This window comes from Saccopteryx leptura, chromosome 3 (genome assembly GCF_036850995.1).
Source record: "Saccopteryx leptura isolate mSacLep1 chromosome 3, mSacLep1_pri_phased_curated, whole genome shotgun sequence".
Classification (NCBI taxonomy): domain Eukaryota; kingdom Metazoa; phylum Chordata; class Mammalia; order Chiroptera; family Emballonuridae; genus Saccopteryx; species Saccopteryx leptura.
This window is the reverse complement of record NC_089505.1, coordinates 75,960,315-76,032,403: the sequence shown is the minus strand read 5'-3', so window position 1 is coordinate 76,032,403 and position 72,089 is coordinate 75,960,315. Positions and strand designations below refer to the sequence as shown.

Genomic DNA, 72,089 nt, shown 5'->3' with positions numbered 1-72,089 from the left:
TCTCTCCTGTGTGAATTCTTTGATGTATAATAAGCTGTGAGTTCCGGATAAAGGTTTTGCCACATTCTAAACATTTATAAGACCTCTCTCCAGTATGAATTTTCTCATGATAAATAAGAGTTAAGAAATGGCTAAAGGTTTTGTCACATACTCTACATTTATAGGGCTTCTCACCAGTATGAAGTCTCTGATGTTGAATAACAGCTGATGGCTTGCTAAAGGCTCTGCCACATTCTCCACATTTAGAGGGCTTCTCACCAGTATGAATCTTTTGATGCTGAGTAAGATCTGATGATCTTCTAAAGGCTTTGTCACATTTCCTACATTTGTATGGTTTCTCTCCCGTGTGACTTCTCTGATGTATAGTAAGCTGTGACTTCCACATAAAGGTTTTTCCACATTCTATACATTTATAAGACTGCTCTCCAGCATGAATTCTCTGATGTTCAGTAAGGGTCCTGGAACTGCTAAAGGCTTTGCCACATTCTCTGCATCTGTAAGGTCTTGCTTTAGTGTGAATATTTCTCTCAGGTAAAGTAAGGTATGAATGCCAATTAAATGTTTTATCACACTCTTTATAAAGTTTTTCTCCACTATGGACTTTCTAAAGTCTATTTACATTGAATATTTCACTAAAAGCGCTCTTACATAAATTATAAGTGTAAACTTTCTTCTCAGTATGAATATTCTCATCTTCAGTATGATCTGAAAATTGCTTAAAGGATTTGACACATTTACTTTGTTCATTTGTTATCTACACAACATGAATAACCTGATAACTATTAGAATGTGATATCTGGTCAAACACTTTTCCATGTTCATAATGGTTCTCTGGAAATGGGGTTTTCTCGTTTTGATTCGGAATGAATTCTTGGTTAAAGTTTTTCCAACGTTCATTGCATTGGTAACTTCTCTCTCCATTATGTGTACTCTAGTAATCATTGAAGATAGACAAGGCTTTAGTGAAATAGTGAAACCTATCATTTCATTTAACATGTACACTTTATCCCAAAGAACTATTTTGTGATATCTATTAAACTATGATGGTTGTATAAAATATGCCACCATGTTTATAAAAATTATAGACATTGAAATGAAAAAGAACATTTTTTGGTGGAAGAAGGATCCCTTGTTAAAGTACTTGCCAAACTGATCACATTTAAATTTTACAAGTGCATCATAAATCTGTTAGAAATCATTGATTGAAAAGTTTAACCTCGCCATGTATTTAAACTGAATCAAATGATTATTTACTCCATACATTACATTAGTTCCTATCTTTTCTAAATTTCCTTTTCAAGAATATGTAATTGTAAAAAATAGTTTTTGATCTAGAGGAGGAAGAAGGAAAGCATTCATTTGTTGTTCCACCCAGTTGTCCACTCATTGGCTGCTTCCTGTGTGTGCCCTGATCAGGAATTAATCCACAACCTTCTTGTTTCAGGATGATACTCTTAACCAATTGAGCAAACAGACCAGAGTGCAATGAACATTTAAAAAATAATAATAAGTATCCTACTGTGGCTTAAACCCTCCTTTAGTTATACCGTCATCCGAGTTTGCAAAGTTTGCCAGCTGAATCACTGGTCAGGGCACATACATGAAAAGATCAATGTTGGCCCTGGCTGGTTGGCTCAGTGGTAGAGCGTCGGCCTGGCATGCAGGAGACCCAGGTTCGATTCCCGGCCAGGGCACACAGGAGAAGCGCCCATCTGCTTCTCTGCCCCTCCCCCTCTCCTTCCTCTCTGTCTCTCTCTTCCCCTCCCGCAGCCAAGGCTCCATTGGAGCAGAGTTGGCCCGCGCGCTGAGGATGGCTCTGTGGCCTCTGCCTCAGGTGCTAGAGTGGCTCTGGATGCAGCAGAGCAACACCCCAGATGGGCGGAGCATCGCCCCCACCCCCATGGGTGTGCCGGGTGGATCCCAGTTGGGCGCATGCGGGAGTCTGACTGCCTCCCCGTTTCCAACTTCAGAAAAATAAATTAAAAAAAAAAAAAAAGATCAATGTCTGTCACTGTCTCTCTCCCCATCCCTCTCTAAATAAATAAGTAACAACAAAAAATAATTGCCTCAGGCTAGTTTTGTCCATATTAACATCCTTTGTTCTCACCACTCTTTCTAAAATCCCAAGGCTTTCATAAAGTGTACATTATCAAAACCACACCTTCCATATCTTACCAATATTATTTTAGAGAAGAAATCTTCTATTCTTATTTTTTGTAACAAGGTCTGGTTGTCTTCACTTGGCATAGCTGAGAGATACAAAATAAATGTTCACAGTTATGACACAAGGTGAATGAATGTGCCAGTAATTATTGACAAAATTACATTTTGAGTACTCCAAAAACAGATTAAGAGTTCAAAGCAAGACCAAGAAAGGTAATAACAAGGAAAAGTCACATCAGAGAGGAATGAAAATCTGCTTCTATTACTGACAATACCTGCTCAAATACCCTGGCACACAATGGCAATATTATAAAAAAATCCCAATTCTCAGTGACTTCTCAAGAGAGACACATAACAATACAGTGTGTTCAATGAACCAGCTGCTTTGCTGCTTTTTGAAAGACCTGTTTCTGTTCTGCATGACACAGAGTGCCAAGAGAATGGTAGCACATGGTCAATGCAGTGTACTGACTACTAAAAAAAAGTAACTGTTCAAACACACAAAGACTGCAATACTGAAGATATCAAAAACAGAAAGAGCCTGACCAGTGGTGGTGCAGTGGATAGAGTGTCAACCTGGGATGCTGAGGTCCGATTCTTTGATGTCTCCTGTCTGAGTGTGAGCTCATTTGACTTAAGCATAGGGTAAAAAGTTTAAGAGCAAGGCCACCAGGCCTGACCAGGCGGTGGCGCAGTGAACAGAGTGCCAACCTGGGATATTGAAGACCCAGGTTCAAAACTCCAAGGTCACTGGCTAGAGCATGGGCATACCAGTTTGACTGTGGAGTCATTGGCTTAAGAGTGGGGTTATAGACATGACCCCATGCTCGCTGGCTTGAGCACAGGGTTGCTAGCTTGAAGGTCCCTGGTCAAGGCACATATGAGAAAGCAATCAATAGACAAACTAAAGTGTCACAACTATGAGTTTATGCTTTTCATCTCTCTCCCTGACTGAATGTCCCTCTCTCTCTCTCTCATTAAAATAAACAAATAAAAGACATCAAGGTTGTTGGCTTGAGCATGGGATCATCATGATTCCATGGTTACTAGTTTGTGCCCCAGGTCACTGGCTTGAAGTCCAAGGTTGTTGGCTTCAGCAAGGGATCACTGCCTCATTTGGAGCCCTCCAGTCAAGGCACAATGAACAACTAAAGTGACTCGACAATGAGCTGATGCTTGTCATCTCTCTCCCTTACTGTCTATCACTCTAGGTAAAAACAAAAACAAAAAAACCAAGGTAGAGTGTCATCTTAAACAAAGAAAAAAAAGATAAAGAATGTGAAAATAAATGTGAAGAAATAAATACATTATAAAAAAGAATGAAACTTTTTAGCATGTACTCACATAGAAGGTATTGTGCTAAGTGAAATAAGTCAGGCAGAGAAACACATGTACCATATGATGTCAATTATATGTGGACTCTAAAGAATATAAATAAATAAACAACCAGAGACAGATTCACAAATACAGTGAACAGAATGATGGCTGCCAGAGAGCAGGGGAGCTGGAAGACTGGGACAAAAAGTTGAAGCAATTGAGAACCCATTGGAAGTTACAGAACAGTCACAGGATGTAAAGTGCAGCACAGGGACTATAGTAGACAATACCGTATTAACTATGCTGGGTCCCAGAAATATCATGGGGAATATTTTCAGATTTTGTAAAGTAAATGAAGGTCTAACCACTATCCTGTACATCAGAAACTAGTTCAAAATAATATTGAATGAAAAAAATGTAAACCAAGAACACATTTATCTCCAAATTTTGAATATTATAGAAAAGTTCCAATGATAAAAAATCCTTCTATATAACTGTACGTTAAAACTAAGTGAACCCTCGCCTGACCAGGTGGTGGCGCAGTGGATAGAGCATCAGACTGGGATGCGGAAGGACCCAGGTTCGAGACCCCAAGGTCGCCAGCTTGAGCGCGGGCTCATCTGACTTGAGCAAAGAGCTCACCAGCTTGGACCCAAGGTCGCTGGCTCCAGCTGGGGGTTACTCGGTCTGCTGAAGGCCCGCGGTCAAGGCACATGTGAGAAAGCAATCAATGAACAACTAAGAAGTCGCAACGCGCAACGAGAAACTGATGATTGATGCTTCTCATCTCTCTCCATTCCTATCTGTCTGTCCCTATCTATCTCTGCCTCTGTAAAAAACAAACAAAAAAACCTAAGTGAACCCTCAAACAGCAAAAAGTTTACATCATGACATGTATTATACAGCAGAAAAATTTCTCAGACAATGCATTCAAATCATTCAAAATAATTGTCAAGTATAATTTTAATAAAGACATATTTAGCCTGACCAGGTGGTGGCGCAGTGGATCGAGTATCAGACTGCAACTCATAGGACCCAGGTTCAAAACCCCAAGGCCGACAGCTTGAGTGCAGGCTCACCATATTGAGTGCAGGGATGCTGGCTTGAGCATGGGGTCATGGTCACTACTGGCTTGAGCCCAAAGGTTGCTGGCTTGAGCCCAAGGCTGCTGGCTTGAGAAAGGGGTCATTGGCTTGGCTGGAGATCCCTGATCAAGACACATATGAGAAAATAATCTATGAACTAAGGTGCCACAATGAAGAACTGATGCTTCTCATCTCTCTCCCTGTCTGTCCCTATCTGTCCCTCTCTGTTGCCCTCTCTCCTAAAAAAAAAAAAAAGAAAGAAAAAGAAAAAGAAATATTTAAAGGACATGAAAAACTTTTCCTCATTTAATGTACTTTAGCTTTCTTACAAAAATGTATAGGCTGTAATTCAATTCACACACACACACACAAAACCCCTTCATTTCTAAATAAAGAAACCATTAGAAAGTTGTAAAATATGAAAGACTAATCTTTAATTATTTCAGATTAAGTATACCACAATAAAGGAACATGCTGAGAAAGCAAATGTAAAACCTCAATAAGCCTGACCTGTGTTGGCAGAGTGGATAAAACATTGACCTGGAACGCCGAGGTTGCTGGTTTGAAACCCTGGGCTTGTCTGATCAAGGAACATATGGGAGTTGATGCTTCCTGCTTCTCCCTCCTTCTCTCTCTTGCTTTCTCTCTCTAAAATAAAGTCATATATATATATATATATATAGAGAGAGAGAGAGAGAGAGAGAGAGAGAGACCTCATTGTTAGGCTTAAATCCAGAGCCCCATTCAAACACAAATTCTCCTCATCATCTTGGCTCAAAGCAGAACATTCTCATTCTCCACTGTGAGGTTGTAATTAATTTGCTTGCTACTCTCTCTCTCAACAGCTTTCTGGTTCTTACTTTGAAATGGAGCAAAAATTTATCTTTGCAGAAATGTCAGGGAAAACTTACATTGGGAAGGGAGCTGACAATTAGGGGAGTTTTAAATCACAATAGTTGTTTGTTAAAGCCCAGCCACAGGCCCAAAGATGCCCTCTTCTGATAGATCAGCCACTGCAAACTCGTGGGAGGAGGAGGTACTGGTTCACCTGAAGCCCAGCTAGGACCTTTGAACCAAACCAGGACTTCTTTTAGACCAGTAGTAGTCAACCTGGTCCCTACCGCTCACTAGTGGGCATTCCAGCTTTCATAGTGGGCGGTAGCAGAGCAACCAAAGTATAAATAAAAAGATAAGATTTAACTATAGTAAGTTGTTTTATAAAGATTTATTCTGCCAAACTTAAAGAAATTCCAACATAAAGTACTTGGTAACTAATTATTATTATATGTTTTAACTTGCTGTAACTCTGCTTTATAAATTTTATAAAGTAAAGTTACTTCCCTACTTTATAAATCACCATTACTGTGGAGCCAGTGGGCAGTTAGAAAATTTTACTACTAACAGATTCAAAAGTGGGCAGTAGGTATAAAAAGGTTGACTACCCGTTTTAGACAGTCAGATGGGGAGAGAGTCAATTTGGAGGAGCTGTGGTACCACTCCAATCCACAAACAAAAAATATTACCTTACACCTATAGAGGTAACGACGTCAGCTGCTTTTTCCAAGACCCCTAACTAACCTATAAAAACCCTACTCCAGCCCTCCTCATTGCTGACATAGCATTTGGTCTGTCTGTCTGCCTGCACCCAGGCGTATTAAATCAATTTTTCTTTTTGAATGTATCAGCCTGTGTTTTTGGTTCAGCTCTCCCCAGTACCCACCCACAGACCTGGGAAGGGGTTTAGCCTGTCAACTATCTCATATGGAATAAGGCCGTCCAGCTGGAGTTCTCTGCAGGTCTGACATAGGGGATTATAAAGGCCTGCCAGTTGCCAAGGGAGACCGACAATAGGATTTCCCGCCTCCCCAGTGGACCGGCCACATCAGTTTCAACCTTTCACTCATCATTGCTTTTGCCTGAAGTAAACTGGAATTAAGGAACAAAGCCACTTCCTAAATATGAAGTGCCCAATAATGCTGTATCCCATTTACTAAAAGGGAGCAAACCTATATATTGTATCAGTATTTGTGAATCCAAAAGCACAAATATGACAAAGATCTCAGCAAAAAGTGAAAACAGAGGCCCTGGCCAGTTGGCTCAGCGGTAGAGCGTCGACCTGGCGTGTGGGGGACCCGGGTTCGATTCCCGGCCAGGGCACATAGGAGAGGCGCCCATTTGCTTCTCCACCCCCAACCCCTCCTTCCTCTCTGTCTCTCTCTTCCCCTCCCGCAGCCAAGGCTCCATTGGAGCAAAGATGGCCCGGGCGCTGGGGATGGCTCCTTAACCTCTGCCCCAGGCGCTAGAGTGGCTCTGGTCACAGCAGAGTGATGCCCCGGAGGGGCAGAGCATTGCCCCCTGGTGGGCAGAGCATCGCCCCTGGTGGGCGTGCCAGGTGGATCCCGGTCGGGCGCATGCGGGAGTCTGTCTGACTGTCTCTCCCCGTTTCCAGCTTCAGAAAGAAAAAAAAAAAAAAAAGTGAAAACAGAAAAGGACACAGTCCCAGGCAGCTCTCAACTGCACAAAAGAACTGCAGAATGACAGTGATGACAAAAGCAGGTAACAGTGGACACTTTCCCACCTCTAAGGTCACCTATGGCAGTGACTATGGAAGGACTCCATGAGATACATAGAGACATGAAATTACTCTAATGTGGACAATTAAAAATTGACCAGAAATGATTTTTTCTTCTTTTCTGAGAGGAGGGGAGATAGACAGACTTGCGCCCCAATAAGATCCACCTGAAAACCCCCATTTGGGGCTAAGCTTTACTCATTGGGGCCACGCTCGCAATTATTTTGGCACCTAAGGTGGAGACACCACAGAGCCATCCTCAGTACCCAAGGACAGTACAGTGCAGCCAATTGAGCCATGGCTGTAGGAGGAAAAAAAGGGAGAGGAAGAGAGCCCTGGCCGGTTGGCTCAGCGGTAGAGCGTCGGCCTAGCGTGCGGAGGACCCGGGTTCGATTCCCGGCCAGGGCACACAGGAGAAGCGCCCATTTGCTTCTCCACCCCTCCGCCGCGCTTTCCTCTCTGTCTCTCTCTTCCCCTCCCGCAGCCAAGGCTCCATTGGAGCAAAGATGGCCCGGGCGCTGGGGATGGCTCCTTGGCCTCTGCCCCAGGCGCTAGAGTGGCTCTGGTTGCAATATGGCGACGCCCAGGATGGGCAGAGCATCGCCCCCTGGTGGGCAGAGCGTCGCCCCTGGTGGGCGTGCCGGGTGGATCCCGGTCGGGCGCATGCGGGAGTCTGTCTGACTGTGTCTCTCCCTGTTTCCAGCTTCAGAAAAATGAAAAAAAATAAAAAAATAAAAAAATAAAAAAAAGGGAGAGGAAGAGAGAGAAGGGGGAAGAGGAAGGGTGGAGAAACCGATGGTCACTTCCCCTGTATGCCGACTAGAATCGAACCCATGATATCCATACATCAAACCAATGCTCTGGCCCTGGCTGGTTGGCTCAGTGGTAGAGCATCGGCCTGGCGTGCAGAGGTCCTGGGTTCGATTCCTGGCCAGGGCACACAGGAGAGGCACCCATCTGCTTCTTCACCCCTCCCCCTCTCCTTCCTCTTTGTCTCTCTCTTCCCCTCCCGCCAGCTGAGGCTCCATTGGAGCAAAGATGTCCCGGGCGCTGGGGATGGCTCCTTGGCCTCTGCCCCAGGTGCTGGAGTGGCTCTGGTCGCGACAGAGCGACGCCCCTGGTGGGCAGAGTGTTGCCCCCTGGTGGGCATGCCGGGTGGATCCCGGTCGGGCGGATGCGGGAGTCTGTCTGACCGTCTCTCCCCATTTCCAGCTTCAGAAAAATACAAAAAACAACAACAACAAAAAAAACAACCAATGCTCTTCCACTGAGGCAAAAGGCCAGGGTCCAGACTGAAATTTTGTAATGATAATTTATACTAAGCAAAAGAACATTTTGAAGTGAAACAGAGAATCAGAGAACACACAATGCTTTTTGTTGTGATGAAATCACCAAGTCTGCAGTCTGTAGGGTCTTGTGGGAAACCTCCACAGGATTAGAGATGATAAACTTGGCTTGAACAGAGCATCAGACGGGTAACACAGAGGACCCAGGTTCAAAACCCTGAGGTCGCTCGCTTAAGCATGGGCTCACCAGCTTGAGCACAGGTTTGCTGGCTTGAGCGGAGGATCATAGACATGGCCCCAGAGTTGCTGGCTTCAGCCCCATGGTTGCTGGCTTGAGCCAGAGGTCACTCGCTCTGCTGTAGCCCCCACTCAAGGCATATATAAGAAAGCAATCAATGAACAAGTAAGGTGCTGCAATGAAAAATTGATACTTTTTATCTCTCTCCCTTCCTATTTGTCTGTTTTTATCTGTCCCTCCGGCTCTCTCCGTGGTTTCTGTCACAAAAAAAAATGATATATCTGAAAACATGACATCTGTCCCCAGGGTTCCTGAAATTTCTGCATCCAATTTCAGGATCTCAACCACTTCCATCAAAAACTCCAAATGAGAAAAAAGCTTATCGTGTAATTCCTCAGGTACGTGCACAGGTTTTCTGTGGTGCCCAAAGCTATGGAAGAGGAGTCATCATGGCAGCTCTCAGTCCAAGGGGAAGACTTGGCCCCCACTGCTAATGTGATGACGGAGGTCACTGGAACAAAAGCAGAGTCCCGAGAGGACGCAGGAGCACGGGATGTGTTGGAGACCAGCTGTCCCTCTATGACAACAGGGATACACCTGGGCCTCTCACAGCCCTTTCCACTGCAGCAGCTTCCCAACCACACTGTAAGGTCTGGCCTCCTCCATGATCTTTAGATCTCTTCCCGGCCTCATCTGCTTCCTCACCCCACCTACCTGGGTGGAAGGATATTTTCTTTTTCCTTCACATCCCACTGCTCCTACATTTGCTCTAAGAAGAGGGCCAGGACTGACTTACAGAGAGCAAGACATACTTATTAAAAAAGGGAACATGAGTTTTATTATAGATTCTTCCATTTCCAGTTCATTATCTGCCCAGGTGAGAAGACATGGTACATCATTAAAATGTTCTAGAAAATAACTTTCCAAAATGTTTTCTGATAGCACCTAATTGTTCTAGACAACATGTAAGTTTTCATACACACAGAGTTCTAATCAATGTGCATCATGAAGCCTTTGTTTCTACACCAGCAAACCCCCATATTTGTTCAGAAGGCAGGACTCTGAAATCTACCCTGCAAGGCAGAAGCTCCCATGTGATGTTCCCCTTAATGAATGAAACAAAACCCTGCAGGTAGAGAAAAAACTCAGGAAGTCATCCTCACCCAGGGAGACCAGGTTCCTGTAGTTCTCCAACATCACATCCATGTACAGTTTCCGCTGAGCTGGGACCAGGCATTCCCACTCCTCCTGAGAGAAATCTACAGTCACATCCCTGAAGTTTAATTGTTTCTAAAAGAAAAGACACATTACCAAAGGTCCACGTTCTGAGTTAATGTCACCTAACATGAAAACAGGGTCAGAAGTGGTTTTGCCCTAGGAGAAAATAATTCAATAATATCATTTTCACCCAGCAATATGTATTTTGTGTATGTGTGTGAGAGAGACAGGGACACACAAATTGTTTTGAGAGAGATTATAAGCATCAACTCAGTTATGGCACTTTTAGTTTTTCACTGATTGCTTTCTCCTAAATGCCTTGACCAGGGGTATACAGCAGAGTGAGTGACCCCTTGCTAACACCAGGGACGTTGGGGTCAAGCCAGCAAGCTTTGGGCTCATGCCAGTGACCATGGGGTAATGTCTATAAACCCATGTTCAAGCCGGGGACCATGAGTTCAAGCTACTGACCTTGGGGCTTTGAATCTGAGTCCTCAGTGTCCCAGGTCAAAGTTCTATCCACTGCGTGACCACCCGGTCAGGCAGCAATATTCTCTTTCAAAAAAAATTTTATCTTCTTTTTTTTAAATCTTTCACACAGTAATACTCTCTAACGTATTTTCTAACAGTTAGTAAAAAGTATGACATTTCCACAAATGCACTACATAGACGTGACTTTTCAAGATGAACTTTAAAATGAAGGCACCACTGCAACCTGGTAGCTCAGGTGGTTAGAGCTTCTGCTGATCTACTAAGGTTGCAGGTTCAATTCCTGGTCAGAGCACATACAAGAAGCAACCAATGAATGCATAAAAAGGTGAAACAGCAAATTCATCGCTTTCTCTCTCTCTCGAATCAATCAATAATATTAATGCACCAGGCACGTGGGTTTGTCTGTGTTGTATCTGTATCATTCATGATCAGTTGTACATATTTCTCAGGTGGAAAAGTCCTGGCAAGTTGGAAGTGTTAAGTACTTTTTCAATCTTGACGTGGTCAATAGTGAACTACAGTTTGCTAAAAATGCTCATTCTCACCCAGGAGTTCTGGGATAGTTGTTTCCACATATCGAAGAAGTTCCCCTTTGACTAGTGATATCAACTACTCCAGCCCATGTGCCATACTTCTGATAACACAGGGAAAGAAGACACAGGAAAAAATTCATACGCGACTTTGAACTGAAATTTTAATTTTTTATTTATTTGTTCATTTTAGAGAGGACAAAGGGGGAGAGATTAAGAGGGAGGAAGGGAGAGAGGGAAATAGAGAGAGAGAGAAAAAGAGGGAGAAGCAGGAAGCATCAACTCCCATATGTGCCTTGACCAGGCAAGCCCAAGGGTTTCAAACCAGCGACCTCAGCATTCTAGGTCAACGCTTTAACCACTGCGCCACCACAGGTCAGGCTTGAGCTGAAATTTTAATGGAATTTGTTGATCTCACAAAATAGAATGCATAGTAACCACAAATTTACTACACCTATGTAGTCTTAGAACAAGATGTTCTTCCTTTTTTGTGAGACTGTTTTGTGAAATATATAGCGAAGGGTAGACCTTGAGTTTTACTTGAAACAATCTACAATTTTTCAAAAGAAAAAACAAACGTAGGCCAATACTCATAACAAACCTTAAGCACTTTTAGAAGTTTCTGTAACTGAGAATAACAAAAACAGCTTAAGCAAGAGGAAAAAACAGCTCGAATCATGTTAACACATTATGAACACAGACATACATAGGGAAACTAGGTACAAGTTAAAAGTGACAGAAAATATAATAAAATCAGGATTATTTTGTGATTCTGTAAATGTCATGAATAGGTTGAGGATAATACTCGTTTTTCATAAACACAGTAGCAAAAACACCCATGATAATAGAAAAGTTGAAGCTATTGACTTCTGTCTCTAATTAGTTTGAAAATTTTTATACACATTTGTGGAGAGCTATCTGCTGTGACATTGTAGGCAAACAACACAAATAAGGAAATCATCAGAAAATGATCACAAAAGTAATTTTGCAAACGTCCATCTACATGTACCCCCCCACCTTCTGTTCCTTAACATTCCTTTAAATAGCAAGACGTTCTCAGCGATCTAGTGAGCAAGTCTCTTCTAGCTGCTCTTCTCTGTCAGAACTTCCTCAGCTATTCTGACCCATAGAAGGTGCATTTCCTTAATCCTGTCCCACAGAGCTGACGCTGCAGCCACATGAACCTAAAGCCTTTCTATTTGATACCTGAGCCTCTGACCCATCCCCATAGGGATGTTGGACATCCCCTCCCAGGTTGATGTGTCACAAAGGGGATGTTTTCAGTAGTTGAAGGTCATTAATTCATGGTGAGAATTGTTCACGCCCTCAGGGAGCCTGGATGGAGAGAAGGCACAGAAGGCTCTGGGACAAAGGAGGGAAGTTTACAGTATAAGCTGCTGACCCTGACAATTAAGAAAAAAAAAAAAAGTAAATGGAAACCACCTCATTAGGCAGGAACACCAGAAGTAAAGAACTAAAGTTTGCGGGTCCTAAATCCACTGAAGTTAGGAGGAAAAGCAAACACAGCCTCTGCCCAGGACACATCGCTTACCTGAGAAGCAGCCATTCTGTCCTGGTCCTGCTCCTGCTTGTTCTCTCAGGCAACAATATGTTGAGGAGCCAAGTCTGCATTTCGAGACAGTGCCTTCACAGGTGTCCACACAGCCCCTTCATCCACTTCCACCACACTCACAAATGAGACTTGGGAATGTTGAAAAGGCCACACTCTCTTGTCCTTCCTCACTGGAGTCACACAAAAGTGCTCCTACAGGGAGACCACACTGTATTATTTTTCTGTCTTCACCTGTCTCCTCCCTCAGACGTCCACACATTCCCACAGCAATGAGAACTGGCGCTGCTCTCCTGAACGCCCAAACCCAACACAACACCCTGTCACCTCCCCTGACCATCCCTGCTCCCCACTCTCACTAATGCATCCCGGGCGCTCTCCTCTCTGGAGCGTGTCTGTGCCTCCCCACTCACCTTTGCCTGTCTCCCTCCTAAGCTCTGAGGGCTCCTCTTCTCCTTCAGAAACTTGTTTCTTGAATCTACTTCTTGTACTTCTGTAACCTCTAAATAAGTAAATTTTCTCTTCTAAAAAACAAAGAAACAAACAAAAAAATACCAAACAAATGAATCCAGGAAACTTTCTACTAATCTCTGGGCTCCTTTTCCTGTGTTTCCCACCCTCCTCCGCTGCTTTCTCCACTTTTCTCTATTCCTGTCTCTACACCTGTTACGAGAAACTCCTGAAACCTGTTTCTTCTTCAGATGCTCTTTCTCCACAATCTTTGTTAGTGCTCCTATCACCAAGCACGCATGTCAACAGCTTCTTCCCTCACCCTCATTCCCGTGTCTCCCGCTGCACCTGTTGGTCTTTCCTGCCCCCCCCCCCCCACAGGCTGACTCAGAGCTGTCTGTCCCTCGGCTCCCCCATCCCTAACGCCCCCTTTCTGTCCCTCCTCGCTCCCCCAGCTCTCCTCCTCTGAGCCACTCCCTCTTTCTGAAGTGCCCCGTCCTGCGCCCCCACTTCTGCTCCCCAGCCCCCTCCCTGCTCCCTTCTCTCCGGGCCCCTCCCTCTCCTGGGGGTTTCTCCCCTTTCTTCCCCTCTCGCTCCTCTCCTCGGTTACTGTCACTCTCCCCGTCGTGGTCCCGTCCCGTCCCCCCCCCCCCCCACTCCCACGTTGCTGTCTCTTCATGGCCCCTCACTGACCTCTCCTCCCCCTCCCGTGTCTCTCTCCATCCCCTGACCCCTCCCAGCCCCGCTCTGCGTGTCCCCGGGGCCCCTTCGCTGTCGCCGCTCCCACACAGCCCTCCCCGCGCGGGGCCGGGGGCTCTTCTGGGGACCCCGCGTTCTCGCCCGAATCCCCGCCCCATGGAGAGTGTGCTCTTCCTGGACCTGGGCCTCTTATTAAATTGGGTGGGGTCTCAGGAGGGGGTCCGCAGGTCCCCAGGGCCGGGGGTGGGGGATGGGGGGGTTGGTCAGTACAGGTTCTATAGGACGAGAGAGGCCGGGTGGGGGAAGGGCGCACACTGTCCATCTCCAGCGCCCAAGTCGGTCTCCCGGGACTTTAAAAACCATGGGGGGGAACCTGACCGGGCGGTGGCGCAGTGGAAGGAGCGTGGGACTGGGATGCAGAGGACCCAGGTTCGAGACCCCAAGGTCGCCCAGCTTGAGTGCGGGCTCATCTGGTTTGAGCAAAATTCCACCAGCTTGAGCCCAAGGTCGCTGGCACCAGCAAGGGGTTACTCCGTCCGCTGAAGGCCCGCAGTCAAGGCACATATGAGAAAACAATCAATGAACAACTAAGGTGTTGCAATGCGCAATGAAAAACTAATGATTGATGCTTCTCATCTCTCCATTCCTGTCTGTCTGTCCCTGTCTATCCCTCTCTCTGACTCTGTAAAAAATAAAAAATAAATTTTTTTTTTTTTTAAATTAAAAACCGCGGGGGGGGGGGGGGCGGATAGGAGGGCTGCCTCTTGGAAACCGACACAGAGCCCCTACCCGGCAGCGAAGCGGGCAGGCTTGAGGCCTCTCACCGGGACTACGCACTCACCGCTGAGGGCTCGGGAGCGGGGCTCTCGGCGTGCGCAGCGACTCTCAGGCTACCCGCGTGCGTGCGTGCAAGAATGGGGACCGGGAGGAGCGGGTTTAAACCGGGAAGACCGTCTCCAGATCCTGCGGTACCTTCCGGATTCCAAGCCGCTTTCGGATCCGTAAGAAAGTGCGCGTGCGTAGCGTCTCAAAAGCGTGCTAGGGGATCGCCGACTGAGCCCTTTCTTATTGGGTGGGGACGTTAATACTAACTAATCAGGAGTGCAGGGAGCGGAACTGGGACAGGCACGTCCTTGGTTCACTTCCACCTCATGGGTTAGTTTTTTGTAGGTCTTGCTATTTGACTAAGGTAATAAAATTTGTAAGATCCCCCCCCGCCCCCCAAAGTTAGTATTATGATGAGTCCCTGGCCGGGTAGCTGAGTTGGTTAGAATGTCGTCCAGAGTACACCAAGGCTGTGGGTAACCAGGACAGAGCACATATAATAAGGGAGCAATGAATGCATAAATGAGTGGCGCAAGAAATCCTTGTTTCTCTTTCTCTTGGCCCCGCCATCCCCGCCTGAATACCAATCAATAAAAAAAATTTGAAGAATATTGTGATGACACCGCAAAGATTGAATGTTGGATTACAACTTTGACACATTGTATGATTTTTCTTAGATGGCTCTGGTCCAGTTATTCAATGGCTTAGCATCCTCACAATACACCAAGGTTGTGGGTTGATCCCTGGTCAGGGCACATGTAAAAATTAACCAATGAGTGCATAAATAAGTGGAACAACAAATAAATACTTCTCCCCGCCCCCAAACTCAAAAAGTTTTTAAATTGAAATCTCATTTTAAAATAGATTTCCCTTAAATGCATATAGTCTGATGTTTAATAGTGTTATTTAGTAATGTATTGGAGTGTTTATTAAAAATATCAGCTTATTCATTGTATTTTATTATCTCCCCCAGTGTGCATTCCTGATGCTCTGAAAATTCATCCTGCTGAAAGTCCTTCCAAACTGTGATATTTGGTTATTCATGAAGAACAGATCAAAACTTTCCTATCTTTATTGCAAAGGTTGGGTTTAATACCAGGAGAGATTCTCTCCAGTTGTGAAAACTAAGAAAATATTTTGACAGATTTTTTTTTTCCTTTTTGTATTTTTCTGAAGCTGGAAACGGGGAGAGACAGTCAGACAGACTCCCGCATCCGCCCAACCGGGATCCACCCGGCACGCCCACCAGGGGGCAACGCTCTGCCCACCAGGGGACGATGCTCTGCCCCTCCTGGGCGTCGCTCTGTCGCAACCAGAGCCACTCTAGCGCCTGGGGCAGAGGCCAAGGAGCCATCCCCAGCGCCCAGGCCATCTTTGCTCCAATGGAGCCTCCGCTGCGGGAGGGGAAGAGAGAGATAGAGAGGAAGGAGAGGGGGAGGGGTGGAGAAGCAGATGGGCGCCTCTCCTGTGTGCCCTGGCCGGGAATCGAACCCGAGACCTCTACACGCCAGGCCGACGCTCTACCACTGAGCCAACCGGCCAGGGCCTTGACAGATTTTTTTTTTTTTCATTTTTCTGAAGCTGGAAACAGGGAGAGACAGTCAGACAGACTCCCGCATGCACCCGACCGGGATCCACCCGGCACGCCCACCAGGGGCGAAGCTCTGCTCACCAGGGGGCGATGCTCTGCTCTGCCCATCCTGGGCATCGCCATGTTGCGACCAGAACCACTCTAGCGCTTGGGGCAGAGGCCAAGGAGCCATCCCCAGCACGCGGGCCATCTTTGCTCCAATGGAGCCTTGGCTGCGGGAGGGGAAGAGAGAGACAGAGAGGAAGGAGAGGGGGAGGGGTGGAGAAGCAGATGGGCGCTTCTCCTATGTGCCCTGGCCGGGAACCGAACCCGGGTCCCCCGCACGCCAGGCCGACGCTCTACCGCTGAGCCAACCAGCCAAGGCCGCTTCCTGCTTTTTCCTTCTCGCCCCCTCTTTTCTCTCTTAGAAAGAAAAGAAAGAAAAGAAAGAAAGAAAAAAAGAAAGAAAGAAAGAAAGAAAGGAAGGAAGGAAGGAAGGAAGGAAGGAAGGAAGGAAGGAAGGAAGGAAGGAAGGAAGAAAGAAAGAAAGAAAGAAAGAAAGAAAGAAAGAAAGAAAGAAAGAAAGAAAGAAAGAAAGAAAGAAAGACGGAAAGGCAGGAAGGCAAGGAAACACAACTCAGCTGCAAGGACCAACTGGGATCCGAGTTGCGTTGGAGAATGACAGTACGAACAAAGGGCATGCAGAGAGGAGGGTTGGAATGGGGTGAGAGGGTGAGATGATCAGCAATACAAAATGGCAGTTACAACATAGTCACAAGGATGTCAAGTACAGCACAGGGAACACAGTCAAAAACATTGAAATAACTGTATGCTGTGTTAGGCAAATAAGTTTGTAAAATTTGTGTTATTTGATTTTTCTCACTTTTATTGTTAAAAATGGCAGCTACCCAGATGAAACGGCTAATTACCTCCTGCTTGGGAAGGGGCTTTGTTATACTAACGTGTGCTGGAGGAGGGGTTTTTGCGCCAAAACGTTTTAAGAGAAGAAGAAGAAAGAGGGAGGAGGCCATGTTTTTGCAGAGAAAGTAGCCAAGATGGCCGGGTGCCAAAGGAGAAGCCAGTTTGTGCACAGTTTGTGCAGAGAGAAGGAGATGGGGAACCAGAGGGGATTGAGCCGCTGGGGTGCCTTTGATTCTAGGAAAACCTGGATGTGTCAGTCGCTTTCTGAGCACTGAATGAGTGGATTTTGGTGCCCTGTGTATTTTTACTCACCTGCCGGGTGCAAGGCTGGAATAAAGGTATGGCTCACCAGTTTTCGGCTCCGCTGTTTCTCTACCGTCTGAATTCAATGAGAACCTGCACCCTTCATGGCAGCGACGGCGACGACTACCGCCCATACATGGTGGAAATATCAGTGGGAACACGTTACAAAGTATGTGATTTTCTAGGGACGATTGCTGTACACTTGAAACTAATGCAAACAATATCGAAATTAGAATATTTGAAAAATGAGATACTTTTAAAAAATATTTTATTTACTGATTTTAGAGAGGGGAGAGAAAGGGGGAGAAAGAGGGTGAGAAGGGGAAGCATCAACTCGTAGTAGTTCCTTTTTTTAATGTGCCTTGACCTGGCAAGCCCAGGGTTGTTAACTGGAGACCTCAGCATTCTAGGTCACCATTTTATCCACTGTGTCACCACAGGTCAGGCGAACAAAACACTTTTTTCAAAAACAATTTTTGCAGCAGATGGCACACGGGTCCTGCTAGTGAGGCTGATGCAACTGCAGGAACGAGGATCTTGCTGAGGCGGAGGTAGTGAGGGGTTGGATCCAGTGGTGGGAGTCAGCCAGCTCGCACCAGATTGGCAGAACCGACACCTCACTTTTTGTTGAGTTCGCCAAACCGGTTGTTAAAATGGCACTTGTAGGTTTTGTTAGGTTAAAACTGTGGGTGGCCACATAACTGGGGAAGAGGAAAGCCTCCTTTCAGCTTCTCTTGGCAACTGGCAGGTCGGTATAAACCACCAACTAGGTCAGACCTGGAGAGAACTCCAGCCAGACTGCCTTATCCCGTATGAGATAACTGACAGGATAAACTCCTTCCCCGGTCTTTGGGTGGGCGCCAGGGAGACCCGAACTGAAAACACAGGGCTGGTGTATTCCAGGTTTATTTGAAATGCTTGGTTGCAAGCGTGCGAGACAGGCCCAAATGCCATGTCGGCCCAGGGGAGTGTTGGAGAAAGGTATTTATAGTTTCATCAGGGGTCTTGGAAAAAGCACCTGATGTCACTGCCTCTATAGGTACAAACTAATATTTTTTCGTGTGATTGGAGAAGCACTAGTTTCTCCAAATTGTTTCTCTCCCAGCTCAACTGTCTAAAGGCCTGTGGTAGTTCCAAAGGTCCTGAGCCAGCCGGGCAGGCAGAGGCTTGAAGCAAGCCTGTCTGCCCTCCTCCCATTGTTCTGCACTGCCCTTGGAATTGGGGGGGGGGGGGGCTTAGAGGAATACCATCAAAAGAGACAGCCTCTAGGGCTGTAACTAGGTTTTTACAAACATTGTGATGTAAACTCCTCTAATTGTCAGGTTCCTTTCCCTGACTAAAGATAAACTTTTCAAAGTGAAGGCCAGGAAGCCATTAAGCAAGAGAATAGCAAGTCAATGAATTACAACCTCGCACTGGGGGTAGGAAAATGTGCTGCACTGCTCCCGAATACAAAATTGAGTGAGGGGAAGTTTAGTTTTGTTGGGGACCGCAAGCCGACAGGGTTCTTGCGGTTTTAGATTTTGGGGGGACCAAGGTGTGGGGGACTGGCAGTAAGCTGACAGTCTGCCCAACGCCCCACCTCACTTGCTTGCTTAAGTTGCTAAAGGCTAAGTTTTCCCACACCTCCCTGTTAGCTGTTGTGGGTGGAGTGCAGAGCGCATTTCCTAGCAGTTGTGGCTGATGCAATGTTGTGAGAATACTCCAGCTCCCAGAATCCCCCTGGGCATGCCCAGGAAGGAAGCTCGCCACTATAAGAAGCGACAGCGCCAACCACGCAGCTCCCTGATCTTTTCAGCCATTGGCTATGAAGGACATGCTGTAATATCCTATTGGCAGGACCCATGTATATAAGCTAGCTTACTTCCTGAATAAAGTGGATCTGCATCACTGAACCTGGTCCTCGGAGTCGGGTCTTTGCGTCTCCGTCGTCCTCCCCCAGCAGGACTTATCCACAACTGGTGCCCAACGTCGGGCAAGGACCTAACCAGCCTCCAAGGGACGGGTGAGTGACCCTCTGCAATGGGAAACCTTCTCCCTTACTCTCGAGTCCCGCAGGCTCGAGCCCTGCACACCCTATTGCAGAGTAGGCGAGTTGAAGTTTGTGAAAAGGATCTCTGTACTTACTGGAAGATTCTCTCTGATCTCAATCCCTGGATTGAGGACGCGCAGCTCTGGGACCTGGATACTTGGGCCCGAGCTCTCCCACCTGTTCATTCGGCCAAGGTGCATGGGGGACAAGCCTTCCCTCTTGGACACCTGCCTTATTGGCAATAGACGGCTGCTTGATCGGTGCTCCTGCTGGGGACTCTCCACCGGTCCCTAAGGTCCTACAGGCTACTCCTCTTTCAGAGGAACCCCTACCTTCCTATTCGCCCCTCTCCACTGAGGAGGAAAGTAGTTTAGCCTCCGAGTTTGCAGCTGAGCGCGCAGAAACGAAACCAACGGAATTGCTAACCGTGCCATCAGCTCTGCCTCTGGAAAAAGCGGAAGTCGCTACTTCCGCATTCCCTGCCGGGGCTCAATGCCCCACCCCAGCCTCTCAGACGCCATTTTCTCCAACACGTGTTCCTGCTGCAGACCCATGGGCCAGCCTATATGCCCCCATGTGTCTTTTTTCTGTCTGTCTATTTTTCTGTATCTCTCGCTCTCTCTCCCTCGCCCCTCTCTCTGAAATGACGCAGGAAGGACCCAGCCACGGCACAGTGGCGGGGATCACACCCTCTTCTAACGCAAGGGAAAGGTTATGCTTGTGTTTTTCAGCCAATTTGGATCCCAGGAACCCCCCAACCTGTTTGACAGGGTTTCTTGGGCACCCACTAAGTGGTTCAATCTTCACCCGCCCAAAGCCACAGCCCTGGCCTTCTCCACTCCAACTATGCCTGAGGGGAGGAGGCCCTCAGTGCTCCAGAAGGCGGCCTTGTGGCTGGTGTGCACGCCCCATCACCTGGGGAGGATGTGTAGGCTTTGGCAGGGCAGGCCCAGAGAATTGCCCTGATGGGCCCCCAGGCCCTGGTGCTCTGTTCTTGCTTATGTGTGCTATAGTAACCGCTGAATCCTAGGTGCAGGCAGCGGCAGCCCGGGGCTCGAGCCCGGCAGCACAAGCTGGTATTTTCAGTTCATCTTTGGAGGATGAGGAGAATTGGGCTGGAGTTGCGATTCGCAGACTCCAGAAGGTAAACGGCGGCAGCTGTGCAGGGAGGATAAACAGAAGCCAGGTTTGCATCGCCGAGTGGCCGCTGGAACAGCTAAGCCGCTGGTGGATTCGCTGATATTTTGGGACATAGGGGAGGACGCCATCATGCTCTCCAGAGCAGAGATGGAAATGCTGAGAGCCATTGCCACGTGCTGCTCTTTGGGACAGTGTAAGACCTGCCAGGATGGCAGGGATGAGGGAGGTGGATGAGGCCTCATGTGCATGAACTGATTTTCTGGACTATGACTCGAGTGAGCACTGGCTCCTTTGTTGGATGGACTTACGGATTTTGGACAATGTGAAATACCCTGATGGGGGTGGGGGTGGCTTTGCTGGAGGGCCTTCCCCTGGCCTGCAAAAATTTTCCCATGGCTAGAAAGAAGGCTGAGGATATTTTGTGCTTTTGGCATAGTGCTCAGAGACTGGTGAAATGTACCTTGCAACCATATGCAGTACGCAGCCCGTGGCAAGCCATTTGTTTCGTGTTTGGACTCTGGGACCTTTGTGGGAAGGGGGCGTGCATGGACCTACATCCATATTTTACAATCAAAATGGAACTGTATTTTATGGCACCTAGAAGTTCTCTGTAACACAATGGGAGCAAAATGACATCCCAACCCCTAGGAGGAATCCTTTAAGACTCTCATTCTATTTCCTAACTAGTCAAACATTACAGAAGCTTGCCTCATTGTTTAATCCAGCTAATCTATTAGCATATAGTATAATAGGTATTAATAGTTGTTTTAGTTCTACTAGGGTTCCGTTGCATAAAGCGTAGCATTCAGAAGCTACAACAGCAAGCTGTCATTCATCAAGTCCAATTGGCCTTAATTAAAAGAGAAGGGGGAGATGTGGGTGGAATGCAGAGTGCATTCCTAGCAGCTGTGGCTGATGCAATGCTGTGAGAATACTCCAGCTCCCAGAATCCTCCTGGGCATGCCCAGGAAGGAAGCTCACCCGCTCTAAGGAGGTGACTTAGTGCCAACCACACAGCTCCCTGATCTTTTCAGCCATTGGCTATGAAGGACATGCTGTAACATCCTATTGGCAGAACCCATGTATATAAGCTACCTTACTTCTTGAATAATGTGCATCTGCATCACTGAACCTGGTCTCCGGAGTTGGGTCTTTGCATCTGTCGTCCTCACCCCCAGCAGGACTTGTCCACAAGCTGTGATGCTGGAATGTTTCTACCTGTCTCATCCTCACTTAAGTTGCTAGAGCCTATTGGCATGCCCTTCCTCTCATCCTTTGTTTGTTCTGATATTGGTTGATTTCAGCTTTGCATGGTGGGGGGGATTCCTGTTTACACCTTAAATGGATTCCTATTATGCCTGAGATTTGTGACTTTGTATAGGAGACTTCCTTATTTGCATATGGCTCTGCCCTATATCTAAAGTGGTCTTGGGGTGGAGACTCCCTCTTGCAAGCTAAAGGCTTTGCAGAGATCTCCCAATCCCATCCCTTTCTCTAACTTTATTTCTTCATTCTGCACCGCTCTCACTCAGGACCTGGACAATTACTAGCCGTGCTGGTCCACAGCAAGTTTTAAAGGGGGTTCTGGTTTTAAAGCCACTCTAAACCCAAACCTTACAGTACTCAGGGTTCTCTCTCAGGTGGGCAGCCGCCCAATGTGGAAATCACAAATTTACATTCCTCTCTTTTTTTATAAAGGTGTTTTTTTTTTTAAGATTTTATTCATTATAGAGGAGAGAGAGAGAGAGAGAGAGAGAGAGAAGGGGGAGGAGCAGGAAGCATCAACTCTCATATGTGCCTTGACCAGGCAAGCCCAGGGTTTTGAACCGGCAACCTCAGCGTTTCCAGGTTGACTCTTTATCCACTGCGCCACCACAGGTCAGGCTCCTTACTCTTTTTTAACATTCATCTGCGCAAGTGTATTCTAAGCGCCCGTAGTAATGTTCACTCCATGCATAGGTGAAAAAAATTTGACAGAACTATGCTTGTAATATTTATTTTTAAAAACTCATACCTTTGATGGAATATTACATTTTTTTTGTTTTTTTTCCGAAGCTGGAAATGGAGAGGCAGTCAGATTCCTGCATGCGCCCGACCAGGATCCACCCGGCATGCCCACCAGGGGGCGATGCTCTGCTGCAATCAGAGCCATTCCAGTGCCTGAGGCAGAGGCCACAGAGCCATCTTCAGCGCCGGGGGCCACCTTTGCTCCAGTGGAGCCTTGGCTGTGGGAGGGGAAGAGAGAGACAGAGAGGAAGGAGGGGGGGGGGGTGGAGAAGCAGATGGGCGCTTCTCCTGTGTGCCCTGGCCGGGAATTGAACCCGGGACTCCTGCACGCCAGGCCGATGTTCTACCACTGAGCCAACCGGCCAGGGCCAATGGAATATTACATTTTAATTCCTTCGTGTTTGTTATGTCAGTAAACATATAACGTAAAAAGTGCCAAACAACCGGGGGAGACAAGCTGTCACTTGTTTCAGGTTTGTTACCCCCAAAATTCCCACAAGATATTACTGAAATGTAGAAAAGGCTTTTAGCAATAGGTAACTTTAAAAACTCTTAGCATAAGTAACTTCATTTTGCTTCTCCTCCATCTTAAACTCTATGTGACCCCAGAACTTACTTAGGTCTAAAACTCCCTGTCCCCCGCCTTGAAGTTAGTTTCGCCAAATTGCAGATGTGTTAGGGGTAGGTCATAAATCCTAGAATGTTTAGCAGTGTTTTTGTTAGGCATGGGAAACCTTTATCACTACTGTGTTATCATCATCAAAACCTATGGCCTTAGTGTTTAGAAATATTTTTCATTAAAATTAATCCTACAGAGCCTGACCCGTGGTTCAGTGGATTAAAGCAAGGACCTGGAATGCTGAGGTCGCTGGTTTGAATCCCTGGGCTTGCCCGATCAAGGCACATATGGGAGCTGATGCTTTCTGCTCCTCCCACCTTCTCTCTCTCTCTTCTCCCTAAAATGAATAAATAAAACCTTAAAAAAATCTTAAAAAAAAAAATTAATCCTACAGATAAACATTCTAACAGGTAAGATTTAATGAGCTTGTTAGTGAAATTAATGAATGTGTTTTACTGCTTTATTATTTTTTACTGCTTTTGTACCATGCTTCACTGGGCTCCCCCTCCTTCCCATACCCCAACCACTATGTGACTTTGTCTTTAAAAGCTAACTTCAAATTGTGTTCTGGACCGCATGATTTGACTGACTTTAGGTCTCCATATGGTCACCAGCTTTGAACACAGGACTCATTTAAATTTGTACTTTGGTGTGGAGAACACCTGTGTACTCTCCCTGGTTTTGCTACATTACGAGCGCACTGGTGTTCCCCAATCAAGAAGCAATATGGAGGCCTAACCTGTGGTGGCGCAGTGAATAAAGTGTCGACCTGGAAATGCTGAGGTCGCCGGTTCAAAACCCTGGGCTTGCCTGGTCAAGGCACATATGGGAGTTGATGCTTCCTGCTCCTCCCCCCTTCTCTCTCTCCTCTCCCCCCCCCCCCCCGTCTCCTTTCTAAAATGAATAAATAAAAAAAAGCAATATGGAAAAACCATTTTGTTTTGTTTTTTGAAAGAGAGAGGAAAAGAAAGGGGGGCAGGGGAGGAGCAGGAAGCATCAAATCATTGTTGATATTTCTCATATGTGCCTTGACTGGGCAAGCCCAGGGTTTCAAACTGGCGACTTCAGCATTCCAGGTCAATGCTTTATCCACTGCACCACCACAGGTCAGGCATGGAAATATCTTAAGTAACAGTCTTATTGTTTTTTTTGTTAGGTATTATTTAAGCTTTTCATTAATATTTTAAAACTCCTAACAATTTAGTTTTGTGTCCTTTTTTTTATTGTCCTTATTTAAGTATTAAATGCATGAAATAATAAACTACCTTTTGGTATAGTTTTTTTATACTTAAAATAGTCATTAGGGCAGAGAACTGGTTGTTAAATTATTTGAATCCCACCACTGGTTGGATCCAGGACATTTCTGCAATTAGTTATTTTTTTACAGTTTATTTTATTTATTTATTTATTTATTCATTTTAGAGAGGAGGGGGGGGGAGAGAGAGAGAGAGAGAGAGAGAGAGAGAGAGAGAGAGAAGAGGAGAGGAGAGGAGAGGAGAGGAGAGACAGAGAGAAGTGGGGGAGGAGCAGGAAGCATCAACTCCCATATGTGCCTTGACCAGGCAAGCCCAGCATTTTGAACCGGCGACCTCAGCATTTCCATGTCGACGCTTTATCCACTGCGCCACCATAGGTCAGGCTCTGCAATTAGTTATTAAAGTAAGCAGCTTTATTAAACAATAACTGCAAGGCTCTGTGTAAGGACTGAGAACTAGGACACGAAACACACAACTCTCCGAGGGAAGAACAGATAATTTCATACTGACACCCAGGTGCATTTACTTTTCTATCCTTCATGCCCCAGGGAGGCCAACTCTCAACAGGATTGAATCTTCCACAGAGACATGCCCTGAGAGATGAGACACGGAGGACTAATACAGGCGATAATTTAGGACAATGGGCATTGCTTTAACAGAAAACATAACTTTGTAAAAACTTTTATTTTTTTCTGAAGTTAGAAGCGGGGAGGCAGTCAGACTCCTGCATGTGCCTGACTGGGGTCCACCGGGCATACCCACTAGGGGGGGTGATGCTCTGCCCATCTGGGGCATTGCTCCGATGCTGCTGGAGCCATCCTCAGCACCTGAGGCCAACTTTGTTCCAATGGAGCCTCGGCTACGGTAGGGGAAGAGAGAGACAGAGAGGAAGGAGAGGAGGAAGGGTGGAGAAGCAGAGGGGCACTTCTCCTGTGTACCCTGACTGGAAATCGAACCTGGGACTTCCACATGCCCGGCCGACGCTCTAGTGCTGAGCCAACCAGCCAGGGCCTACCTATTAAAACTTTTATAAAATGCATTATGAAAATAAATGTTCTGTACCACACTTGAAACAAATGACTTCCAAATACCTTTGAGATACACTGCTTCCCATCATAATACACTTCAGTCATTCATACCCAATATAATCTAATTTCAAATTCATAATCCATTCCTTCAGAAAGTAACTGCAAAGTTTACATTGAATTTGAAAATTATAACCTATTTTAACTTTCTTGGTTTCCAATTTCTGAATATCCTGTCAGGTGCAGGTTAACAAAGCCTGTGAAATAGAAAGCCTCAAGGATATATTTGGATTTGTTTTTGCCTCAAGAATCATTAAGTTTGCAACATTTAGTAGGGAGATAGAACCTCAAATATAAACTCTAAAGCAAGTAAGTAAACTAAATGATCAGATAGCTAATAACTTTATCTCCCTCTACCCACAATAATCTTACTGCAATATTTGTGAGTTAACAGCTATTATAAAGTATATTTTCTGGTGGAAGATGTGGCTACATGATCTCCCTCCGTGGCGCACACCCCTGCCCCTACTTTCCCCCACAGGCTCGCACCTTTTAAAGTCTAAGTGACCCCACAACACGTGCACACAGGGGAGCGATGGGCAACAGCTTGTCCCTGGCTGAATCTGTATGCAAGGACCCCCTTTCTCTGACCTACCAGTGAACTAAAGCAGCCCTGCCTAACGTTGATCCTTTTGCTTCTTCTAGCCTAAGCCCCTTCCTTGTGTCACTGCCCCATTTTAATAAACATACTCTCAAAATAAAATGGCGGGGCAGCAAGACATCCTGTGTGCAGTGAGCAGAGCTCAGGGAAGGGGGCTGTCCTGGAAGCCTGGGGAGAAAAGGACAGGGGTTGGGTTGTTTCTGGTTCACTGCTCAAGCAGGTCTTCGAAACTTTCCACCTAGTTCAGTCTAACCATTTAATTATTTAAAATAATAAAAGTTAGCTGAAATATTAGGGTAAAAAATAATTTTAAAAGTTTCCAAACCGGTATTACTTCTGAGGACAAAAAAAAAAAAAAAAAAAAAAAAGGATGTGCTCTATTGGAAATAACCTTCTGGAAATTTCTGTGTAATGTAGGCATATTTACTTATGACCCTGTTGAGCCAACATCTGCCAGCAATGCTTTCAGAATTTCCACAGCAAACAGAATAGCAGGTATTAGCATGCATATTTCTAGTGAAAAACTAAGGGTGTACATGACGCTACTGAAAAATGGGGAACTGGTGCTACTGTTACTGTTCACAGAAGGAAACAAATGTCCTTGTCACACATCTCTGTGAGAGGCAGTGACACAGAACTTGGGAAGAGTTCGTCTGAGGTGAGCATCCTGTGAAGGAGCGACTATTCCGATGGGGATGAGACACGCGGCATGGGCGCCGCACTGTCAGCAGCGTCGGTCAGTGTGTACTCGCTCAGGGGCTCACCTGGAGGCCCTTGCAGCTCTATAGGATCTAGGATTAAAGAAACTACGTATGTAGTGAGTGATCACTGTGCACAAATGCCTAAGAACCAACCCATGGGAACAAAGAGAAGAAATACTCTTTGCCGGAGTTCACATATGTATTTGAAGTTAAAGATAATGATCAGGGCATTTCTGACTCAAAAATATTAACGGATTTGTATGCAATACAATAAAAAGTTCAGTTAGACCTGAGAGATAGAGGCTTTTATTACATAACTTAAAATTAATATTTAAGAGATTAAGCAAAACCTCATACACAGACAACAGAATGCGATTATCTGAGGAAAAGGTGGGTGAGGGCGTTAAAAGAGGGTAAAGGGGGGAATCAAGAGTGACAAAAGGACACAACTTGGGTGGTGAAAACACAATACAATACACATTATGTAATACAGAATTGTACACTTGAAAGTAATTTTATTAACCCATGTTGGCCCTGGCCAGTTAGTGTTGGCCTGGCATGTGGATGTCCCGAGTTCGATTCCCCATCGGAGCACACAGGAGAAGCAACCACCTGCTTTTTCACCCCTTCCCCTCTCGCTGCTCTTTCTCTCCTCCCACAGCCATGGCTCAGATTGGAGCAAGATGGCCCAGAGCACAGGGGGTGGCTCTGTGAGGTCCTAAGAAAAGCTTGGTTGCTGAGCAACGGAGCAATGCCACAGATGGGCAGAGTATTGCCCAGTAGGGGGCTTGCCAGGTGGAATCTGGTGGGGGCACTAGTGGGAGTCTGTCTCTGCCTCCCCTCCTCATTTAAACAAAACAAAAACCCATGTCACAACCATAAATTCAATAAACATTTAAAAACTATCTACAACAGCCTCACCTGTGGTGGCACAGTAGATAAAGTGTTGACCTGAAATGCTGAGGTCGCCAGTTTGAAAACTCAAGGCTTGCCCAGAGGCCTAGTAAAGGCAGATATGGAAGCAACTACTCTGAGTTGATGCTTCCTGTTCTCACTCCCTTTCTCTTCTAAAATCAACAAATCTTACCCCAAACCCCCCAAAATTAAGTGTGCCTGACCCATGGTGGTCCACAGTGGATGAAGTATCGACCCATAAACTGGGGTCATCGGTTTGAAACCCTGGGCTGGCCTGATCAAGGCACACATGGGAGTTGATGCTTCCTACTCCTCCTCCCTCCTCTCTCAAAAATGAATAAACAAAATTTTTTAAAAATTATAATAAACCTGATTCCCCTATATGGATTTGAGAGGATGAGGGGAGAGGAGGAGAGAGAGAGAAAATCACCAACCTATCCCATTTAGTTGTGCACTCATTGGTTGCTTCTCATGTGCCCTGACTGGGGATCAAACCCATTACCTGGGTGTACCCGGACAATGTTCCATACACTGAGCCACCCAGCCAGGACCATGAAATGATTTTTAACAAGCATTTCTTATTCAATGCATCTCACAAAACACTAGTGCTTATTTAAGAATGCTCATTCAGCAGGTGTTTTAAATAAAAATGCTTATAAATTAGCCAAGACACAAAAGCTATATGGAAGCTAAATGAAGTGTACACATAGAACTCTTAGATGAAAACACAGGGTTAATTCTTTGTGAACATAGACTTGCCAGTGGAGTTTAGATATGACGCCAATACCCAAAATAAAAAAAATAAATTCATCTTAATCAAATTAATGCTCTATGCATTGAAGGTCAATATCACACAAGTAAATAATAGTGTCTTATCAATGGGACAAAATAATTGCAAATTATGTATCTTGTAAAGGTCTAGTATCCATACTATTGGACAACTTCCAAAAGTCAATAATCAAAACCAAAGAACCCAGTTAAAAGAATGTCAACCTCTTCATGTCCATCAACATTTGATTTATACATTCAGGTTTTGCTAACATTAGGTACATAAATGTTTACAATGGCTAAATCCTCTTTTTAAAAGAATCCCTTCGTGATTGTGAAATATCCTCTTTTTTTTTTTAATGTCTGCTGATTTCAGAGAGAGTGGGAAACAGGAACACTGATCCATTACTGTATGTGCCCTGTCCAGAAATCAGACAGACAGTAATATCTGTGCTTTATGGGATTTCTAAATTTTAAGAATAAAGCAATAATAAAGCCATTCACATTAAAGAAACACATCTTTTTTCTTTTTTTTTTCTTTTTTCTGAAGCTGGAAACAGGGAGAGACAGTCAGACAGACTCCCGCATGCGCCCACTGGGATCCACCCGGCACGCCCACCATGGGGTGACGCTCTGCCCATCCTGGGCGTCGTCATGTTGCGACCAGAGTCACTCTAGCGCCTGAGGCAGAGGCCACAGAGCCATCCCCAGCGCCCGGGCCATCTTTGCTCCAATGGAGCCTTGGCTGCGGGAGGGGAAGAAAGAGACAGAGAGGAAGGCACGGCGGAGGGGTGGAGAAGCAAATGGGCGCTTCTCCTGTGTGCCCTGGCCGGGAATCCAACCCGGGTCCTCCGCACGCTAAGAAACACATCTTTACCCATGTTTCTCATTGCACCTGCTCTGATCTGCCCAACAACCTTCCAAAATAAGTTTCTGCGTTTATCTACAAACTGTTTGCATGTTGACCAAATTAAGTCACCTGTACCACATGGGTCAGCTAAGTATGAGCAAAATTATTCCCATACCTATTTTATGTACACAGTACGTGATTAGATCTCTCACTAGAGCACAAGTCTCTGCAGAGTAAATTCCATGGGGAATAACATTTACTCTTTACCGTCACTCTATCTTTTGATCTGAAGAGGGTGTCTTGTAAACAGGGATGTATGGGTCTTGTTTTCATATCCACTCAGCCACCCTGAAATTTTTAATTGAAGCATTTAACTTCTATTTTAGGTGGATGTTGATAGGTATATAGGTATTGCTATTTTTAATTAAATTTTTTTATTTTAATTTTTGAGGATTTTATTTATTGATTTTTAGATAGATAAAGGGGGAAGTGGAAAGCAACTCGTAGTTGCTTCTTTCTTGTATGTGCCCTGACCTGGCAATCCCAGCATTCCAGGTCAATTTTTATCCACTGCGCCACCACAGGTCAGGTACTATTGCCATTTTAAAATTCAGTAATACAGTCACAACACAGGACTTTATCTTCCCATTGTATCAAAGGCTACATTTTCCAGACAGAAATCAACAAGGAAACAGCAGTCTTAAATGACCCATTAGACAAGATAAATTTGGGATTAATCAAAGTATTTCACCCCAAAGCAGAAGTATATACATTCTAGACAAAATGAAGAAAAAATGCTCTCTAAACCTAGAGACAGTGTCAGCTTCATCTGTTTTCCTAATGACCACAGGAAAGAAAATAAATCAATGTATGAACAATGTGCATCAATCCACCTCAACATTCTGCCCTAGACAACCTGGAAATGGAACAACTCCCATCAAGCTGAGGCCCCGTACTTTGTCCTGCAATAAAACAAAATCCATAAAGCCACTGTTGCAGGCATCTGGGTATTACAAAAGATCAGTAATGCATATAAATATGAACACTGCACACAGTGACTATAGCTATGTCAGGAAGTTCAGGAGAGCAGCATCCAATATCTAGTTTCTGTAATGTTTGTGTTGACTTTTAGGGTGGCCATGTGCATAGTAACTAATCATCTAACAGTTTGTACAGATGCAGGACAGGACACTGAAAGAGCCAATGAACTCTGGTGCTTCCACTTTAAACTCTTCCCATCTGGAGTTCCTGGTAATGGTGACAATTACTTGAAATACACTCCAGGCACAACAGGTGCCAATGACATACCTCTGGCAATGAAGTGGAGATAGTAAATAACTGCATCCAAAGTCTAAAGAAAATGTTTCACCAGACCTGTGCTGGTCAAATGGATAGAGCAGTGACCTGGGACGCTGAGGTTTCAGGTTTGAAACCCTGTGAGACTAGCTTGAGTGTGGGATCATTGACATATCAAGATTGGCTTGAATCCAAAGGTTGCTGCCTTAAGGGGTCACTGGCTCAGCTGAAGCCCCTTCCTCCGAGTCAAGACATATAGGAAGGAGGGTGGAAGAAAGGTAAGAGAGAAAAAATAAAAAAATGTTTCAACCCAAAAAATGCCATAATCTCCAGATTCCTCTAGAAAGAACGACCAATAGTTTGCTACACTCATGCCTGAGAATCAAACCTGTTAAGCTTGTCCTGTTTCCACTTCAGTAAAACAAGATATTAATGTAACACCGAAAAATTCAGGATTTGAATGAAAATTGAGACCAGGAAGATAATTCCAATTTTCAAACATACAAATGCCAATCCATTATTAACAAAAATCCCTATTCACATTAAAAAACAAGTTTCAGCATGAAAACATGAGATGTGGGCTACATACTTTGTGAGATATATAATGTAAAATGTTCATGAAATTATATGTCATTGAAATACAAAGATTCCAAAGTACAAATCAAAACGCCCAGTGCTGGCGTGTCCAAGAAGGGAGATGGAGAGCAGTGAGACGCAGTGGCCACAGCAATTCAAAGGACAATGGCTGTGATGTCTATAACTGGGAAAAGAAATAATCAGAAAGAAACAGGAAATGGAAAATAGAACATTCAATTTTCCTGAGTGGAGCCAGCTGTGCAGCCTGGGAACAGGTGTCAGCGCTCCACAGGAAGTGTTCATGTAAACTCGGCACCCTGAGTGTTAAGTCATCTCCCACCTGGCCCTGCAGCCTCACTGCTACTGGGATTCAGGTCTCTTCATTATGGAGCCTGTTAGAGTGACAGCACTGTCCTGTGTGTGTGCACTTCATGTAAATGTCAGAAGAACACAGTGACATCACTTAAGTGTTCAGATGAACACATTGGCAGAGATGAGTGACTTGGATGACATCACTTACAAAAAGTGAGAATAATTTTAAAACATTTATAATAGTGTTACTATCCAACAGAAAAATGGAATATACTAAACAAAATGAAACTTTGTATAATCTCTGAAATTACCTGCAATTTCCAGGTGATTTTTCAATGCCAATACATTCTATGGAAACAATTCTAAAATCTCTAAACTGGTCACATAAGCAACATTTCATGACCAATGAAAAAAGGAAAAACTATTGTAGGTTTTGTATCAAACACAAGAAAGTAAAAGGGATAAGTGCATTTTGAGTTTCTGAGTCATGAGTTTTTTGGGGAAAATGTACAGAAAATCATCTTCATTAGAAATGTGTGAGATGTCTACTTGGCTATAACTCATCAACTTTGTTAAATGACCTGTTGATGCATTATTTCCCAATCCTTCTGAAGACATGCAAACCCATTTTTTTATTTCTCGGTCCTTTTATTCCCACATTACACCTTCAGGTTACTAATACACATTGTATTTTTGTGTATCAAACCATGTAAATTTAAATGGGCTTAAATCAGGAAACTGACATGTGAAATAATATATATAAGGTCAGAAGTGAAAAAGAACTCCCTAATTATAATAGACTAGAGTTTTTTCAATTAGTAAAACTCGTGAAGCAGAGCCCGGTAATATTGGAGGGTGAGCCGCAGTTTCACAGGAGACCACAAGGGAGATGGGAAGAGACATGCTTATAATTCACAAGCCCTGGAGGAAAAGCCAGCATGCCTGTCGTTACTCACTGAGGTCATGGCCGAATGCCAGAAGAGAGTACCAGGACTGAGAGCACATGTCTTTAACAGGGTTCATATACAGCGTCCTTGGGGTTCTCGAGCTAACTTCAGATTGTTCTAAATAAACCATAAAGAGTGAGGTTTTGGTTAAGTTATGCAGAGATGCAGAGAGCCCATATCTAAGGGCCAGCATGGTGAAAGCCCTGAGGTGTGAGCCTGTTGCTCACAGGGGCTGCTGGAGTCATGTCAGGAACTTCCACTCTCTTGTGACTGAGCTGCTGTCCAGTGCATGCAATTGTAGGACAAGGCACTGTCAGTTCCAGGCTTCTAGCTACAGAAAATAAACGCCCTGGCAGCAACATCATGAAGGAGCTTAGCTGAACTCTCAAAAACCCTCAGGTCCTCTTGATTGTAACTGTCATAGTGTCCCAGTGGGTATAGTAATAAATGAAATATAGAAATTATGGAGAAATCCGTTCATATTATTTAAAGTCTATGGCCACTGGGGAAAGGGACTGACAAATAACTGTAGAGCATTACCAAATTGTATACCGCTACCTAAAACCTTGAATAAGGCATGATACATGAACACATTCAAACTCATTCAGCTTTATTAATGAAAATAATATTAAGTTCACAAAGAGTCTAAATATAGCACAACGAATCCTCTTCATTACTATTTGTAAAGTACACAGGACAGACATTCAAGAAGCATTTCTATTCTTCTCATATAATGATCCGAGAACTGCGCTTTATTTGGTTTCCAGAATATAGCCTAATTATTTAATAAATAAACATAAATGTATAATTGTATATACTTAGGGATGAGTTGTATATACTTTCTCAGATAACCCTGATCACTTTTTAATTTCAACCACATCAACTAATGTTCATCATCCCACCTATGGCTATTAGGAAGATAAATCAGGATTTTAATGAACGACTATCATGTTTTTTTTAAGGAGCAACTAGTAAAAGCCAGTATCTTGTATTCATGAAAATAAAAAAGACACCCTTCATGTTGACATGTAACAATGTTCTAAGTTAACCACAAACAGCATCTCCATTTAGATTTTCTTCATTGTCCTCAATCTTTAATGCAAACGTAGATGCGAGTGAAATGTACCAATTACACGAGAGCTCAAGATCTTTATGGAAGCAACAGTCAACCTCATGATATCACACACACACAACAAGAATAGACATAGCAGCATCAACTGATGAGTGATACCCCATTTATATTTTCTTCTCAAAAATATCTCAAATACTGTCAATATAAAATAGAAAACACTCTAAGTAATTATGCATATCCAAATATCCACCCCCTTGTATTTTGAAGCATACTAGAAAGTACTTATCTGTTTTTAAACTTTGGATTATTTTGTGTAAGTACTGTCAGTAAGAGTAATACCTGAAAACTCTTTTTAACTACTACTGTGAATTCAGTGATATTTTAAAATTTATATTCAATTACATACATTTGTAAACTTCTACATTTTTAAGGCATAAATTCTTTTGGCTTTTGTGAAATGAAAATTTGAACGTCTTTCATACATTATTACAAATGCAAAATCCTACACATTGTGAAATACCTGATACTGTGTGAGGCTAAAGGTCCAGCTACACAGTGTCCCACACTCTTCAGTTTTAAAGTCTCTCCTGTATGCATTCTCATGCATTAAATACGCTGTGAATGTTGTATCAAGTCTTTTTCACATTCCTTACTTTTGTTATTGTTTCTATCCAGTGTAAATTTGGGTGTCAAGTTTGCATACTGGGTAAATCTTTCCCAAGTTCTATATATCTGTTAATCTTCCACCTAGTATTAATGACCAGATGTTTAGTAAGATATGAATGAGGACAAAGACTTTGGAACATGCATTATATTTATAAAGCTTTCCTCTCTGAAGCTCAATGAGGCTTGAGCAATGATTAAATGTTCTGCCAAATTACTTACATTTCCCTCCACCATGAATTCTGCAATGCTGAGCAAGTTCTAAGGACAGGTAAAAGCTTTACCACATACTTTACAATTATAAGGTTCCTCCCAGTATGAGTTCTGTCCTCATCAGTAACATGGGAATGGTCATTAAAACTTTTGCCATAACCTCCACATTTGTAAGGCTTATCTTGAGAATGAATTCTCTGTGTCCAGTAAGATTCCTCTGCCAAGTGAAGACTTTACCACACTCCTTACAACTGTAAGGTTTCTGTCCAGTGAACTCTGTTGAGTTTAGGTTTGAGGAATGGCCAAAGGGATTAACACATCCTCTTTACTTGTAAGATTTCTTTCCAGTATGAATTCTCTGATGTTGAGTAATGTGTGACAACTGGCTAAAGGCTTTATCACATTTTCTACATTTATAGGGTTTCTCTCCAGTATGAATTCTCTGATGTTGAATGAGGTTTGAAATATAGGTAAAGGCTTTCCCACATTCTCTACATTGGTAAGGTTTCTCTCCAGTATGAATTCTCCGATGTTGAGTAAGAATTGATAATTGACTAAAGGCTTTCCCACATTCTGCACATTTATAGGGCTTCTCTCCAGTATGAACTCTCCGATGTTGAGTAAGGTTTGAGGACTGTCTGAAGGCTTTGCCACATTCTCTACATTTGTATGGTTTCTCTCCTGTGTGAATTCTCTGATGTTGCTTAAGTTCTGACCGCCACAAAAAGGTTTTGCCACACTCTAAGCATTTGTAAGGTTTCTCTCCAGCACGAATTCTTTCATGTTGGGTAAGATACCACTGCTGATTATAGATTCTGGCACGTACACTACATTTATAAGGATTCTCTCCAGTATGAATTTTCTGATGTTGAGTAAGGTTTGACAACTGGCTAAAGGCTTTTCCACATTCTCTACATTTATAAGGCTTTTCTCCAGTATGAATTCTCTCATGTTGAGTAAGAGTTGATGGCCAGGTAAAGGCTTTCCCACATTCCCTACATTTGTAAGGTTTCTCTCCAGTATGAATTCTCTGATGTTGAGCAAGGTTTGAGGACTGTGTAAAGGCTTTACCACATTCTGTACATTTGTATGGTTTCTCTCCTGTGTGAATTCTCTGATGTTGAATAAATACTGAGTGCCAGAAAAAGGCTTTGCCACATTCTGAACATTTGTAAGGTTTCTCTCCAGTACGAAATCTTTCACGTTGGGTAATATACCACTGTGGTTTAAAGAATCTGGTACGTACATTACATTTATAAGGATTCTCGCCAGTATGAATTTTCTGATGTTGAGTAAGGTTTGACAACTGGCTAAAGGCTTTCCCACATTCTCTACATTTATAGGGCTTCTCACCAGTATGAATTCTCTCATGTTGACTAAGGCTTGAGTAAAAGCTAAAGGCTTTGCCACATTCTCTACATTTGTATGGTTTCTCTCCAGTATGAATTCTCTGATGTTGAGTTAGAATTGATAATTGGCTAAAGGCTCTGCCACATTCTTTACATTTATAGGGCTTCTCTCCAGTATGAATCCTCTGATGTTGAGTAAGGACTGATGGCCAGCTAAAGGCTTTCCCACAATCTCTACATTTGTAGGGTTTCTCTCCTGTGTGAATTCTCTGATGTTGTGTAAGTACTGAGTGCCAGAAAAAGGCTTTGCCACACTCTAAACATTTATAAGACTTCTCTCCAATATGAATATTCTGATGTTGAATAAGTGTGGAGGACCACCTAAAGGCTTTGCCACATTCTCTACATTTATAGGGCTTCTCACCAGTATGAATTGCCTCATGTTTGGTAAGGTGTGGCCACTGGTTAAAGGCTTTCCCACACTCTCTACATTGATAGGGCTTCTCTCCCGTATGAATTCTCTGATGTTGATTAAGGTGAGACAACTGGATAAAGGCTTTCCCACATTCTCTACATTGATAGGGCTTCTCTCCAGTATGAATTCTACGATGTTGAGTAAGAGTTGATGGCCAGCTAAAGGATTTCCCACATTCTCTACATTTGTATGGTTTTTCTCCTGTGTGAGTTCTTTGATGTCTAGTAAGTTCTGACTTCCAGTTAAAGATTTTGTTACATTCTAAACATTTATAAGGCTTCTCTGTTGTAGTATGAACTCTCTGATGTTGATTAAGAGTTGACGGCCAGCTAAACGCAACCCCACATTGTTTACATTTGTATGGTCTCTCGCCTGTGTGAATTCTCTTATGTCTAATAAGTTCATAGTTCCAGTTAAAGATTTTGCCACATTCTAAACATTTATGACACTTCTCTCCAGTATGAATTCGCTGATGTTCAATGAAGTATGGATAACGGGCAAAGGCTTTGCCACATTCTTTGCATTTGTAGGGCTTCTCACCAGGAGTTCTCGGACTACGTTCTCTACGTTTGGTTTCTCTCGTGTGAACTTTCTGATGTCTAGTAAGTTCTGACTTAGAGTTAAAGGCTTTGTCACATTCTAAACATTTATGAGACCTCTCTCCAGTATGAAATTTATGATGTTCAAGAAGACTTGAGGAACTGTAAAAGGCTTTACCACATTCTCCACATTTGTAAGGTCTCTTAGCAGTATGACTATTTCTCGCATGTTCAGTAAAGTCTTTGCCACATGACTCACATTTGTAAAGCTGCTTTCCTACAGGCCAATTAAATGGTTTACCACATTGTTCACAGATATAAAGTATTTCTTCAGTATGGACTTTCTCAGGACTATTTTCATTGACTATTTGACTGAAAGCTCTCTTATGTGAATTATAATTGTAAGGTTCCTCCTCAATATGAATAATCTCATGTTTAATATGATTAGAAGATTCCTTAAAAGATCTGACACATTTACCTTGTTTGTTTGTCTTCTCCTCAATAGGAATAACCTGAGGTGCACTGTGACTTGACACTTGGTTAAATACTTTTCCATGGTTGTTATGGTCCTCTGGAAACTGGGTTTCCTGGTTTTTATTAGGATGTGATGCTTGGTTAAGTATTTTTCCATGGTTTTTATGGTCCTCTGGAAACTGAGTTTCCTGGTTTTTATTAGGATTTGATGCTTGGTTAAATATTTTCCCATGGATTTTATGGTCCTCTGGAAACTGGGTTTCCTGGTTTTTATTAGGATTTGATGCTTGGTTAAATATTTTTCCGTGGATTTTATGGTCCTCTGGAAACTGAGTTTTCTGGTTTTTATTAGGATTTGATGCTTGGTTAAATATTTTTCCATGGATTTTATGGTCCTCTGGAAACTGAGTTTTCTGGTTTTTATTAGGATTTGATGCTTGGTTAAATACTTTTCCGTGGTTGTTATGGTCCTCTAGAAACTGAGTTTTCTGGTTTTTATTAGGTTTTGATGCTTGGTTAATGTTTTTCCAGTGTTCATTGCATTGATAACTTCTGTCTCCATTATGTGTACTCTGGTAATCATCAAAGATAGAAAGGCCTTTAGTGAAAGCTATAATTTCATTTAACATGCTTACCTTAACCCAAATAACTAGTTTGTGATATGTATTAAACCATGCTTGTATAGAAAAAATACTCCCAAGTTTATGAAAATTATAGACATTTAATTAAAAAGAAACATTTCTTGGTGGAAGAATAAGGATTCCTTGTTAAAGGGATTGCCAGATTTATCACATTTAAACTGTACTCATGCATTATAAATCTCTAAATTTTAGAAATGACCTGCTGAAAGTTTAATCCCACCGTACACTTTAAGCAATTCAAATGATTATTCACACACCACTGATGACGATTTACTAGACATTTCAGATTTCCTTTCCAAGAATATATAACATTTAAAGTTTTTGGTCTTCACCTTTAGAAACAATGATATACAAATGTAACTGACTTAAACAGGTAGTTTCCCGAGTGTGTAATATGTTTGATGTCTTTAGGAAACAAAGATTTAATTACAAATAATTGTTCTGCCCTTGTCACATAGCTAAGTTGGTTAGACCATCATCCCAACATGCAAAGGTTGCAGGTTCAATATCTGGTCAGAACACATTCAGGAACAGATAAAAGTTTCTGTCTTTTTCCTTGTCTCTGAATCAAGAAATAAAATTCCAAAGCTTTCATTAAGTGTACATTATCAAAACCACACCTTCCATATCTTACCAGTATTGTTTTAGAGAAGAAATTTTCTATTTCTCGCTTTTGTAACAAGGTCTGGTTGTCTTCAGATGGCATAGCTGAAAGATACAAAAGAAATGTTCATTGTTAGAACACTCAGGAGAACGGACTTACCAGCAATTATTTACCAAACTATATTTTGCGTAGTCTAAAAGCAGGTCAAGAGTTCAACGCAAGAGGTCCAATATGGTGATGGAGAAGGCGGATGTTCAAATTACTTCCTCCCAGGACCAAACTGGAGTTATAACTAAATTTAAGAACAATATCCTGAAAAACCAATTTAGGACTAAATAAAGAGGAGCGGTTTAAGCAAGGATTCACAGAAGCAGCGACATCGAGATTGGTAGGAAGGACAGAGATGCAAAAAGGGCTGCCCCAGCTTCCATGAGCGGACAAATTCTGGAGGGACACCTTAACTGAGGGAGGTGTGGGTTCTAAGCCCATGACCAAGATTCCAGCCCGTAGCAGTGGAGCCTAGAAGTGCCCACATAGCATGAGACTTTAGAGGCAATGTTTCTGTCTGCAGAAAGAAGTCAGGGTATCTCAGAGAGACAGGCACCCTCAGAGACGGTAGTGAAAAATCTTGTTCACAGCCAAGACCTCCATGCTGAATCATTCTCCAATACTGCATTATCATCTTTCTTGGGTAGACCAATCCCTTCCATGTGGCATCAGCTTGGGGGAAAACAACTACCCCACCCTCAGAAATCTCTTTTGCACTATCCTATGAAGATTTGGCTCAGCTGAGAAGTAAATAGCCTTGGTCAGAAAACGGGGGGCTGAAAAGACTCGAAGTGTCAGTGACTCAGCAGTCTGGCACTGAGGCCAGAGGATTCCACCCCACTTTCTCGAGACTATAACTGGTGATTCCATGTCATGGGAGATTCAGTAGAAACTGTCCAGACTGTTGGCAGACCAAGTGTCTGGGTTTCAGAGGCTACACCCTACTGACCTTTGACCAGCCCCAGCCTCTATACCAGGGGTCTCCAAACTTTTTACACAGGGGGCCAGTTCACTGTCCCTCAGACCATTGGAGGGCTGCCAAATACAGTGGTCCTCTCACTGACCACCAATGAAAGAGGTGCCCCTTCCAGAAGTGCAGTTGGGGCTGGATAAATGGCCTCAGGGGGCCGCAGTTTGGGGACGCCTGCTCTATACTCTATCAGAGGTATTTTCAGGGACCACGCCTAACAAACAGCCAGCAGACAGAGGCAACTTGGTCCATCCAGTGGCACCTAAGAGCAGCAGAGGTAGCCATAAATTGTGGCTCACTTATAGCTCCAAAACATTACAGACAACATCAGAGCAGGATCCAACTAGCATTACTAGTAGCATATCCAAAGGGAGCATCTCGAACACTAAACCCAGCTGAGGCAAATTCCCCTTTCTGTAGCCAGCAGGCCTAAGACCCACATATCTTGCCCTCCTGAACTCAGTTCCACAGGTTTAAGGGTGACAGGGTTCGAGGCCAGACATTCAAAGTGTGAGCTCTTTGGACCCTCTTCTTGAGACCAGTTGAAGGGCCCAGTCCCCTTCTGGCACAGTCAGCCCCAGTGGAAGACTCTCAATCTTTCTTCCCCAGGCCAGGGGCTCCTCAGCTTAAAGAATTTTTACAGAGGCGACAGCCCCACCCAACCTGAAACTGCTGCTCATCTTTCTGGGGAAAAAAAGAATTGGAATATCCAGCAGTGGCTGAGGGATTAGGTGCCACTTTCCCTGTACCAAGTTCCTAACCAGGAGACACCCACCAAGTAGGTGGTCCCACTAATGACGCCCTCAGTTGTCCTAACCCACCAAACTTGCAACGGCTAGGGGTTAGTGGGCTGACCAGTCTGTACCTACTCTACTGTCGAAGACTCTGCAGGAAGACCAGACAGCAGCAAGGGGAGGTCTTCAGGGGAAACAGGCAAATTTTAAGGAGCTTGGGCCCTTTTACAGAGCTACTTTCAGCTCTAAGAAGGAAGAAGTCAGTCCTTACACACAAGGTGGCCCCTCCCCCACACACCTAGGTACAAAAAACACGAACAGTGAACATACAGGTAGCTCCGCACAGGTAGCCAACAGCAGACTGCAAACATCTGACATCAATGCATATCGAAACCATGCCTAAGAGGACCGAGAACCAACACAACCAGAAGTGGGTGGCAGATTGCACCAAGGCTAGACTCAACTAGACACTCATGCAGCATGCCCAAAGGAGTCTAGCAGGTACCAGCCCTGCAGAGAGTAACTACACCCTAGGGCCTAGAGGACAGACATTACACAATGTCTAATATACATGATCAAGGTTGACCCTGAGAGCCAGCCAGCCTGAAGGGTTAATTCTACCCACAAAAGGGCCAACAGCAATCAACAACAGAAGGACAAACAAATATACTGTCAACATTCCTAGAGCAAGGAGCTCAGGTCGCCTAGAGCTTAGTACCATTGAGCCCACCTTACTCATTAGAGACATTACAATAAACTTGGGAGTTAGAGCTGAGGTACCTAATGTGCTGGCGTGCCAGCCCATGTTGGGAACCCCTGACCCAATTCAGCTCGGCGCTTGGGAGTAACTGGTGCAAGCCTCAGCAGTCAGGCTCAAATCTAATCTTGCTGGCAGAGGCAGGATGCGTTCCTTGTGCGTCAGCCTTGCAGATATTACAGAAAGGCGGTTTATTATCTTTAGACCTGTGTACTTTTACAAGATATTGTACAAAAGTGCTGGGAAAATTGTAGCCTTGTGGTTTTTGCCTTTAAATACCCCTCTCCCCCGAGCTCAGGGCTGTTCATTGCTTTCTCAGTGCAGCGGACAGACCACTGGCCAGTGAATAAAGATTCCCAAATTCAATCAGCTTGGGCTCTGGTTCTGTTCAGTGCGGGTCGTACCGCAACACCTAATACACCTATTCTTCTCAAGCTAGTCCAAAAAAGTGAAGACTTCCAAGCTCACTTTATGACACAAGTATTATCCTAATTCCAAAACCAGGTAAAGACACTACAAAGAAAACTATAGGCCAATATCTGTCATGAACAAAAGATGCTAAAATTCTCAACCAAATATTAGCAAACCAGATCTAGCAATACATTAAAAAAGATTATACACCACAATCAAGTAGGATTCATTCAGGGGGCAGGGAGGTGCAAGTCCAACAATTATTTGCAAATCAATAAACATGATTCATCACATAAAGTGAAGGATGCCTGACCAGGTGGTGGCGCAGTGGATAGAGTGTCGGACTGGGATGCGGAAGGACCCAGGTTCAAGATCCCGAGGTCGCCAGCTTGAGCGCGGGCTCATCTGGCTTGAGCAAAAAGCTCACCAGCTTGGACCCAAGGTTGCTGGCTCCAGCAAGGGGTTACTCCGTCTGCTGATGGCCTGTGGTCAAGGCACATATGAGAAAGCAATCAATGAACAACTAAGAATTTGCAACGCGCAACAAAAAACTAATGATTGATGCTTCTCATCTCTCTGTTCCTGTCTTTCTGTCCCTGTCTATCTCTGCCTCTGTAAAAAAATAAATAAAAAAAATAAAATAAAATAAAGGATAAAAATCACATGATTATATCAATAGATGCATAAAAAGCATTTGATAAATTCCAGTACCCATTTATGATTAAAACTCTTCACAAAGTGGGAAAAGAGGGAACATACCTCAACGTAATAAAAGCCATATATGACAAACTGATAGCCAACATCATAATCAATGGGCAAAAACTAAAAGCAATCCCCTTAAGGCCAGGAACAAGGCAGCGGCATCTCCTTTCACTATTCTTATTCAACATAGTTCTGGAAATCCTAGCCACAGCCATCAGACAAGAAATAAAAGGCACCTAAATTGGAAAGGGAGAAGTAAAATTGTCATTATTTGCTGACGACATGATATTGTACATAGAAAAACCCTCAAGTCTCTGTCAAAAAACTATTAAGACCTGATAAATGATTCAGCAAAGTGGTAGGATATAAAATTAGTATTTGGAAATCAGTGGCATTTTTATAAACCAATAATAAAATGTCAGAGAAATTTTTTTAAAATCCCATTTAGTATTGTAAAAATAAAGAAAATAAAGTACCTAGAAATAAATTTAACCAAGGAGGTAAAAGACTTGTACTCAGAAATCTGTAAGACACTGGAAAAAGAAACTGAGAAAATACAAAAAAGTAGAATCATTATACCGGGTTCATGGATAGGAAGAATTAACATCATTGAAATGTCCATACTAACTAAAGCAATCTATAGATTCAATGCAATTCCTATTAAAATACCAACAGCATACTTCACAGATCTAGAACAAATATTCCAAAAAAATTTATATGGACTCTGAAAAGAAGTCCAGATAGCCTCAGCGATGTTTTTTTTTCTTTTCTTTTTTTTTGAAGTGAGAGGAGGGGAGATAGACTCCCATTTGTGCCCTTACTGGAATCCACCTTGCAACCCCTATCTGGGGCTGATACATGACCAACTGAGCCACTGGCTAAGACAGGGGTCTCAAACTCGCGGCCGTGTGGCCCGCCCACCAATTTTGTGTGGCCTGCCCACCAATTTTGTGCAGCCCGCAGACTAATCAAACTTCGTGGATTAATCTGCGGGCCAGTCTGCGGGCTGCACAAAATTGGTGGGCGGGCCGCGAGTTTGAGACCCCTGGGCTAAGAGAACGGAAGAGAGAAAGAGAGAGTAGAGGGAGAGGAAAGTGAAGAGAGGCAGATAGCTATTTCTCATGTGTGCCCTGATTGGAGATTGATCCCGGGACATCAGCAATCCTGAAAATGAAAAACAAAGTGTGAGGTTATCTCACTTCCTGATATCAAGCTATACTACAAGCCACTGTAATCAAAAAACAGTTTGGTACTGGCATAAGAACAGGCATGCAAACCAACAGGTCAGAGTAGAGAACCAAGAAATAAATCTACAATTTTATAGTTAACTAGCTGTACCTGGCCACGCATTGCTGTGGCTTAATCTGGTTAAAGGGAAAAGAAAGAAAAGAAAAAGCGCACGTTCCTAATATGTTTAATTTCACAATACTTGTGGGTACACAATATTTTTTATTGTTCCATTGTCTGTGCAGATATAGAGATAGTCTGGTTTGCTGTCTCTACAACACACAACATATAATTGTTCATGTGAGAAACAATCTGTGTCTAGATCTAAACCGCACGTTTCTAAAGATTGGCCCTGAGCTTTGTTGATGGTGCTTGCAAATGCCAATCGAATTGGGAATTGCAATCTCTTAAATTGAAATGGCATATCTGTTGGAATCATAGGAATGCGAGGAATGAGGACATCTTCGCCTTTGAAAGGTTCTGTCAAGATTGTTGCTTCTATGACATTGCTCATTAATCTTTTTACTGCAAGCCGTGTGCCGCTGCAAAGCTTTGGCTGGTAGATATTTCACAACAATGCAATCGGAAAAATTGAAATGGAATCGTAAAATATATGATATAGCATGTGTTGCTTTTAAGTCCAACAGATGGCATTGTTTTTCAAAAACATGCTTTTACCTGTAACAGGTGTGACATCTATATAATCTTATAATAGTAGGTATATAAAAACGCACGTATTCGATGCAACGTTCTGTCAAAATTTCAAAGCAATTGGTGAAAAACTTTCGGAGATTTAAGATTTTGAACAAACAGACATTTACATTTTTATTTATACAGATTACTAATATTTGACAAAGGAGGCAAGAGTATACAACAGAGTAAAGACAGTCTCTTTAATATATGGTGTTTGGGAAATTAGGTACATGAAAAACTGAAAACTAGAATACCAACTCATACCATTCATAGAAATAAATTCAAAATGGATAAAAGATTTAAATGTAAGTCACAAAACCATAAAAATCCTGGAAGAAAACACAGGCAGTAGACTCTTCAACATCTCCTATAGCAATATTTTTGCTGATGTTAGCTCTGCAGGTGAGTGAAATAAAGGACAAAATAAACAAATGGGATGATATCAAACTAAAAAGCTTCTGCACTGTGAAAGACACCATTAACAAAATAAAGACAACCCATTATATGGGAGAGCATACTCACTGATACATCTGATAAGAGGTTAATAAAATTTATGAAGAACTTATAAAACTCAACACCAGGAGTGACAACTGAAAAATGAGCAAATGATCTAAACAAACAATTTGGCAAAGAGGACATACAGGTGGCCAACAGGCGTATGAAAAAATGTTCAATGTCACTAATCATCAGAGAAATGCAAATTAAAACCACAATAAGACATCACCTCATACCAGCCAGAACAGCTTTCATCAACAAATCGAACAAGTGCTGGCAAGGGCGTGGAGAAGGGAACTCTCATGCAAAGCTGGTGGGAATGCAGACTCATGCAGCCACCATGGAAAACTTTGTTTCCTCAAAAAATTAAAAATGGAGCTGCCATATGACCCAGTAATCTCACTTCTAAGACTATATCCTAAGAATCCCAAAACACTAATTCAAAAAAAAAGACATGCACCTCCACGTTCATGGCAGCGTTGTTTACAATACCACAAGTATCCATCAGTGGACGAGTGGATAAAAAAGCTGTGGTACATTTAAATAGTTGACTATTATGCGACCATGAAAAAAAACCTCACCTTTTGTGACAGCATGGATGGGCCTGGATATTATTATGCTTAATGATCTCGCTATTTTACAGCTTCTTGAGAGCCCTGTTTCCGTTCTGCATGACAGAGTGCCAAGAGAATGGCAGTACAGATGAATGAAGTCTAGCGACTACTAAAAAAAAGTAAGTAATTGTTCAAACACAGAGACTACAGTACTGAAAACAGATATTAAAAACAGAAAGATAACATGAGTACTGAGGAAAAAACAAAACACATTTTAACCTTTGAACACACACACACAAAAGAACAAACAATACAAATCTCCAAAACAGCCTTGAAAGAAAGCAGAATTTCTACCACAGGTTATTGTTACGTGTTTTCTAAAGTAGAAAACAAGTTCATAAGGCCTGATTGTTTACAGTTCCAAACCTCAACAAAACATATGAAGGCATACAGAGAAACACGGTCCAGTCAGAAAAACAAAGTAAGTAACTAGATATTGGTACTACATTAATGAATATATATTACCTAAAAAACAACAGAAAATATCCACCTTAAAATGGAAAAGTAGGCAAAACCTAAAAGTATATAATATCAGGAAAAGTGTCGATGACCAAAATGAAAATGCACAAAGGGAGTATAAAAAAAAAAATCTGAAATGGGAAGTTGAAAAACACAATACACCTGAATTTGAAAGTACAGTAGAATCATCAATAAGATGTGACCAAGCTGAGGAAAAAATAAAAAATCCTGTACATAGTTCACTAAAAGTTTAGTAGGAAAGGCAATTAAAATGTGGAAAAGTGAAGAAAGCTTAAGGGACATATGGGACATCAAAAAATCGAGCACTCAACATATTAAGTGGCCCCTATAAAGACAGGACAGTAAAAAGAGGAAGATAGCTTACATGAAAAATTAATAGTGTAAGACTCCAACATTTGGAAAAGAAAGAGCTGTAAAAATTCAAGCAGCTCACTGGATTCTAAATAAGATGAATGTAAAAATATCTATGGGACATATTATAATCAAAATATCACGAATCCCAGGTAACAATTATCTTGAAATCATAAAAAAATTACTTGTACTAGGCCCTGGCCAGTTGGCTCAGCGGTAGAGCGTCGCCCCAGCATGTGGAAGTCCCAGGTTCAATTCTCGGTCAGGGCACACAGGAGAAGCACCCATCTGCTTCTCCACCCTTCACCCCTGTCCCTCTCCTTTCTCCCTATCTCTCTCTTCCCCTCCCACAGCCAAGGCTCCATTGGAGCAAAGTTGGCCCGGGCGCTCAGGACGGCTCCATGGCCTCTGCCTCAGGTGCTAGAATGGTTCTGGCCGCATGAAGCATCGCCTCCTGGTGGGGATGCTGGGTGGATTCCAGTTGGGCGCATGCGGGATTCTGACTGCCTTCCCACTTCTAACTTAAGAAAAATATAAAATAAAATAAACTACTTGTACTGGAAAAGACAGTGCTTCTAAGATTATCAGTGGATTTCTCAGCAGAAGCCTTATGACAAAAAGACCATGGAATAAAATACTAAACTGAGAAAGACAACAAAAACTAACAACCAAGAACACTGTATCTGACAAACAGGTCAACAATGGAGAAGGGAAGATTTTCCCAGCTCAAAAACACTGAAGACTTTTCACTATTAGACCTGCCCCATGTAAAATGCTTAAGAAAATCCTCCTAGATGTAATATAAAAATTCTAAAAACTAAACCATATAAATATATAAAGATTTCTTGTACATGTAAATATATACAAATATAAAATTCTATAGTAGTCTAATGACAAAACACTAATCTCTTCGATTTCTTTTATTAAATTTTAATATTTAAAACCAATAAAATCTTGTAACGTAAGTGGCTACATGAGTAGAGATGGCAAGCAAGAGTTTTTGTGTGCAACTGATAGTATCAGCTTTTTTGGGGGGGGAGAGAGACAGAGACAGGGACAGACAGGAAGGGAGAGAGATGAGAAACATCAATTCTTCGTTGCGGCTCCTTAGTTGTTCATTGATTGATTTCTCATATGTGCCTCGACCCGGGGGATACAGCAAACCGAGTGACCCCTTGCTTGAGCTGGCAACCTTGGGGTCTTGAACTCGGGCCCTCCACATCCCAGTCCAATGCTCTATCCACTGCACAACCGCCTGGTCAGGCCTGATAGTATCAGTATAAAGTATATGGGAATAACTTTTTTTTTTTGAGTGAGAGAAGAAAGGAGAGGGATGAGAAACATTAACTCGTAGTTATATCACTTTAGTTGTTCATTGATTGCTTCTCATCTGTGTCTTGACTGGGGTGTGGTGGGCAGTTCCAACCGAGCCAGCAACTCCTTGCTCAAGCCAACAACCATGGGATCATGTCTGTGATTCAATACTCATACAAGATGAGACCATGGGGTTTCAATCGTGGGACCTCAGCATCTCAGGCTGACACTCTATTAACTATGCCACCACCTGGTCAGATTATTGTTGTAACTTTAAAATGTTTGAAGTGCTGGCTGGTGGGTCAGTGGAGAGAGTGTTGGCCCGGTTTATGGACATCCCTGGCTCGATTCCTGGCCAGGGTACACAGGAGAAGCGGCCATCTGCTTCTCACCCCTTGCTGTCTGCCTTTTTTCCCTCTATCCCTCCCACAGAAAGTGGCTTGATTGGTTCAAGCATGACCCCAGGCCTGAGGATAGCTCCTTCAAAGCATGACAATCTCAGGTGCTAAAAATAGCTGGGTACTCAAGCACTGCCCCTAGATGGCATTGCCAAGTACATATATCCCAGTTGGGATGCATGCAGGAGTCTGCCTCACTATCTTTTCCCCTCTCACCTAAAAATAAATCAGTAAAATTTAAATCAATAAATAAAATGTTTTAGGTACCCTCATAGTGACAACAAACAGAAAAGAAATAGAACAGTCTTTATTAACAGGTGACAAAATCCTGTACTGCAAAGTCATACAGAATCCTCATTTAAAAAAAAATTCTCAGAAGGCAGAATATAAAACCAAGTACTGAACTATACTGTTTCTATACAGCAATGGAAATTAAAAAAAAAAAAACCAAACTAAGAATGTAATTATATGAACAACAGTACAAAGAAGGATAAAATAGGAGTTCAGTTAATGAAGGAGGTGCATGATTTGTGTGATTAAAGGTATAAAATACTGCTGGGTGTTATTAAAGAAGAAATCAATAAATAATCAACCCATGCCATTATTTTAAACTAAATTCTAATAGTCTAAGCTGTCAGTAGTCCCAAAGGTGATCTAAAGTAGTGGTTTTCAATCTTTTTACACTTTGGGAGATTTATTCAGGGACCACTAAGGGAGAAATCACCCTGAGCATAAGCAAATTCGGCTAAGATCACTGGGTCTATAATCTTCATACAACATCAGGGTAATTAACTCTTTCACAGACCAGCACGACATTTCTGGTGCACCGGTCCACAGATCAGTGGTAGAAAATAACTATACCAGGGGTCCCCAAACTTTTTACACAGGGGGCCAGTTCACTGTCCCTCAGACCGTTGGAGGGCCAGACTATAAAAAAAACTATGGACAGACCCCTATGCACACTGCACATATTTTAAAGTAAAAAAACAAAATGGGAACAAATACAATATTTAAAATAAATAACAAGTAAATTTAAATCAACAAACTGACCAGTATTTCAATGGGAACTATGGGCCTGCTTTTGGCTAATGAGATGGTCAATGTCCAGTTCCATATTTGTCACTGCTACCCGTAACAAGTGATACGACGCGCTTCCAGAGCCGTGACGTGTGTGTCCCGCAGACTGGAAGTAGTACTGTACGTGAGCAACGCCGTGCTTCGCAGCGGATGCATCCTGTGCTCTTCTCACTGATCACCAATGAAAAAGGTGCCCCTTCCAGAAGTGTGGCTGGGCTGGATAAATGGCCTCAGGGGGCTGCATGCAGCCCGTGGGCTGTAGTTTGGGGACCCCGATCTAAACAATCAAAGCAATCCCTATCAAAATCCAATGACACTTCTGTCAAAAATAGAAAAGCTCATTCTAAAATTAATATGAAATGTCACAGGACACCAGGTAACCAAAACAATTGTGGGAAGTGCAAAGTTAAGGGAACCGTTTCTGACTTTAAAACATATTCCAAAGCTATTGTCATCAAAGAGTATAAGAACAGAATAATTTAGGAAGATTCCAAGATGGCAACTGAGTAGGCAAATGCTCCAACTGCCAACTCCCAGGACCAAATTGGATTACAACATAATTTAAGAAGAATCATCCTGAAGAACCAACTCTGGACTAAACGAAGAGGATTTGATAACCAAGGATCACAGAAGCTGCCACACTAAGACTGTTCAGAAGGGCGGAAATGTGGAAAGGGCTGCCCTGCTCCCAAGAGCGAGGGGCAGCGAAGGGTCTGGAGGGACTCTCACCGCGGGAGGGTTGCTCTAAGAGGTGTGGGTGCTCAGCCTCAGGCCTGGAACCCCATCCTAGAGCCCAAGAGCCTAGAAGAGGCTCCCAGACAGAATTTGGCAGTGAAAAGAGCTAGGTTTTTTGTCTGCAAGAAAGAGCTTTCTGAGACTCAGACTTTGTTTTAAAGGGCCTGCGCAGAAAACCTCGTTCACGGCCACTTACCCAGGGGTTAGTGGGGGAGAGCTGAGAGGACTGGAGTTGCAGAAGGAGATTTAAAGTTGGAGGCCCAGGGAGAGACAGGGTGGGGGATGGCCACCCTAACCCCTGTGCTGAGTCATTCTCCAGTACTGCAGTCACCATCCTTCTTGGGTAGAGTCCCCTCGGAGTGGCATCAGCCTGGGGAGTGGCAACTGCTCCGCCCTCGGGAGTCTCTCCTGCTCCAGTCAGGGCAAAGGGTTGTTCTGAGAGCCCAGGAAGCAGGGAGGACGTCAGTGACTCAGTTTTCTGGTACTGAAGCCCAAGCTACATCCCCACACTCTGCCAAGTCTATGACTGGTGCTTCCACCTCACAGGAGACTGACTCGTTGAAACTATGGGCAGGCAGACCACACCTCTGCGTCTCAGAGGCCACACCCTACTGAGGTCTGTGAAAAAACTATGGACAGACTGACACCTGGGGCTGAAGGACGGAGCCAAACCCACCACCCTTCCAAATCCCTGAATTGCTGCAGGCTCTAGATCAGGCATCCCCAAACTACAGCCTACGGGCCACATGCGGCCCCCTGAGGCCATTTATCTGACCCCCGCCACACTTCCAGAAGGGGTACCTCTTTCATTGGTGGTCAGTGAGAGGAGCACTGTATGTGGCAGCCAGCCCTCCAATGGTCTGAGGGACAGTGAACTGGCCCTCTGTGTAAAAAGTTTGGGGACCCCTGCTCTAGATTCTAGAGACCAACAAGCAGCCAGCAGACAGAGGCTGCAAAAGGAAGGACTCTGGGAACCTTGGCCTTTTAAGTGGACTTTCCCCCAGGCCCAGTGTGGGTAAAAGCCTAGGTTTGCAGCTGATATTACAATGTTCACCTGGGCCCAGAAAAGGCAGCCACAAACTCTGGATCACTTGTAGTTCCAAGAAGGTTGCTGAGGGCCGGTTATGGGTAGAGTCTCCCACTGGTCTGTGCCAGTTTTCTGCCAGGCAGGCACAGGGCTGGCACATTCAGTGGACAGCTGCAGAGGGCATTGGTTCAGGACCTAACAACCCTTGCTAGAGTGGTATCCTAACAAAGGGCTCCTCACACCCGGCCCAGCTGAGGTGAGTTCTGCTGTGATCAGCACCTGCACAGCGGCTCACATGAATTGGATAGGGAGGAGCTACAAAGTCAGCTGGCCTGGGTGCTGGATATCCTACCTTGCTGGGTTAGATTCCAAAGGGGGAAAAGAGAGAGGCTTGAAGCATGGACATTCAAAGTGTAGGTCCCTGTGAGCTTATTCTTGGATCAGGCCAAGGGGCGTAGCCACTTCCTGGGGGGGCACAGTCAGACCCAGGAGAGAACTCTTCCTCCACGAGACCAGGGTCTCATCAGCTGTAAGAATTTCTGCAAAGGGGACTGTTGGCTCCATTTGATCTGAACCTGCTGCTCACCTTGGGGAGAAATAAAATTTGAGTACCCAGCAGTGGTTGAGGGATTAGGCTCTGAAGTAGGAGCCACAATCCCTGTACTGAGCTCCTGCCCAAGAGACTCCTGAAGTAGGGGTCCCACTAACGTTGTATTCCCAACGTCAGTTGCCCTAACCCATCAAGCTGGCAACCTGTAGAAGAATTGGTTGGGTGAAGTCAGTCTGTGCCCACACTACAGTCTCTACAGAAGACTCTGGGAAGAACTGCAAGAGGAAGTGGAGCAAGTGAAAAGTGGAGGCAAATCTTACAGAGATTGGAGCATTAACAGAGCTGCTGTCAGCTCTAAGCAGGAGGAAGCTGATCCTTCTACACAGGTTAGCCCCTCCCACACTTCGCGGGCAAAGAAAACACAGACACAAACAGCAGAAACAGCAGTAGCTGCAGGCAAGTAGTCCACAGCAGATGAAAAACAACAGCTGACGCCAACCTAAGACCTAGAACCAACACAACTGCTAGCTGGTGGCAGACAGCACCAACCCTATATTCAGCTAGCTACACAAGCAGCATGCTCAGAAGAGGAACCAGACAGAAATGACAGAGTATCAGAAATGAAGACTACACTAGAAGGAATTAAAAGCAGGCTGAATGAAGAGGAGGATTGAATCAGTAACATAGAGCAGTGGTCCTGAACCCCCGGGCTGCAGACTGGAACTGGTCCATGGGCCATTTGGTACCAGTCTGCAGAGAAAGAATAAATAACTTACATTATTTCCGTTTTATTTATATTTAAGTCTAAACGATGTTTTATTTTTTAAAAATGACCAGATTCCCTCTGTTACATCCATCTAGACTCACTCTTGATGCTTGTCTCGGTCACATGATACATTTGTCCGTCCCATCCTAAAGGCCGGTCCGTGAAAATATTTCCTGACATTAAACTGGTCCATGGCCCAAAAAAGATTGGGGACCACTGACTTAGCAGGCAAGATAAGTGAAAACACAGAAACAGAAAAAGAAAAGATCAAAAAAGTCCGAGGAAACCCTAAGAGAACTCTGTGACAACATGAAGAGAAACAATATCCGCATAATAAGGGTTACTGAAGAAGAAAAAGAACAAGGACAAGAGAAGCTCTTTGAAGAAATTAGATAAAAATTTCCCTAAATTGATGCAGGAAAGAGTCACACAAGTTCAAGAAGCAGAGAGAAACCCGTTAAAAAAAACCCCGAAGAGACCCACACCAAGACATATCACAATCAAAATACCAATGCTAAGAGATAAAGAAAGAATATTAAAAGCTGTAAGAGAAAAACAGTCAATCATCTACAAAGGAACACCCATAAGGATGACATCAGACTTCTCAATAGAAACATTTGAGGCTAGAAGGGATTAGCAAGAAATATTCAAAGTAATGCAGAACAAGAACCTACAACCAAGATTTCTTTATCCAGCAAGACTATCATTTAAAATTGATGAAGAAATAAAAAGCTTCCTAGACCAAAAAAACCTCAAGGAATTCATCACAACCAAACCAATGCTGCAAGAAATGTTAAGGTTTCTGCTGTAGACAGAACAAAGTGGGAAAAAAATACATATATATAGTAAAAGAGAAATATATATTTAAAGAAAAAAATGGCAATAAACAACTACATATCAATAACCTTAAACGTAAATGGATTAAATGTTCCAATCAAAAGACACAGGGTAGCTGAATGGATAAGAAAACAGAACCCATACATATGCTGTCTACAGAAGACCCACCTCAAAACAAAAGATACACATAGACTGAAAGTAAAAGGATGGGAAAAAAAAAAATTTAATGCAAATGGAAATGAAAAAAAAGCTAGGGTAGCAATACTTATATCAGACAAAATGGACTTTAAAACAAAGACTATAGAAAGGGATAAAGAAGGCCACTACATAATGTTAAAGGGAGCATTCCAAAAGGAATAGATAACCATTATAAATATCTATGCACTTAATATAGGAGCACCTAAATATATAAAGCAGATTTTGATGGACATAAAGGAAGAGATCAACAGCAATACTATGATAGTAGAGGATTTCAATACCCCACTAACATCAATAGATAGATTCTCAAGAAAGAAAATTAACAAAGAAACAGCAGAATTAAGGGACATATTAGATCAACTGGATTTAATAGATACCTTCAGAACCTTTCACCCTAAAGCAGCAGAATATACATTCTTCTCAAGTGTGCATGGTACATTCTCTAGGATAGACCACATATTATTAGCGCATAAAACAAGTCTCAATAAATTTAAGAAGATTAAAACCATATCAAGCATCTTCTCTGACCACAATGGTATGAAACTAGAAATCAACTACAATAGGAAAACTGAAAAACACTCAAACACTTGGAAACTGAACAGCATGTTATTAAACAACGAATGGGTCAACAATGAGATCAAGGAAGAAATAAAAAATTTCCTTCAAACCAATGAAAATGAGCATACAACTCAAAATCTGTGAGACACAGCAAACAGTCCTGAGAGGGAAGTTCAGAGCATTACAGGCATACCTTAAGAAGCTAGAAAAAGCTCAAGTAAACTACTTAATCCTGCAACTAAAAGAACTAGGAAAAAAACAGCAAGTAAAGCCTAGAGGAAGTGGAAGGAAATAATAAAGATTAGAGTGAAAATAAATGACATAGAGACCAAAAAAAAACCAAAAAAAAAAAAACAGAGGATCAATGAAACCAAGAGCTGGTTCTTTGAAAAAGTAAACAAGATCGATTAACCCTTAGCCAGACTCACCAAGAAAAAAAGAGAAAGGACTCAAATAAAATTAGAAATGAGGGTGGAGAAGTAACAACAGACACAGCAGAAATACAAAGGATTTTAAGAAAATACTATGAAGAACTATGCCAAAAAATTAGACAACCTAGGTAAAATGGACAAATGCCTTGAAAAATATAACCTTTCAAAAATCAATCTGGAAGATTCAGAAAACCTAAATAGACCAATAACAAGAAATGAGATCAAAACAGTTATCAAAAAACTCCCAACAAAGAACAGCCCTGGGCCAGATGGCTTTACAGGCGAATTCTACCAAACATTCAAAGAAGAAGAACTATCCTTTTCAAGCTCTTTCAAAAAATTCAAGAGGAGGGAAAACTTTCAAGCTTCTTATATGAGGCGAGCATAATTCTGATTCCAAAGTAAGGCAAAGACAATACAAAGAAAGAAAACTATAGGCAATATCCCCGATGAATTTAGATGTTAAAATTCTCAACAAAATATTAGCAAACCAAATCCAACAATACACGAAAAAAATCATGCATCATGATCAAGTGGGATTTATTTTGGGGAGGCAAGGCTGGTACAATATTAGCAAATCAATCAATGTGATTCATCACATAAACAAAAGGAAGGAGAAAAACCACATGATAATATTAATAGATATAGAAAAAGCATTCGATAAAATCCAGCACCCATTTATGGAACATATCTCAACATGATAAAGGCCATCTATGACAAACCCACAGCCAACATCATACTCAATGGGCAAAAATTAAAAGCAATACCCTTAAGATCAGGTACAAGGCAGGGTTGCCCCCTTTCACCACTCTTATACAATATAGTTCTGGAAGTCCTAGCCACAGAAATCAGACAAGAAGAAGAAATAAAAGGCATCCAAATTGGAAAAGAAGAAGGAAAACTATCACATTATTTGCTGATGATATGATACTGTACCTAGAAAACCCTAAAGTCGCAGTCAAAAAACTACTGGACCTGATAAATGAATTCAGCAAGGTGGCAGGATATAAAATTCTAAAAAATCAGAGGCATTTTTATACACCAACAATCTGTCTGAAAGAGAAAATAAGAAAACAATCCCTTCATTACTGCAACAACAACAACAAAAAATACCTAGGAGTAAATTTAACCAAGGAGGTTAAAGACTTGTATTCGGAAAATTATAAAACATTGATAAAAGAAATCAAGTAAGATACAAACAAGTGGAAGCATATACCGTGTTAATGGCTTAGGAAGAATAAACATCATTAAATGTTCATACTACCCAAAGCAATGTATAAATTCAATGCAATTCCTATTAAAATACCAAGGAATAGTTCAAAGATATAGAACAAATATTCCAAAAGTTCCTATGGAACTTATAAAGAACACAAATAGCTTCAGCAATCTTGAAAAAGAAGAATAAAGTGGTAGGTATCACACTTCCTGATATCAAGGTATACTACAAGGCCATTGTACTCAAAACAGCTTGGTACTGGCATAAGAACAGGCATATATATAGATCAATGGAACAGAGCAGAGAACCCAGAAATAAACCTGCACCTTTATGAACAATTGGTATTCGACAAGGGTGGTGATAGCATAAAACGGAGTAAAGACAGTCTCTTTAACAAATGGTTTTGGGAAAATTGGTCAGCTATCTGCAAAAAATGAATCCAGACCAGTGGTCCCCAACCTTTTTTGGGACACAGACTGGTTTAATGTCAGAAAATATTTTCACGGAACAGCCTTTAGGGTGGGACGGATAAATGTATCACGTGACCAAGACAAGTGTCGCGTGAGTCTTGGATGTAACAGAGGGAATCTGGTCATTCTAAAAAAATAAAACATCATTCAGACGTAAATATAAATAAAACGGAAATAATGTAAGTAAGTTATTCATTCTTTCTTACAGTGGTCCCCAGGGTTGGGGACCACTGATCTAGACCACCAACTCACACCATTCACAAAAATAAACTCAAAATGGATAAAAGACTTAAATGTAAGTCATGAAACCATAAACATCTTGGAAGAAACCATAGGCAGTAAGCTCTCCAATATCTCTCGTTACAGTATTTTTGCTGATTTATCTCCACGAGGAAGTGAAGTAAAGGACAGGATGAACAAATGGGACTATATCAAACTAAAAAGCTTTTGCACAGCAAAAGACATTATTAACAAAATAAAAAGACAACCCACACAATGGAAGAATATATTCACCAATACGTCTGATAAGGGGTTAATAACCAAAATTTATAAAGAAGTCTAAAACTCAACATCAGGAAGATAAACAATCCAATTAAAAAATAGGCAAAAGAACTGAACAAACATTTCTCCAGAGAGGACATACAGATGGCCAATAGGCACATGAAAAAATGTTCAGCATCACCAATCATCAGAGAAATGCAAATTAAAACCACAATGAGATACCACACCTCATACCTGTCAGAATGGCGCTTATTAACACACAGTGCTGGTGAGGGTATGGAGAAAAGGAAACCCTTCTGCACTGCTAGTGGGAATGCAGACTTGTGCAGCCACTGTGGAAAACAGTATTGTGTTTCCTCAAAAAATTAAAAATGGATCTGCCTTTTGACCCAGCTATCCCACTTTTAGGAATATATCCTAAGAATACCAAATCACTGATTCAAAAGATATTATGTACCCCCATGTTTATTGCAGCATTTTTTACAATAGCCAAGATCTGGAAACAGCCCAAGTGTCTGTCAGTGGACGAGTGGATTAAAAAGCTGTGGTACATGTACACAATGGAATACTATGTGCCTGTCAAAAAAAGGAAATCTTACTTTTTGTGATGGCATGGATGGACCTGGAGATTATTATGCTAAGTGAAATATGCCAGGCAGAGAAAGACAAATATCATATGATCTCACTTATATGTGGAATCTAAGGAACAAAATGAAATGAGGAATGAAATAGAGGCAGAGGTAGGGTCACAGGGACCAGAGGGACAGCTGTCAGAGGGATGGAGGATGAGGGGATGCAATCAGAGGTAAAGGGATTAGTGAAATTATATATACATAACACAGATACAGAGAGCAGTATAGCAGGTCCCAGAGGGAAGGGGGTAGAGAGTTGTGGGGAGGGGGGCCAAGGGGGTCTAGATAGGAACATGTGGGAGGGTTTTGTATTTAGTGGGACGCTTGAATCTATATGAACACAATAAATTAAAATTCATTTAAAAACGAAAAAGTATAAGAACATTAAGACAAAGGTAAATAAGCCTGACCAGGTGGTGGCAGAGTGGATAGAGCGTTGTAATGAGACACAGAGGACCCAGGCTTGAGGCCCCGAGGCTGCTAGCTTGAGCACAGGCTCTTCAGGCTTGAGTGTGAGATCACAGACATGATGCCATGGTCGCTGGCTTGAGCAAGGGGTCTCTCGCTCTGCTGTAGCCCCCTTGGTCAAGGAACATATGAGAAAGCAATCAATGAACTGAAGGGCTACAACAAAGAATTGATGCGTCTCATCTCTTCCCTTCCTGTCTATATATCCCTATCTCTCTCTGTCTCAAAAAAAGAGAAAGGTAAGAAATGAAGCACAGTACACTAAATTGCTAACATATAACTCCTCCTGGATAAGGTTAAATGATCTTCAACAACCATGCCGATACCACAAAAATAAGAAAAGGATATTCTCATAAATCAACAGTGTTGAGAAAATTGTATATTCACATGTAAAGGAATTAGTAAAGTGGAACCTTACCTAACACTATATACAAATATTAAATTAAAATGTATAAAAGATTTAAATATAGAGCCAATAACAATCTACTGAAGAAATGTTATAGAAGTTTTATGACATTTAATTTATTGGTTATAACACCAAAGCAAATATAAACAAAGCAAATACAGTCAAATGGGACTACATAAAATATAAAAACTCCTGCCCTGGCCGGTTGGCTCAGTGGTAGAGCATCCGCCTGGCATGCAGGAGTCCCGGGTTCAATTCCTGGCCAGAGCACACAGGAGAAGCACCCATCTGCTTCTCCACCCCTCCCCCTCTCCTTCCTCTCTGACTCTCTCTTCCCCTCCCGCAGCCAAGGCTCCATTGGAGCAAAGTTGGCCCGGGCGCTGAGGATGGCTCCATGGCCTCTGCCTCAGGCGCTAGAATGGCCCTGGTTGCAATAAAGCAACGCCCAGATGGGCGGAGCATCGCCCCCTGGTGGGCATGTCGGGTAGATCCCAGTTGGGCGCATGCAGGAGTCTGCCTGACTGCATCCCCATTTACAACTTCAGAAAAATACAAATAAACAAAACAAAACAAAAACCTCCTGTACATTAAAGCAAATACAGTGGTACCTTGACACACAAGTTTAATCTGTTTCATGGCTGAGCTCATGTATCAAAATTTCCCCTTTAAATTAATGGGAATGCAATTAATATGTTCCAGCCCCCAAAAACCACACGAATTTTTTGTTTTCTATGCTTTTAAATAAGAAAATGTACGTTATAAATAACAAATACATGTATTTATACACACACACACACACACAGAATGTAAAGAAATAAACTGGTTTATGAGGTGTATTTACCTTCAAGGTCAGGCGAAGATGCTGGCAGAGGGGAAGGAGACATTAGTATAACAATGGCCCTTTCCAAGCAGGAAGGTAATTAGCAATTTCACAGAGAGCTGTCCAGTGCCATTTTTAACAATAAAAGTGAGCAAGCTCCGAAAATACAAAATTTTTTTTTTTTGGTATTTTTCTGAAGCTGGAAACGGGGAGAGACAGTCAGACAGACTCCCGCATGCGCCCGACCGGGATCCACCTGGCACGCCCACCAGGAGCGACTCTCTGCCCACCAGGGGGCGATGCTCTGCCCCTCCTGGGTGTCGTTCTGCCGCGACCAGAGCCACTCTAGCGCCTGGGGCAGAGGCCAAGGAGCCATCCCCAGTGCCCGGGCCATCTTTGCTCCAATGGAGCCTTGGCTGCGGGAGGGGAAGAGAGAGACAGAGAGGAAGGAGCGAGGGGCGTGGAGAAGCAAATGGGCACTTCTCCTATGTGCCCTGGCCGGGAATTGAACCCGGGTCCCCTGCACGCCAGGCCGATGCTCTACCGCTGAGCCAACCGGCCAGGGCCCAGAAAATACAAATTTTACAAACTCATTTGCCCAACAATTATTTTCTTCACTGACTTTTGGCTTTTTAGCCACACTTTCCTCGCTTTCACTCAGAGGCCATTTCAACAAAAACCTTTCCATGGAAATTTGTTTCTTCCTCCCCTTTCAGAACGTAAGGCAGGCTGTCTAGTGGAGGGTGTTAGAAGCTTGTGATTCAAATATCCGCTTGTGACTTAAAAGCAAAAATACTGCGAGTGACTGCCCTTCTCTCAAATTGTTCGTAATTTAAAGTGCTCGGATGTCAAAGTATCACTGTAATTGGAAAGGAGTGGCAGAGGCAGTCACAAAAACCTAAGAAATGGGAGAAAATTTTGCCACGCATTTATCTGATAAGTAGTTAATATCCAGAATATATAAAGAACTTGTGCAAAACATGAAAAGAGAACAGAATTTTCAAAATGGCCAAAACTATATTGTTAACTGATAACAAAGGAGGCAGGAATAAACAATGGGGAAAAACAGCTTCTTCAATAAATGGTGCAAGAAAAAGTCAACATATACATACAAAAAATAAAACTAGACCAGTTCCTTATACCATGTACAAAAATGAACTCAAAATGGATGAAGAAGTACAATGTAAGGCCTGAAACCATGAAAATACTAGCAGAAAGGATAGTCAATAAAGTCTGCCATTACTCTTAAAAGTATTTTTTTGGATATGTCTCCCTCGGCTTAACAAACAAGAGAAAAAAACCCAACAAATGAAACTACAACGAAATAAGTTTTTGCACAGTAATGGAAGCCATCAATAAAATGAAAAGACAACTTACTGAATATGCAGACATGAGCCAATGATACATTCTCAAGGGCTAAATGTCCAAAATACATAAGGAACTCACACAGCCTAACACCAATAAACAAACAAACAAATAAATAAAATTGATTGAAAAATGAGCAGAAGGCCTGAATCAAAAGTTCTCCAAACACAGCATAGAGATGGCCAATAGACACATGAAAGATGCTCAAATTCACTCATCAGCAGAGAAATGCAAATTAAGAACAGAATGAAATATTACCACATAATTATCAGAATGGCAATCACCAATAAATCAATAAACAAGTATTGGTAATGATGTGGAGAAATGAGAACCCTCATGCACCTCTGGTGAGATTATAATTAAACTGGTCAGCCACAATGAAAGACAGGATGGAGGTACCTCAAAAACTTGCAAACAATACAATATAACAAACCAATTCTATTACTGTAGATTTATCCAAAGAATAAAAGAAGATAAATTCAAAAAGATAGCCTGACCAGGTGGTGGCGCAGTGGAGAGCGTCGGACTGGGATGCCAAGGACCCAGGTTCGAGACCCTGAGGTCACCAGCTTGAGTGCGGGCTCATCTGGTTTGAGCAAAAGCCCACCAGCTTGAATCCAAGGCCGCTGGCTCCAGCAAGGGGTTACTTGGTCTGCTGAAGGCCCACATTCAAGGCACATATGAGAAAGCAATCAATGAACAACTGAGGTGTCGCAATGTGCAATGAAAAACTAATGATTGATGCTTCTCATCTTTCCGTTCCTGTCTGTCCCTGTCTTATCCCTCTCTCTCTGTCTCTGTAAAAAAAAAAAAAAAAAAAAAAAAGATATATGCACCCTACAACCATTGTAGTATTCTATACCACAGTGAAGATACAGAACTGAAAAAAAAAATTTACCATGTTTATACTGGTGCTGTACAACTCGGAATAAATCTAAAGATTTCATTATCTTTAACATATAAAACTGTCAAAAATTCATATCCCAACTCCTCTTCTTCAAGAATAGCACATAGTTGCAAATGTAATTCAGATTTTTTTCAAGGCAAATTTTTTTTTTTTGACAGAGACAAGAGAGTCAGAAAGAGGGAAAGCTAGGGACAGACAAGAAGAGAGAGATGAGAAGCATTAATTCTTTGTTGCGGCATCTTAGTTGTTTAATAATTGCTTTCTCATATGTGCCTTGACTGGAGGCTACAGCAGAGTGAGGGACCCCCTGCTTAAGCCAGTGACCTTGGGCTTCAAGCCAGTCACCTCTGGGCTCAAGCCAGCGACTCTGCACTGAAGCCAGAGACCTCGCGCTCAAGCCGGTGACCTCGGGGTCTTGATCCTGGGCCCTCTGTGTCCCAGTCTGACGCTCTACCCACTGTGCGACTGCCTGGTCAGGCTCAAGGCAAATTCTTAAGTGTTTTTTCTTTTTTTCAATCCATAGTATTAACATTTAAACTCCAATATTTTCAATCAAACATTTTAAAAAAAAAGAGAGAGAAAACTAACAAGTCATTCTCATTAAGTGAACAAAAAGATTATAGAATTGTATAACTGAAATCTATATAAAATTTAATTAACCAATGTTACCTCAATAAATCCAATTTAAAAAAGAGAACAACAAGAGAAGTCACACTCTGGGAAAAAGTAAAAGACCACATGAACCGGATTATTATGCAAAACACAAACAAGACTTCAAATCCAACAGTGCCAAAGCATCAACCTGACTGAACAACAGGCCAAACACCTTGCCAGACAGCGCACTAGTAAAGATATACAGATGGAAAATTCATTTGTAAAAATATGCTCCTCATTGTATGTCACTGAGGAAATGCACATGAACACAGTAAGAACTAAACAAACAGCACATTCCAGCAACACTACACCCCTACTGGAAAGGTCAGAATCCAGAACACTGACAACAGCAAACGCTGCTGTGGACATGGAGCCACAACGCTCTTCGCTGTCGGTGGGAATGTAGAATGTGACAGCCACGTGGGAAGACAGTGCGGAAGTTCTTACAACACAGAACACACACTTACCCTTTGATCCAGCGACTGTGCTCCTCAGTATTTAACCTGAGTTGGAAACTTTTATCCACAAAGAAGACTACAAATGGCCATTTACAGCAGTTTTATCCACAATTCCCCCAAACTGGAAGCAATGGCTGTCTGTAACATGTGAATAGAAAGTAAACTGGGGAACACACAGTGGAATATCATTCAGGTCTATAAAGAAATAATCTTATCCAGACATGGCAGGAGAGGGGAAAACTAGATATGCAGAATTAAAGGAAAGAATCCAATCTGAAAAGGCGACAGACTATATGAGAACAACCACACAATATTCTAGAAGAGGCAAAATGAAGGAACCAGTAGAAAGATCAATGGCTGCAACAGCTCATGGGCACAGGGATGAACAGGCCGAGCACAGGGAACACGCAGAGCCAGGAAACGAGTCTGCACGACTGTAAGGGTGGATACCTGTCATCATGTTTTCTAAACCCACAGAATGTACAACCAGGCAGAGAACCCTAAGGCAAACTACAACTGGGTGATAATAAGGTGCAAATGTAGATTCACACATCTCACAAATATGCCACTCTTGGGGGGGGGGGGACATTAAGCATGTAGAAGCAGTGAACATGTGGGAATGCTCATTACCTCCTATACAATTTTTCTGTGAACATAAATCTTTGTGTGTGTGTGACAGAGAGAGGAACAGATAGGGACAGAGAGACAGGAAGGGAGAGAGATGAGAAGCATCAATTCTTTAAGTTGCAGCACCTTAGTTGTTCCTTGATTGCTTTCTCACATGTGCCTTGACTGGGGGACTACAGCAGAGTGAGTGACCCCTTGCTCAAACCAGATGAGCCTGCACTGAAGCCGGTAACCTCGGGGTTTTGAACCTGGGTTCTCCGCGTCCCAGTCCCATGCTCTATCCACTGCACCACCACCTGGTCAGGCTCTGTGAACATAAATCTGCTCATTAAAAATATCATTCATGACCAGGCAGTGGCACAGTGGATAGAGTGTCGGAATGGCATGTGGAAGGAAAAATATATCATTCACAGATCCCTGTACATCATGGTCATAGAGCAGCCTCTTGCGGTCTCCTCTGCAAACGGGCTCTGTGGCCTAGCGCCCTCATTCCCGCCACTCGTGATCGCGCACCGAGGTCTCCACCAGTCAACAAAAGCAAGAGCATGGCAGCCATCCCCTCCAGCGGCTCCCTTGGGGCCACCCACATTGACTACCGGCGCCACCAGGCTCCACTACCAGTAACAGTTCCTGTAGAAGTGCTGAGTACCCTGGAGAAGCCACCTCCTACCTCCCTGGGCTGCTCCAGGTGGACCTAGGTCACTGGTGGGCCAGCTTCTTCTTCGGGAAGTCCCCTCTCCCGTTCATGGTCACAGTGCTGGAGTCCCCAGAACACCTGGAATCTCCCCAGGCCTCCAGCAACAAGATCACCTGTCCTGGCCTGGGAAGCCAGAAGGAGGCAGCCTGGTGACCAGCCTGGCAAAGCCAACGCCGGGGTCCCCATTCTGAGGGGCCACCACCAGCCACCAAACTTCTCCTGAGCCCCTCCCTTACCTCCTCCTCTCTTCCGTTCCCCCTCCTCACCCCACCCCATAGACTAGGCAGATTGTAGCACACAGAAGCAGTTGGATTCTTTTTTATCAAAACAGCAAAGTACCAAAAAGAAAATTGAGGGAGACCAGCTCTCTCCTACCCAAGGCACACACAAACCTTCCTGGCACCTATACCCGTGTGCCTTGCACCACATGGAAATAAACAACAAGCATACAGCAAAAAAAAAAAAAAAGTCACTCACAGGCAGGTCTGTCCGGAGCACACCCACGCTTTTCTTCCCTCTGAGACAGACATCCTTACCTTTCTCTCATATGTTCTAAGGGTCCCATGAGACTTGCAGCCAGGGGAGCAATGGGCAGTGGTTGTTCACCCTGGGCTAACCCCCTGAAGCTGTCTCCAAGGCCCCCTTTTCACTAAATATGTAGGCTATAATCCACATTACAGAAAAATAAAAGTTTGCCTATAAATAAAGGAGCCATTAGAAAGCTGTAAAATATGCAGAGAACGACGGATCTTTAAACATTTCAGATTAAGTACACCATGATTAAGAAACATGCTGAGAGCCTGACCAGGTGGTGGCACAGTGAATACAGCATCGGACTGGGATGCAGAAGGACCCAGGTTCGAGACCCCAAGGTCATCAGCCTGAGCGCGGGCTCATCTGGTTTGAGCAAAAGCTCATCAGCTTGAGCCCAAGGTCGCTGGCTCAAGCATGGGGTTACTCAGTCTGCTAAAGGCCCACAGCCAAGGCACATATGAGAAAGCAATCAATGAACAACTAAGGTGTCGCAATGAAAAACTGATGATTGATGTTTCTCATCTCTCTCCGTACCTGTCTGTCTGTCCCTATCTATCCCTCTCTGTCCCTGTAAAAAAAAAAAAAAAGAAGAAACGTGCTGAGAAAGCAAAGGACAAAACTTAAATTAAGGAACAAAGCTGCTTCCTGAACATTAAGTGCTTAATAATTCTGTATCCCACTTCTTACCAAAGGACAATATTCCTGTATATGTAACTGCACTTGTGAATCTCAAAGCACAAATAGGACAAACACCTAATCAGAAACTGAAAACAGAAGATAACATCCCGGGCAGATCTGGACTGAACAGGAGAGAATTACAGAAGGACAGTGATGATGAAAGCAGGTAACAGTGAACACTTTCCTACCTGCTGGGCAACACTCTGAGGTCACCTATGGCAGTACCTTATTAAAGAACTCTATAAAATACATAGAGAAATGAAATCACTCTAATGTGGAAAATTAGGAAATACAGGCTGAAAACTTTTTTTTTTAGAGACAGAGAGAGTCAGAGAGGGATAGACAGGAATGGAGAGATGAGAAGCATCAATCTTTAGTTTTTCGTTGCGCGTTGCAACTCCTTAGTTGTTCATTGATTTCTTTCTCATATGTGCCTTGACCGTGGGCCTTCAGCAGACCGAGTAACCCCTTGCTGGAGCCAGCAACCCTGGGTCCAAGCTGCTAAGCTTTTTTTTTTTTTTTTTTTGCTCAAGCCAGATGAGCCCGCGCTCAAGCTGGCGACCTCAGAGTCTCGAACCTGGGTCCTTCCACATCCCAGTCCAACGCTCTATCCACTGCGCCACCGCCTGGTCAGGCAAGGCTGAAAACTTTTAATGATAGTTCATATTAAACAGAAGCACCTTTTGAAGTAAAACAGAATTAATCTTCGCACTTCGCAGAGGTCCCTTGTGCTGTGATGAAACCACTGAGTCTACACTCCGTAGGGTCTCAAGGGAAACCTCCAAGAGATTAGAAATGATAGACCTGAAAACATGACATCTGTCCCCAGGGTTCATGAAATTTCTGTACTCAATTACAAGATCTCAACCACTTCCTTCAAAAACTCCAAATGAGAAAATAACTGCTTATCATACAATTCCTTAGCTCCATGCACAGGTTGTCCCAGGTCCACAAAGCAATGGAGAGGAGCCAGATCACAGCGGCCCTCACAGTCCATGGGGAGGACCCCGCCCCCACCGCTAATGTGATGACGGAGGTCACTGGAACAAAAGCAGAGTCCCAAGAGGACACAGGAGCATGGGACATGCTGGAGACCAGCTGTCCCTCTATGACAACAGGGATACACCTGGGCCTCTCACAGCCCTTCCCACTGCAGCAGCTTCCCAACCACACTGTAAGGTCTGGCCTCCTCCGTGACCTTTAGATCTCTCACCTGTGTCATCTGCTTTCTCATCCCACCTATCTGGCTGGAAGGATATTTTCTTTTCCCTTCACATCCCACTGCTCCTACATTTGCTCCAAGAAGAAAGCAAGGACTGACTTACAGAGAGCAAGACATACTTATTAAAAAAGGGAACATGAGTTTTTGATATAGATTCTCTAATTCATTTTGTGCCCAGGTGAGAGGATATGGTATAATATTACAATGTTCTAGAAAATAATGTTCCAAAATACTGGTTTCTGTTGGCACCTTAATTGTTCTAGACAACATGTTAAGTTTTCATACACACTGAGTTCTAATCAATGTGCATCATGAAGCCTTTGTTTCTACACCAGCAAACCCTCATATTTGTTCCCTGATGGCAGAACTCTGAAATCTACCCTGCAAGGCAGAAGCTCCCACGTGATGTTCCCCCCCTAATGAAGGAAACAAAACACAGCAGGTAGAGAATAAACTCAGAAAGGAAGTCATCCTCACCTACGGAGACCAGGTTCCTGTAGTTCTCCAACATCACATCCATGTACAGTTTCCGCTGAGCTGGGTCCAAGCATTCCCACTCCTCCTGAGAGAAATCTACAGCCACATCCCTGAAGTTTAATCGTTTCTAAAAGAAAAGACACATTACCAAAGGTCCACAATCCGAGTTCATAATGTCACCCAACATGAAAACAGGGTTAGACATGGTTTGGTCCTAGGAGTGTAACCTGAATTAATTATCCAATAAGATCATTTTCACCCAGTAATATTCCCTTTTTTTATAAAATATTTCTGGGTCTATTTTTGTTTGTTTTGTTTTCTTTTTTTACCCAGTAATATCCTCTAATGTTTTCTAATATTGAGTAATGAGGATGACACATGTTCACAAATGTGCTCCCGAAAGTAAATTTACTTTTCAGAAAAATAAAATTTAAAACCAAGGCATCACCACAGGCATGTGGGTCTGTCAGTGTTGTATGTGTATTACTCACAATCAGTTGTGTATTTCTCAGCTTAAAAAGTCAGGATGAGTTAGAAGTGTAAGTACTTCAATTTTGACGTGGACAACAATGAACTGCAGTTTTCTAAAAATGCTGCTTCTCACTCAGGAGTTCTAGGATGGGGCCTGTGATTCCATACAGCTAACAAGCTCTCCTTTTACCAGTGACTCCAATGTCTCCGGTCCCCATGCCATACTTCCAAATAGCACAGAGGAAGAAAACAGGAAAAAAATTCATACATGACTTTGAGCTGAAAGATTTTTATAGAATTTATTGTTCTCACAGAGGATGCAGAGCCACCAAAATCCTACCTGAAATTTACTATATGTAATCTCAGAACTAGGTAATTCTTCCTTTGTTGTGAAACTATTTTGTGAAACATACACTGAAGAGCAGACCTTGAGTTTTACTTCAAAAATAATCTACAATTTTTCCAAAAACAAAACAAAACAAAACAAAGTAGAAATGGAGGCCAATACTCATAAGAAACCTCATAAACATTCACAGCAGTTTCTGTAATTGAGAATAACAAAAACATCTTATGCAAGAGGAAATAATAGCTCAAATATGTTAACACATTATGCGCAGAGACAGATATATGGGAACCAAATACAAATGAAACATGAGAGAAAACAATTTTCACATCAATGAAATCAAGACTATTTTGGGATCCTGTCAATGTCTTGAATCAGTTTGTGGATAATATACCTTGTTTTTTATAAACACAGTAGTGAAAGGAACACCCACAATACTGAAAAGAGGTTAGAGGTATTGTTTAGTCTTTAACTGGTTTGAAAACTTTTAGGTATCATTCGTGGAGAGCTACCTACTGCGACATTACAGGCAAGCAACACAAGTGGGGATATCATTATCTGAAAATAATCACCAAATATAGTAATTTTTATAAATGTCCATCCACATGTACCCCCCATGTTCTGTTCTTTAACACTCCTTTAAATAGCAAGATGTTCTCAGCAATCTAGTGAACAAATCTCTTCTAGCTGTTCTTCTCTGTCAGAACTTCTGTAGTTATTCCCATAGAAGGTGCATTTCCTTAATCTTGACCCACAGAGCTGATGCTGCAGCCACGTGAAACTACAGCCTACACTCCCTTCTTCACTGATGCCTGAGCCTCTGACCATCCCCACAGGGATGGTGGACACGGTGCCCTCCCAGGTTGGTCTGTCACAGAGGGGATGTTTCCAGTAGTTGAAGGGCATTAATTCATGGTGGGAATTGTTCATGTTCTCAGGGAGCCCAGATGGAGAGAAGGCACAGAAGGCTCAGGGACAAAGGAAGGAAGTTAATATAAGCTGCTCACCTTGACAATAAAAAAGAAAACAAGTAAATGAAAGCAACTTCACTAGGTAGGAACTTCAGAAGTAGAGAACTAAAGGTTGCAGGTCCTAAACCCACTGAAGTTAGGAGGAAAAGCAAACACAGCCTCTGCCCAGGACACATCGCTTACCTGAGAAGCAGCCATTCTGTCCTGGTCCTGGTCCTGCTTGTTTTCTCAGGTGACAGTATGTTGAGGAGTCAAGTCTGCATTTTGACAATGTGCCACCACAGGTGTCCACACAGCCCCTAATCCACTTCCTCTGTGGACAAAAAAGGGACCACTTGCTGTAGCTGACAAGCACAAGGGAACCCTACATGGTGGCCTTGCAGACTCAAGAGACCTAAAGTAACTGCGCAGGAAGATCAGTAATTAAAATTCTAACTAAAAGCAGTTTGTGGTGGGTAGTCATGTCCTACAGAGGTAATTTCCTCTCACAAAGCTCCCTGGTTACCTTAATGGAGCTGTCTTTTGCATCTACAACAAAGTACCTGATAACATGACATTGAAATTAAAGGGTAATTAATCTTTTCCAGCCCCTTCACCTTTACTATCACGTTAATTGTCAATTGTTAACTATCCCATGCCAAGCTATGTAAGCATAGATCTATTCCTTTTACTTTTTATCCAATCCCAGAGATTTCCCCACTCTGCTGCTCTGTGCCTCCCCACATACCTTTTTGCCTTTCTCTCTCCTAAGACCTGAGGTTCCCTGTTTGCATCTGAATCCTGTTCCCTGAGCCCACTTCTACTTATGTGACTTCATTAATTTTTCTTATAAAAAACAAAAACAGAAAGTTAATGCATCCAGGATCCTTCCTGCTAATCCCTGGGCTCAGGATGGAATCATACTTGGAGCAGCTTTCCAAGCCTGAGGGGGAGGGTGCAGGTGATAGCCTTCCTTAAAACTCATGAATTGATCTAATCTGAAACAGGTCAGGACAGTTTAGCTTCAATAAGCATGCAGATCCCTCGGGGATGAGGGCTCCACTCTAAGCTGTGGTTCTGCAGGTCTGCAGTGGGGCCCAGGATACAGCATCTTTATCTAGGTCTCTGCAGTCCCTGCATTGTTCCCTCAGAGCTGTTTTCAGGAGCACTGGCTGACGGGGATCAGACCCAGCATCCTCAGATCTCTGGGTACTGTGAGAGGTTGGGACAAGGACTTCTAGAAACACCTGTTCCCTGGACAGAATTCCTTCTTCGTTTCCAGAAAATGACAGGAATTATTTTAAAAACAAAAAATGATGAACACAGGTTTTAAGGCTAAAAGTGTGGAAAAAACCTGTTAGCTGCTCATCAACACAATGAACAGACCTGCTCTGTAAGAACTAAGGTTCAGGTTACTCCAGGCCATCCTTCAGTATTTTCAGAGAGGACAAGAAGAACTTGAGGGGCTTGGTGTGAGCCTTGGTGGCTCAGAGTCACTAATTCAACAGATCACATAAAAGAAAAGAAAAAGCTGCTGATGAACTCACGACAAAAGGTTCTCTGCCTGTTAAAATCATAGACATCCTTGCCTGACCAGGCGGTGGCGTAGTGGATACAGCGATGGACTGGGATGCAGAGGACCCAGGTTCGAGACCCCGAAGTCGCCAGCTTAAGTGAGGGCTCATCTGGTTTGAGCAAAAGAAGCCCACCAGCTTGAACCCAAGGTCGCTGGCTCCAGCAAGGGGTTACTCGGTCTGCTGAAGGCCCGCAGTCAAGGCACATATGAGAAAGCAATCAATGAACAACTAAGGTGTCGCAACACGCAATGAAAAACTAATGATTGATGCTTCTCATCTCTCTCCGTTCCTGTCTGTCTGTCCCTGTCTATCCCTCTCTGACTCATTCTCTGTCTCTGTAAAAAATAAATAAATAAAATTAAAACCCCACAAAAACACAGACATCCGTACTAAGTGTACACTGAAATAGCCTAATATTGTTTACTGAATACCAATGGCTGTTTCAACATATGATACACATAGAAAGGATGCAAGGGTCAGATTTTAAACTAGATGCAATATGTTGAAAATAATAAACTAGATGCAATAATGAATTCTTTTATAAGGTAATGACTTCTATGGTCAAAGTTTTAAAAAGCTGCCTGAGCCTGACCTGTGGTGGCGCAGTGGATAAAGAGTCAACCTGGAAACACTCAGGTTGCTGGTTCAAAACCCTGGGCTTGCCTGGTCAAGGCACATATGGGAGTTGATGCTTCCTGCTCCTCCCCCCTTCTCTCTCTCTCTCTCCCCTCTCTATAATGAATAAATAAAATCTTAAAAACAAACAAACAAACAAAAAAACCTGCCTGACCAGGCAGTGGCTCAGTGGATAGAGCCTCTGACTGGGATGCGGAAGACCCAGGTTCGAGACCCTGAGGTCGCCAGCTTGAGAGCGGGATCATCTAGTTTGAGCAAAGCTCACCAGCTTGGACCCAAGGTCCCTGGCTCGAGCAAGGGGTTACTCGGTCTGCTGAAGGCCCGCGGTCAAGGCACCTATGAGAAGGCAATCAATGAACAACTAAGGTGTTGCAATGCGCAACGCGAAAAACTAATGCTTCTCATCTCTCCGTTCCTGTCTATCCCTCTCTCTGACTCTCTGTTTCTGTAAAAGAAAGAAAAAAAAAAAAGGCTGAAAGTGCCTTCTTTTTGGCAAAGAATACTTAGCGCTGGTTATGAGATATCACCAATGCTTATTTCAGAAGTTAATGACTATTTACAGGAAAGCAGATATTCAATAGACTAAAGAATTATCTCAATTATTTTAAAAAATTAATTGGGAGATGTATAATAAAAATGGTAAACCCATTAGACCAAAAAAAAAAAAAAAAAAAAAGACGCAGTTCTTTTGAATTATAAGTTCTGGTTATGAGATATTACCAATTCTTATTTTAAAAGTTAATAATTACTGCAAGAAAGCAGACATTGAACAGACTCAAATTTATCTCTATAAGTTTTTTTTTTAATGAATTAAATGTGAGATGTGGAATAAATGAGGTAAATCCATTGGGCCAAAAAATAAGAATTTTTTTTCTTCATCCCCACTTCTGCTCCCCAGCCCCCTCCCCGCGCCCTTCTCTCCGGGCCCCTCCCTCTCCTCGGGGTTTCTCTCCTTTCTCCCCCTCGCGCTCCTCTCCCCGGTTACTGTCATTCTCCCCGTCGCGGTCCCGTCCCCCCGCACCCCCAAGTGGCCGTCTCTTCAAGGCCCCTCACTGACCTCTCCTCCCATCCCGTGTCTCTCTCCGTCCCCTGACCCCTCCCAGCCCCGCTCTGCGCGTCCCCGGGGCCCCTTCGCTGTCGCCGCTCCCACACAGCCCTCCCCGCGCGGGGCCGGGGGCTCTTCTGAGGACCCCGCGTTCTCGCCCCGAATCCCCGCCCCATGGAGAGTGTGCTCTTCCTGGGCCCGGGCCTCTTATTAAATGGGGTGGGGTCTCAGGAGGGGGTCCACAGGTCCCCAGGCCGGCTGAGGGGGGGCAGTCCGGACTCCACGGGCCGAGAGGCCGGGCGGGGGGAGGGGCGCACACTGTTCATCTCCAGGGCCCGCGTCCGTCTCCAGGGACTTTAAACAGCGTGGGTGGGTGGGGGGCTGCCCCCTCAGGACCGAAGCAGGAAACCCCGCGGCAGGGGGTCCCACTCCCGACGGCGGGGGTAGACGAGCGGGGCGGCCTCAGAGTTTCCCCCGAAACCGACGCGGAGCCCCCACTCGGCAGCAAAGCGGGCAGGCTCGGGGCCTCTCACTGGGACTCCGCACTTACCGCAGGAGGCTCAGGAGCGGGCTCTCGGCGTCCGTAGCGACACTGAGACTCCCCGCGTGCAGGAATGGGGACCGGGAGGGTAAGGTTTAAACCAGGAAGACTTCCTTCAGATCCCGCGTGACCTTCGCTTCAGCCTCTTCCGGGTCTGTAGGAAGCTGCGTGTGCGCATTGCCTCAAAACCGGACGGGGCAGTGGGGGGGGTGGATGGGCAGACTGAGAGCTTCCGCAATGGGCGTGGCCTGAATCGGGGCGGGTTTCTGCCCAGACCTCGGGGTGAAGAGGGGCGGGGCCTGGTTTTCCCTTTATTTACTCTCATTGATTATAACCTTTTCCTATTTATTAGTTTGAAATACGTCATTATTCCTAAAATTGAAAGATTTTTTTTCCCAAACTTCGTATTATGATATGAACTTTTTATAAAACTGCCCACTTTTGCAGTGCTGGTCAACCTAGTCCCTACTGCCCCCCCCCAGTGGGCGTTTCAGCTTTCATAGTGGGTGGTAGCAGAGCAACCAAACAGCACCGTGATTGGCCCACCATGAAAACTGAAACGCCCACTAGTGGGAGGTAGGGACCAGGTTGACCAACACTGCAAAAGTGGGTGGTTTTTATAAAAAGTTTGACGACTCCTGTGCCTA

The 72,089-nt window shown here is 43.3% G+C and overlaps 2 protein-coding genes and 1 pseudogene across 2 annotated transcripts in view; 1 reads left to right on the top strand and 2 right to left on the bottom strand.

Annotated features, from left to right (window-relative positions):
- The window catches only part of LOC136398227 (zinc finger protein 331-like), a 14,339-nt gene extending 561 nt beyond the window's left edge, over positions 1-13,778 (bottom strand). Inside the window, 6 exon segments of the mRNA XM_066372592.1 lie at positions 1-524; positions 9,064-9,238; positions 9,825-9,951; positions 11,503-11,529; positions 12,885-12,995; positions 13,653-13,778. The exon segment at positions 1-524 is cut by the window's left edge and continues 218 nt beyond it. Of these exon segments, the coding sequence (XP_066228689.1) occupies positions 1-524; positions 9,064-9,238; positions 9,825-9,951; positions 11,503-11,529; positions 12,885-12,995; positions 13,653-13,778 (1,090 nt within the window).
- Positions 13,779-32,933: 19,155 nt separating this feature from the next.
- LOC136399321 (zinc finger protein 420-like) lies at positions 32,934-71,589 on the bottom strand. Its single transcript, XM_066374369.1, has 5 exons — positions 71,452-71,589; positions 67,848-67,977; positions 65,880-66,006; positions 38,405-38,478; positions 32,934-37,701 (listed from the first exon to the last, which is right to left on the bottom strand). The coding sequence occupies exons 2-5, from the start codon at positions 67,860-67,862 to the stop codon at positions 34,618-34,620; spliced, it is 3,300 nt and encodes a 1,099-aa protein (XP_066230466.1). The 5' UTR covers positions 67,863-67,977; positions 71,452-71,589; the 3' UTR covers positions 32,934-34,617.
- On the top strand, positions 62,817-63,191 carry LOC136397145 (pancreatic progenitor cell differentiation and proliferation factor pseudogene; annotated as a pseudogene).
- Positions 71,590-72,089: the final 500 nt, after the last annotated feature.

Excerpts from the sequence above, each read along its gene's own strand:
- LOC136399321 (XM_066374369.1), bottom strand. Across the intron at positions 38,479-65,879 it reads CAGGAACCTGGTCTCCGTAG|CTATGCCATCTGAAGACAAC; the intron begins GTGAGGATGACT and ends TGTATCTTTCAG. Across the intron at positions 37,702-38,404 it reads TCTTCTCTAAAACAATACTG|AGTACACATAATGGAGACAG; the intron begins GTAAGATATGGA and ends GATGATTACCAG.